Consider the following 60948-nt stretch of genomic DNA (forward strand, 5'->3'; position numbering starts at 1 on the left):
ATTTTAACTTATTTTGGTATGACGCGGCCGGGGATCGAACCTGCGACCTTCCGCTCTCCGGGCGGACGCTCTAACCACTACACCACGGAGGCGGTCGGTTGTTGCACGTCATCGTATCCCAAATGAGTAGGATGATGCTCATGATGTCAATCACCTGATTATTTATCCATGCCCAAATATTTACAGACAAAGGTCATTCTATTATAGTGTGAAGCCGATTTCTGGTGTCCCCCGCCGTGATATTGCTGGAATATTGCTAAAAGCGGCGTAAAAGTAAACTCAGTCAGTCAGTCATTCTATTATAATAGCTGGAATACTGAGGGTTACCAAACAAACAACCAAACAAACCTGTGCACAGGACTACTTGAAACAACTTCGATATAATTCACTCATGTGGCACCAAGAGTGATTGAGTGAGTATGGTTTTACGCCGCTTTCAGCAATATTCCAGCAATATTACGGCGGGGGACACAAGAGATATTCTTCACACATGTGGGGAATCGAACCCGGGCCTTCAGCGTGACGAGCGAACGCTTTAACCACTAGGATACCCCATCGCCCTGACGCACCAAAACATTATATCAACTAAACATAAAATAAACTAAATATGTATATTAATTCATTGTTTATTGTCTTGCAACGGGGACAAACACAAAACGTACAAATATTCCTGTAAACAGCAAAGCAACTTTCAACCAAGAACAATGTACACTATGTAAGAGAGCTGCACGCCAAATATCACAATTTCTCTTCTCGCATGCAACATTCAACTCTCGGACTTGTAACGTGACTATAACGAGACATTCAACTCACATATCAAGGCCGTAGGCCAAACACATTGCCAGCAAAGCCACAAAATTTAAATGTTTACAATCGGCGGCTTTTGGGGGCTTGTGAAGTTAGAAAAATGGAACCTTGCTAAACGGAATTAAGTTAATCTTGTTTCCACTTCCTTATAAATCATAATGTCATAATTAATTGTCTGTTAATCTGGTAAAGATGCTGACGTCGCTAAAAGTGGAATCCTGTTAGACCAAACCTCTTTCGTACGAATGTCATGAATATTAATGTTTCATGATCTGAAATCTGGTAAGGTTAATCAGGACATATTTGACAGATCACCCAATAGTGTATAAACGAGGTTCCAGTATCATGTAAGTACGTAATGTACAATTTAACCAATAATATACATACATTGATATATCATCGTTGAGGTATATATTTACACTGAGATTCATATCCAACTGTTTTCGCTGATATTAAAAAGTCATCAGCACTGAATTTGATTCATCCTACCCGGCTGGTATAATTATAAAAAATAAACATGAAAAATTACAAACAGAATGTAAAACGCTCTATAAAATTATTTTGATTTCGTGAATGATAAACAAATTAAGTACGGTGGGATATTGTTAGTGGGTTATTAAGAGGGCCCACACTGTGATATGTTAATGTGTGGATATGCACTGATCTTATTTTAAACATTTTTATCAATTTCGCTTGAATCTTAAAACTGAAAAAAGAAATTATTTAATAGAAAAGAAAAGAAATATGTCAAATGATGAAACATATGACAAACATTTTCAATACAATGCATTACAAAGATGAATTTGACAAAAGCTTGCAACAAATGCATGTGCATTTCTGGAAGCGGTGACGGCAGTGAACATAGAGGATTTCAATCGAAAACATTAAACCAATTTCAACAATAGGACAAAAAAAAACCAGATCAGTTTTAATAGTTATCAAATGAAGTCATGAATGAAGTTTCGAGAGTCAGAAAAAATCTTAAATTTAGTTATGACAAAATGATTAAAGCTTTTTTCGTATATTTTCATATATACCACCCCTCGGCCTGTCATGTTGTGTGGTTCACATCCTTCAGTTACATTCATTCACTTAACAATATGGCAACCAGTAGACAGATAGAGTCAGGCCACATAAGACAATCTCTTTTCTCTTCATCGACAGATTTTTTAATGCTATATTCGGTTCCGATAATGAAGTTATATAATTCCCCATATCCGGAATTTCACATTTTGATGTAACCCGTCTTGACAACAACCAACAAATACTGTTGGTAATTCACGATGATATACAATTTTCAATTTCGGTCGGCGTGTTAAAGAAATTTAAACAGTATAATATTTTTACCCTTTTGCAACAGTTACTGTTTTCTTGTAAGTAGCAGAGAAATAAGATTGTTTTAAGTGGACTGGAACGGAAGTTCTCCCAAGTCCAAATTGCCATCACCGTCAAACGATGTTTGACTGCGAAACGAAAACTGATGGATTTGGACTATCGGACTAGAGGTATAAAGAATAAACATCTCTATCAGAATGAAGAAAAATAAATTATATTCTTATTATTAAACATATTAAACATATTCTAGAACTCTTTTCAAAATATGGATGATACATTGTTTTAATCACGTATTCACATGCATGCAATGAACGTAGTATGATTGGTAAAAAGTTGAGCATGGAGTCTTTATAGGGAGGGTATTTCACACATGCGCAGTCAGACCCACACTCTCTCAGAGTCTCCCCTCCTGATGTTCCAGATGTCTGAATGTCACAATAGGCTTTGTCTCGCAGACTGATTGTCTAAATAAACAACAATATTCAAAGGGGCACTGGTGGGTGTAAGAACATAGACCCTAATATTGTTTTTATATTTTTAAAACCTAAATTTACTGTTTAAAAACAAGATCCCAAGAATTCAAAATTGTAGATGATTAACGCAAATTAAATTTTATTTCGAAGAATGTGGACTTTGTTATTGATAGGTAGGGGAGGAGGGAGTCTTTTGTCTATGACACGGATGTATTTTTCCTCTGAAAGGAGATATCAACCCATTTTTTTAGCCAACAACAATTTTATTTTCATGCCAATAAATAATGTAAAAAATTCATTTTTTTCTGAATAATTTTCTAACCTTTATCTGTATCAAATGGCCCGTTACTGTGATAATTGAAGTCAAGTAATACAACTCGACAACACATACTGTTACAGGTAATCAAAAATACCAATGATTTGGCGTATTTGTACGAAGGAACGAGATGGAATCGTTGCAGAAAAGACATGGACATACCGAAGATTTAACCGATAGACTCAGTTCTTGTGGGGGCGGTGGGGTAGCATAATGGTTAAAGCGTTCGCTCGTCACGCCGAAGACCCGGGTTCGAATCCCCACATGGGCACAATGTGTGAAGCCCATTTCTGGTGTTCCCCGCCATGATGTTGCTGGAATATTGCTAAAAGCGGCGTAAAAACCAAACTCAGTCAGTCAGTCAGATCTTGTGACCTGAAATTTGTTATGGCTATAAACCAGCGATGCCCCTTTAAAAGTATATACTGTAAATCACAAGGGAAATGAAAACATGGACGTACATTCAGACATCTGCCTCTAAATGGACTGTATGAAACGTAATGACAAGACATCATCAACTAGTCATTGCAGTTTGTGAATTGTACAGTTGACAAATGAGTGGCTTGTAGTAACAGAGAAATAAATGCCTAACACGCATGTCACAAAACGAAACATAACGCGGGTTTATTGTGACGTCATTTGTGACCTTGAGAGCACGCAACGTCCTCATAAAAACGTCAGAATTATCCACGTAGCAAACGGTACTATGTTTGAATTGCTGACACACATATTCACAAATAATTATGGCCATTGAGGTACCCTTCTTTGATTCTCTGAGCATGGCAATCACTGTTTCAACAAGGAACAAAAGAGTCGAATTAAATAGCCCACCCCATTGAAACCAAAATTTGCGATTAAATTCATTTCTACTTCAACAAAATGAAACGTAGTAGATAATCATTTCAAGTAATAGGTCAAATATATGGAATGAATATATCAAATTTTCATTCATTTTCAATGAAAATATAAAGAATACGTTTAAACAGATCTCTGGCAAAGTTAAGACTGGGTTCACAATAAACGATGGTACCAATCACATCATACTTTGCGAAATTCTTTAAGACCCACGTTAGTTAAAAAGTTATTAACATGATCGATATATAAAGAGACATGAAATCAACTTTATAAATAATAACAGAAGCAATTCGCAATTCCCCCTCCCGCGAGACGCCCCATGGCGTCCATCTCGCACACATTATTACATCGTTCAACCTTCAACAGCAGTCACGGTGCAACATTCTATCGGAATGCTCAACACGGGAGTGATATTGAACGCCGAGAACCCGCCCGCGGCTGATATTGATTTCGGTGACTGTAGAACACTTCACCGCTGGAATGGTTTCTGCGTACACCGAAACGTCTTTGGAACCAACGTCACAATTTATTGACGGTATGAGTCCTTACAGTATTATGTCTACTGTCAATCTCCACGAGACGGGAACATCTGAGAGCGATATCGCACGTTGATTATCCATGCAGTACCACGGTTCTGCTGTTTTGTACAAAAGTTACTCATTCATCACAAGCTTATACTGGCATATTGATTTCTCCGTCAACCTTGAACATATGACTGCACGTATACTATCACGTGACTAACACAAGGTTCCAAGCTCAGAGGTTTCATGGATTTGTTTCATATGAAATATTGTACTCCCCGTTATTGGGACATTATCAGAGATAACATTGTCGTTTTGTGCTCACATGATCTGAAAATGTCCACTTGTCTTGACTTCGAGCCAGCTGTCGTCTGCTCCGGAAGCGTTATGCTATCTCGAAGTAAGCACGGTCTTGGATTTCGGGATATCCACACAGTAAAATAAAATATATTCACAGTATATTGTTTGGAAGCGTCGAGTAAGTCAAATCGTCTGCTACACGTCCGCCATTGTGTTACCCAATATTATCAGCATCTCGCAGGCAGACTTGTATTTCGAACCTGACTACGACTAAACAGGCGTGTGCCACTGGCCCAATTTATGGAATCATTTCTGGAGAATCTGGTTGTTATCGTTTCGAGAGTCCACATAGTCACTATACAAACAAGAACGAACGCTATGTTGGTGAAGGAAATATTCCTGTGGGCTGGGTCCAGTAATAACCAGATATGTATCTTTGGAAAAATGAGGCCTTGCGGCATCCAGAGGCGGTTGCATTTCCGAAAAAGGGACACATTTTCCCCTAAAGTCTTATGTGTAGTCTGTATCACATTTAGGTTGTTCTTGAATCTCACAAGACAAACCAAGCCTTTCCCTAGCTATGTTACATAGACCAGGTCGGCATACTGTCCGTTTCAGGTTATCGATCTTGTTTGTTTACAGTCGATCAAGTCTGTCATATGCAAGGGGAGTATGACTTAAGTTCTGTGAAAATCTCTGTAAAGAAGCTTGGGTCTCTGTTAATCCGTAGCATACTCGGACTAAGCCTGTTTACTATGACAAGGGATCGGTCCCAGAATCTGTCCTTGTCATCTTCCACTAGGAATGGTTTGAGAGGGTAGCTGATCTCGTTACCCATGTATGAATAGGAAAGGTATAGACACGTGAGAACAGTGGCCTGTAGATCATGTTCAGACTCCGTATCACTGGTGACCATATCTCGTATAAGCAAATACACAAACACAACATTCGCCGGGTTGATGAACGCGACGTCCTGCCATCCTTGTAGAAGGAGAGACCTGTCAACGCTTCGGAGCCACATAATTACATCACTTGCCTCAAAATGACGTAATTTTTTACACTTCTTCTTCAAATATTCTCCTAGACATTTCAACAGTTCTGACGTGGAGGCTTGAATCACGGTTCGCTTTGGGCTGAGACATTTTTCCACTTTCTTAACAAGGTTAGAATGCTGAGATTGACTTTCATCGATTCCGGTTTTAAGGTTATAGCAAGATATGGATTTCTGGATGTTTTTGTTGATATTAACATTCTCAATGTTACAGTTATTGTCAAACTTACTGGCAAGGAACGTTGTGTTGGAGAGTTTGATAAGACCTTTCTCCTTCTTCTTGCTATTCACGGTGAACTTCTTCCAGCTGAGGGCACTGAGGAAGATGGAATGGCGTTTCAGGTTCTTCTCCTTTTCTTTCTCCTTGTCTTTCGCTTGGTTCTTGACGTTGTGGAGAACCTCATAGTTGAAGTTGTTGAGGTTGATGTCTTCGTACAGAGGTTTCCGGGGTCGGGGAGAAAACGACAACACCGTTCCCATCGTTAATGTAATTCCTGATCACGGACACGATAGAAACAGGGCACTGGAAAGATGGTGGTTCCGACACCGTTGGGTTGATCACTCTGTTTAGAGGAACTGTTTATAAAACCCTCCTGTGTCTCCGACCACTCGAACAAGTGGCAATTCCGACGTTCACAGCGACTGGTCTGAAAATGGCGGCCTAGATACGCTCAAGCAGTGCCACCATCATTCATCAGCTTTGTCTTCTCGCTGGAATAATCAATAAACATAATGCAGACGATGACATCATCTCCATGGCAACGCCAGTGCAGCCTCCGCTAATCAGAACGCTGTACGAGGCGGACCGATCGATATTCAGCATTACGAACATGGCATTCACCAATACATTTCCTCCCCAGCTTTACTTCAGGTATTAGGTCACTGTGGGCGACGTTATTGGACAGTGGTCAAAAATATCATCAGGGCTTCATCTCCGTCGACCGCTGAAACACGTTTATGTAAACACATCACTGAGCGCCACCTGCCGGCTGGGAATGAAACCTAAAACGGATTACACTCATTTAATTAAAAATTTATGCGTTTTCCAATAAGAGCTAGTGTCGGGTGCGGGTCGTTTAGGCCTCGTTAGAGGATGCAGTGAGAGCGAGTAATGTTGAAGATTATGAAGGAGGAGTGCCGCTAAGTATGAACTGCCATCAGTTTCATACAGCCCGTATTGATTGCTTTGATGACCCCGAGCTAATTATGCCTGCTGACATTATCCCTGTGCTCCATACCATGGCGTTGAACATCTAGGGGTAGTCACAGGGCGGTCGATACCCGACAACGGTCACTGAGGCGTGACCCGGGTCGTCTAATCGATTAAAGTGCGAGCGCACCACTACATATGTCGGCGATGTTGCAGCTCTTACCCATCCGTCACCTTCCCCTGCTCCCTCCCTCCTTTCCATTCTCTTCATCGCCATCTCGAACATTCCATCTCGAACATTCCATCTCGAACATTAAACACCGTTGTGTCGAAGTTGAAAGGCCCTAGGTAAATGATATCCTAATTTCGACACAGTTGAAAAATCTATGAATAAAGTCAGAATAGGAAGGTACCAAGTTATTTCGAGACAACCGAAAATACGACTTATCAAAGTTCGACACAAAGGGTGTGACTATATTACTAAACAAGACTATAAATTTAATTCATGAAGTTGTTAAGCTAATGGGTTTAGGGTACGATATAAATGATGTTATAACATGTTAATGTTAGATATGAGTCATGCTAAATGTAATTGGGCTTCACAATTGAGAAATGTGTTATTTAAAATGGGATTTGGTTATGTTTGGGATAACCAGTGCATTAGTAATATTCAGTCGTTGTTATCGGAATTTATGGACAGAGCTAAATGCATGTATCAGCAAGTTTATCATGCATCTTTATCACAAGGTTCTAAAACATATAATTATTCTATGTACAAGTCTAACTTATATCCCACTGCATAATATTAAGCATATTCAGAAATCTCGTGACGCTTTAGCTAAGTTTAGCTGTAGTTCTCACCAACTGAGAATTGAGATGGGTAGATATTCAAATGTCCCAAGAAAGTGATGATTTTGTGATGTGTTGTAAAATGAACTAAGAAGATGAGTACCACTTCTTTGTATGCCAGGCGTATTCCAAGGAAATACTATATATTTCAAACATTAGCTAAATTTAATCTTGTAATGTCCGGTGTTAACAGTGTTCTTATAAGAAAGCTGGTCATGTATGTTGAGAAGTCTATGCAATTTAGGACAAATATGTAATGTAGGCAATAGGTATTGTGGCTGCTGTACAACTGCTGTGCCATGGGCTAATGGCCTATGTCCCTTGTTGAATAAACCAAGACTGGACAGGTAAGGTCGTAATAGCATCTGTCCGAAGACTTCGTTATCTCGTTCTGTTAATACTTAAATACCATACCACAGAAAAATATGTTATATTTTACCATAATTGCACGAAAGATATTTCTCACATTACTGTAGACAGGTCAAATTCGTGGATTTAAATGAATTGTGAAAGGTACACATACGCGAGTCGTTGGAGTGGGTGTGGTTTTAGGCCTAATATTGCAGATGCTTCAACAGAAAACACATATAATGTTGAAAACGTGAAATTGACTTTTTAGACAAGTAATTTTGGTTTCACATGGAACCTCACCTACCATGTGATTTGATGCTGCAAATCTTACCGCTTTACATGCTGACGTTACATGACGACCATGAGTCGTTAATCCGTGCATTTGTTTATAGTTTGTTTGGTTGCATTGTTTGTTTGTTTGTTTGTTTGTTTGTTGTTTAACACCGCACTCTGCAATATTCAAGCTGTAAGGAGGCGGTCGGTAAATAATCGAGTCTGGACCAGACAATCCAGTGATCAACAACATGAGCATCGATTTACGCAACTGGGATACGATGACATGTTTCAACAAAGTCAACGAGCCTGACCACCCGATCCCGTTAGTCGCCTCTTACCACAAGCATGAGTTGCCGAAGATCAATTAAACCCGACTATTCACGTGCTACTTTGTTTATGGATACGATTTGATGAAAATTCTACCATCAGGATAAACGTGTGAGATCATGAGTCCGTCCGCGGGTGCGTGTGTGCGTGTGTTTGGTTTTCTGTACAGTATTCCTGGTTTATTACGACATATGGTCCTTATCCAGGGAGAAAATCCCGGAGTGATGCTTGTCTCGGATTTTTACCTCCATTTTTACCCACTAGAAACGGTCATTGTGGAGACAAACAAAAGAAAACAATATCAGATCCAACCGAGCATTCGAACCAGTGATCACAGGATCCTCATACAAAAGGGACGCAACTCCACAGATCATTGATACACCTTATAAGGAAACTGTGCCCCGTGCCCCCGTGCCACCATGTTCTCAAATACCTGATATAGTCCATATCGTTGGACCCGTGAAGATCCGGGTTAGAGTTGATCTTTACAGCACCCCATGCTTGTCGTTAGAGGAGACTAACGTGATCGGGTGGTCAGGCTCGCTGACTTGGTTGACACATGTCATTGTATCCCAATTGGCTAGATCGATGCTCATGCTGTTGATCTCTGGATTGTCTGGTCCAGACTCGGTTATTTACAGACCGCAGTTATATAGCTGGAATATTGCTAAGTGTGGCGTAAAACTAAACTCACTCGCTCTATATCGTTTCTATTTCAAGTCTGCAGAACACCTGAGAGAAGTGTGTTTGTCCAGTATTGACGCCTACGGTCGTCCTCTACTGCTGTACTCATCAGATCATTATTATGTCATATATCCTTCTAATTTCGCTCGATAACATTTTCAAAATGACAAAAATAGTCATTTCAATGTCTTTAGGTTATCTGTCCTTATCAACCTCATTAAGAGACGAGTCGGAATACACATGTAATCAGACGCCATCCTGTTTTTCATCAGTAGCATATTCTGATCACGTGGCTCTGCACGTGGACATTGCCTCCCGCCAACATATATAATGTGTTTCAGAAAACATTAGATTGTTGATACAAATAGCAATATTAGACTTAACAGACGGTGTCGGGTCTTCAAGAACCCGTGAAGGTCCGGGTTAGAATATTGATCTTCAGTAACCCGTGCTTGTCTATTTATCATTAGACTTACATTTGTCTATTTTATCGTAATACATCATCATAATAATTCCCAAAGATGGTTCGTGGAATGGGTCAAGACTTCCATGTTTGTGTTTGGTAACACCTTCTGTTCTGAACCGGGGTTCAACAGCGTGCAATGGTGAAAGAGCTTAACCCGATGAGATCCTAATGCTGAAGTTTGGAAACACTTAGACTGCCTGCCTTGAAACGCTGTTCTCATACATCTCATCCAGTTCAGGGTGGTCGGGATAGCCTAGTAGTTAAAGCGTTAGCTAGTCACGCCGAAAACCCGGGTTTGATTCCCCACATGGGTACAATGTGTGAAGCCCATTTCTGGTGTCCCCCGTCGTGATATTGCTGGAATATTGCTAAAAAGCGACGTAAAACTAAGCTAACTCACGTTGTTCTCTCTGACCTGTGAAGATCCGGGTTAGAATTGGTCTACAGCAACCCATGCTTGTCGTAAGAGGCAACTAACGGGATCGGGTAGTCAGGCTCGTTGACTTGGTTGACACATGTGATCGGTATCCCAATTGGGTAGATTGATGCTCAGGTTGTTGATCACTGGATTGTCTGGTACAGGCTGGATTATTTACAGACCGCCGCCATGTAGCTGGAATATTGCTGAGTGCGGCGTAAAACAACAAAGAAACAAACACAAACTCATTACAGCATCAATACTGACTTGCACCCACTGTACGTTCCAGAAGTCATCAGATCATTGTGATGCTTGTTTATTTATTCGTTGTTTAACGCCCCCGTCAAAGCCGTAGCATTACACCCGTATGACGGCAGTCTGTAAATATTCGAGTATGGACCAGAAAATCCTGTGATTGACATGAACATCAATGTACGTATTTGACATACAGGTCCATGCATCAAACATCTCAGTGAGCCTGAGCATCCCGTACTCGGGAAAAGGGAGCATGGTTTGCTGAAGTTCAACTTTGTCCTGGTTTGACCAATTTCATCATTGGTCATTGGTACGAGTGAGTGAGGGAATTTAGTTTTACGCCGCTTTTAGCAATATTCCAGCAATATCACGCCGGTGGACACCAGAAATGGGCTTCACACATTGTACCCATGTGGGGAATCGAACCCGGGTCTTCGGCGTAACGAGCGAACGCTTTAACCACTAGGCTACCCCACCGCCCCTCATTGGTTCGAATTTTACCTTGGTTATGATAGTTTAGCAGCACCTTCGACCTTTAAGTGTTTTTGCCAAACAATTGACCGTCTGAGACCTCCATTTTGTTAGAGATTCCAGGGGCTGCAACGGTACTATGTTTGAAGCCCATTTCTTGTGTCCCCCGCCGTGATATTGCTGAAATATTGCTGAAAGCGGCGTAAAACTAAAACCCACTCACTCCTACGGCTTCCCTTGCTTCACTTTAACACAACGCAATACTCACTCACACACATAAACATTGAGTCTGACTCACTCACTCACCCACCCAATCACTCACTCACTCACATAAACATTGAGTCTGACTCACTCACCCACCTAATCACTCACTCACTCACATAAACATTGAGTCTGACTCACTCACCCACCTAATCACTCACTCATTTACATAAACATTAAAACTGCACGTCTTCAGTGGAAATGGCAATATTCGCATTATCTGGTTCGGGATATTCACAGAGCATTACCTCCCTTATTGGTGATAGGATCCGGTGTTCGTGGGTTCGAGTCTCCAAGTCCCCCGGATCGTGTCCCACAGTATTGTAACCGTCCTGATGGGTGTGACGAAGTGCTAAACACCTCCAGCCATCGTTAGGACAAAATTAGTTTTAAAAGTCGGACGAGCCTTTTGGCTCTGTCGTATGAGGCGCTGCAATGTGAAGAGTCGAGTCAGAAATCATCGATCGTGTGTTCAAATCTGATGGGTAAACGTCTTCCTCACTATTGGCCTTCCTCTCGCTAGCTGACACTCCGTTTTAACTGAAATACCCATCAACGTGGCTCCAAATCCAACTCATAAAGGAATTATATTAAAAAGCAAGGATTGTGAGATAAACCATATCGATTAAAACGTTCTCTCATTACTCCGAAGATATATGCTCGATTCCCCACATGGGTACAATGCGTGAGGGGCGGTCGGGTAGCCTAGTGGTTAAAACGTTCGCTTGTCACGCCGAAGACCCGTGTTCGAATCCCCACATGGGTACAATGTGTGAAGCCCATTTCTGGTGTCCACCGTCGTGATATTGCTGGAATATTATTAAAAGCGACATAAAACAATGCTCACTCACTCACACTACCATGTGTGAAGCCATTTTCCAGTGAAAGCCCATTTAGCGATATTGCTGGAATGTTGCTAAAAGCGGCGTAAAACTAAACTCGCTCACTCTTCAATAATACAAAACAAGGCATGACCTTCTCACCAATGGTAACACACTAGTCACGCGTTTCTCCCAAAGACCCTGACTTGTCACCGACCGCCTAGGCTGTACTGAAATCCGATGCCACTCTTACTGAACGTGTCTTAAACTAAATGTTAAAGAATGCATTAATAAGGGAAAAAATAGAATGTACTGACGCAAGCACAACTTTTTACTTGCAGCCTTGAGAAATGATTCACGTTGTTCACTTAAGTCTGCTGAATTTAGTCGTAACTCATGCGGTCTTGACAAGTCAAGGTTCTTTGCAACCCACGTGTTTTAAACAGCGGATGGGTGGGCATGTATGAATCAATGTTAAACGTGAATCTTGGCTATGTATTGTGTTAAACAAACCAAGACCAAGCCCTGGGTCCCGTTTCTCAAAGCGATCGTAACCTTAAGACGATCGTAACTCCCATACTTTAACATAGACTTACGACAGTCGTAGCGCTAAGATGATCGTAACTCCCATACTTTAACATAGACTTACGACAGTCGTAGCGCTAAGATGATCGTAACTCCCATACTTTAACATAGACTTACGACAGTCGTAGCGCTAAGATGATCGTAACTCCCATACTTTAACATAGACTTACGACAGTCGTAGCGCTAAGATGATCGTAACTCCCATACTTTAACATAGACTTACGACAGTCGTAGCGCTAAGATGATCGTAACTTCCATACTTTAACATAGACTTACGACAGTCGTAGCGCTAAGATGATCGCAACTCCCATACTTTAACATAGACTTACGACAGTCGTAGCGCTAAGATGATCGTAACTCCCATACTTTAACATAGACTTACGACAGTCGTAGCGCTAAGATGATCGTAACTTCCATACCTTAACATAGACTTACGAATGTCGTAACGCTAATGCTGCTTTGTACAAAGGCACCCAGCCGGTTACGTATACAGTCAATTTACCAAAAGATGGCTATGAACGCTTGTCAATCGATGAACATAACGCGTTGTGAAAATTTGTGTAAAGTTTTCGTTTCAGTTAAAGTATTTCGAACATACATTATTGAAGCTTTGGACGGAAATTAATTACGTGAGATTGAATTGCTTAATAAACACATACATTGAGGGCTTGTGTAGAAGGGAAAGTCCAGCACGTTACTATAGTTCATTGATGTTATCTTGAAGACCTGAGACCGTATGTTAAGTAGTTGTGGTAGGGGTAATATGCATATCAGCATGTGTGTATCATACTGTGTATATCAACATTTGTATATCAGCATTTATATATCATCATGTGTATTAGCTTGTATATATCACCATGTATATATCACCATGTACATATTAGCAAGTGTGTATAAGCTTGTATATATCACCATGTATATATCACCATGTACATATTAGCAAGTGTGTATAAGTTTGTATATATCAGCTTGTATACATCAACAGGTATATATCAGAATGTGTATATCAGTGCGTGAGTATGAGTATGTGTGTGTGTGTGTGCGCGTGCATGGTAATAACAGCATGGAATATCAACTTGTGTAAATCACCAAGGGTGTATCCACACGTATATGCAAGCATGTTTCAAATGCGAAGGTTAAAATCTCATGTGACGTCATTTCCATAGAAAATGACGACTTTAGATTATGTCATCACCAACAAATTAAGGTGTTTTCGCGTGTTTGGTTTTGTTTCGTTTATTTTTTAATTGTTTCAAGCCACATTCCAGATATTCCAGATATGACGGCAGTTTCGTCCCACTAGTCAATTCACTGTATCTGTGGTTATTTTACACTGGAATAAGTTATTCTATATTGATCCCATTATCGTAAATCATAGCGAGCTTGATCTCTTGAGGGGCATGTGTCCCTTCCGTATGTTTTAAAAATCAATACCGATGTCGATTACTGCCGTTCTCTTTGGGGTTTGACGGACTTGCGTGCTCTCGGCACATGAGACTGGCCGTGGAGGTTATTTGCAAATACGACGCGTCGGTGACAAAATTGATGTCGGATGCAATTACCCTGTTGATTTGTACCGTATGTCCCCGTGTTTGATCAGGTGAAGAATTGACTCGACTTTGCATGTGTTTTTACCACTGACAGGAACGTAACGATATCGCGTAATATGTAAAACCGATTTCAGGTGTATCCCGCAAAAGGCGGCGTAAAACCATTCTGACTCACTCCAAAGTCACGTTGTTGTAAGTGTTCATCAAACTCATATTTAGTCAGTGAGTAAGTGAGTATGGTTTACGCCGCTTTTAGCCTTGTGGTAAAAGCGTTCTCTCGTCACGCTGTCACGGGTTTGTATTTCTTATTGTATTTAGGTGAGGTGAAGTGAAAAGGGGGTTTACGTGTCGTTCAAGATAATTTCACATAGGTAACAACGCTGCTGATGTTTACCGGTTAGATAACAAACAAACAAACAAACAAACCCAGACTTGCCATTGACTAGTAAAATCGTATAGTCCGTTTGGCTCAAACTTGGACCGATGAAAACTAATAAGCATATAATACTACATGAAACGCTGATCATAATTAAAAGATCAGATAAACTCTATGAGTTTTTTGCAGAATGTATGTCCTAAAAATAAAAAAGTTGTTTAACGAATTATCATTAAAATTTTTGACACAGTTCACTATTTGTTACGAGGGAGGAGTGCAAAGAAAGGAACAGCCAGGTGTGCGAGAAACAATGGAGACAGCACAGCACAGGTAAATGACTCAATAACTTTGTAGGCACTTGTGCTTCAAATAGTGAACTGTGTCAAATTTTAATGATGGTTTGTTAAACAACTTATTCATTTTTCGGACATAAATTCTGAAAAAAAATCGCGGAGTTGCTCTGATTCATTCGAGCGAAAGAGATATGGAATTGTTTTAAAGTCAAGTCGCGTCTTTGTTAGTTGTATAGATTTGTAAATGTCGTTTACAGTGCTAGTCCTCTGAAATACCATGCGCAGCTAAACATGGATATCCCACTCAAGTCCCAACCAAACCTGTCCGAGGTTATCAGTAAGGTGAAGGACACTGAATCAACAGACAGAAGAAACTTCAACTGGAGCATGGTGGTAAACCGAACGGCAGAAAACAAGTGTATCGCGAACTTGATTCTCGTGTGCAGAGGTGAGGTGAGGTAAGATTGGGTTTTACGTCGTGCTTGAGAATATTTCGCTCATATGACGACGTGCATACGTGTGTGTATGTGTATGTGCGGCTGCTTGTACTAGCCCAGACTTAAGATGGTTTTATAGTGCTAGCCCACTGAGATACCATGCCGCAGTGAAGCATGAATACCCCACTCAGACACATTATACTGACTCCGAGCCGACCAGTCCTTTTTGTACCCATTAATGCCGAGCGCCAGGCAGGGACCAACAAGTACCATATGTTAACGTCTTTTGGTATGACGCGGTCGGGGGGTCGAACCCGCGACCTTCAGCTCTCCGGGCGGACACTCTAACCACTACACCACGGAGGCGGTCTCGTTTGCAGAGTCTAAAGGAGGCCCTTCATCAAGGTCGAAGGACAAAGCTTCAGTATTTAGATGCCTCTGGTCATCTCTTGAAATTGTAGACTGATGATGATGATGTCATTACAATTATAATAATGATGATAATGACAGGGAAATATGAGATTTCTGGTATACAAATGTCTATATTTCATATCATGTTATCTACTATAAATAAAATATGAATACAATCAAGATTGTGCTATGTTATTGTCGTGTGCAAGTCCATTTCTAAATTAGGGGTGACCTGATTGTTCTCATTCTGCCTACGTTTTTATTATGTCTGTAGGCAGAATGAGATGTAGGCAGAATGAGAGTAAACTGCTCTCTCAAACCGGAGAGCCAGGCAGGGTAACAAAAAGTACCATGTTTTATCATCAAACACTCTGTTCCACAGGAGATATTGCGTATGTGAGATCAAACGAAATCAAGTGTCTACTGATATCAGTTATATCAACACTCGTTGATAAAAGTAAAAATATCCTGGGCAAGCCTCGGATATTTGTAAGTTTATCAACTCGTGTTGATATATTTGATATCAGTAGGCAGTCACGCACAAGGTTCCATTACACTAAATCAGAATCACTGAAGAGACAGAGACAAGTGACAGCTGTGATTGGATGAAATAGTGTGAGAGGTTTATGTTTTTAAAAGCACATCCATCCAGTAAACTGACCACAATATTAAGTATTTAGTGCTGTCATTTTTATCACCATGACTTATGTTTATTGTGTGTACAGATATTTTCCAGTAGCATTCGTAACTACTCGCCTCTTTCCGTGACCTACAAGAAGCCATCCGGCTTACCGGAATGACACGAGTAGTTACGAATGTTTCCAGTAGGTGACATTTGATGCGGAACTGGAGTTGATGTGTTCCGCTTCCTGTGCTGGGAAAATGAGCCTGACAATTTTGCCAGAAATTGTGTTTTATTGTAGTTTAAAGGCCAGACTGTATCCATGTGTACCTGGAATGGCTATTGATAGCCTGGGTAATTTAAAAAAATGTAAGGTTACTATAGAAGTCTATGGGAAAACATTTGGTGTTGTGTAACCACAAGCAGGTCCGGAGAAACATCGGGGACAACTGCACAGCAGACACGTGCCAGTTCCACCCCTACCCCTCAAACGCCCCCCATCCACCGCACCCCTATCCCCGCGTCTCGTTAGAGGTATGGCATACGTTTCAGCGCAGGTGACGTGCCCGCGTTATTGATTTGCTTACTGTGAGTCACCAATGATGAAGAGAGTGCCGCTAATCTGTGGTATCTGCAGGACGTTGTAGAGTATGCTATGGCGTAGGCACGCATTTGCCGTCCATGCAGCCGTTTCTCTATTTGATATAGACAATCCTGTTAATACCACTCAATGACGTTGGCTGAGCAGAACCTAAATTAACGTGTAGCCGTCAACTTAGCCTTGAATGCTTTGAGGTGAGTCGATAATGTATGTATTTCTGGGTTGTTATTAGCTGTCACGATATCGTATATTTATAGGGCGTGGATAAATCAAGGATGTACTTCGGGGATATCTGAGTTATTAATAGCATTGTGTTTACTCCACGTAAAATATGTTGAGACATCCTCGTGAGTAATTCTTCTTCTTCTTCTTCTTCTTCTTTTAAACGGCTCAGGTACGATCGGAGCAACAGCACGGAGAGCCGACGGTTGGTCCAGTGGTCGCTTCGTACCACGGATAATGGAGAATCTCACCCGAGTGTCTTTTGTTCTAAGATGCCTAGCGGTTAGAACAATCGAAAAAAAAATACATTATCAGACAATAAAGGTATAGATGCTTGATTGGCATTTTAGCATTCTAAATAAAAAGAAGATGTAACCCAGAAAAAATCTCTATGTTCAATCAAAGACGTATATACACAGGATTGGAAGCCTTAGGCGATGTGCGCCGCGTAAGCTGACCGTGTTCATTGATAGCGAGTGATAACGTTCACCAGCCGCGACTCGCGATTGGTTAACCTTTGACCATCTTGCGCATGCGCAATGCTTTCCGTAGTTACCAAAACATCCGGATAACGCAGCTGTCAGAAATTTTCTCGACGCGATACGTCATGTGTATGTGCATGTCACATGTTCTATACTTGCAGTGATGATTTACTCATCTATGTGATATACCAACTGCGATCGCTATATATCTACCCAAATACAAACAAACACGATGTCAGATTATCTGTATTGGGACGAATCCGATGTCGATTTATCGGCAATGTTGGGTGAATGGACAGAGTACGAATTAGACTTCAGTTCGGATTCATGGTCTGAGGACGAAGATAACACTACCGAACGACCAAAGCCCAAAACCAAGACAAAACACACTGACACACCTTCCGTAAAGAAGACATGCTACCAGTGTCCTCTGTGCCCCAAACAGTATTTGTCCGTGTCAGGGTTCAGGGGTCACGTCGTCAACAAACACAAACGATACGATGTAATAGGTGAGAGTACTAGTATAGTGAAAATTTCCATATATGTGATGGTCAGACATAAATGCAGTTTTGTTGATGCAAATAATTAAGACCACAGCATATTCAAGGAATATATTCTTTTGTTTTGAGCCCTTACCATGGTTAATTGAAAGTGTTTAGAGGTAATGCTTAATAAAAATAATAATAAGGCACCGGACCCACTCTGCTGCATTTGATGTTAATCTGTAAACCATAATAATAATAATAATAGTAATAATCACAAGTATCCTACTGTTATCTGTACATGTTTTCAATAAGCAGATGGAGAAAAGCAATATTAATATACAATTATTTTAATCCAGTCAGTCAGCACAAGGTGTCAGACACACAGAAAGCTGGTGATATTACTGCTGTACCTGTCTGTGACAAGGGTATCACCAACACATCAAGCAGCATAACAACCTTTACTGACAACTCATTTGCACAACTGCTTGAGTCTGCTGTCTCCGAAGTGTGCAACAACCCAAACCACAATTCGATGACATCAAAATCTGGAGGTATCATGGTTGAGATTGGCAAAGCAGTGATTTCTTCACCTGTCACAATGCAACATCTCGAAACATTAATCAATCCACCATTACTGGACACATTGGCCGTTTTTTGGAAAGACAAGCTCTTTCTCATCAGACAAGGAATTAATGTTTAGGAAATTCCATGCAATGAGGACAAACTTTGAATTTTGCGCCAGCTTAAGATCCGTGATCATGAGAGCTTCCAGAGAGACAGAAATGCATGTCCACCTGTTTAGTCAGTGTCTGCTGGACGACCTCCTCAGATGCGCTGTTAACAATTTTACTATAAGTCTGCAGATGGACACAGAGAAGTCTGCAGAATCATTTACACACCAAGACAACTCTGTGCTCTTCTACATATCGGGATACTTGATTTATGCTATGGAAAAAAAATCAAAAAAAGAAAGGAAATACAGCCTCTGCATTAATTATGAAAAACCTTTGTGCCTCATCCACTGAGAAGTCTCCTGATTTTGTTACGAAGATAAAAAAGTGGACTCTGAAGGTGAACCGTGGTGGACTGAAAGTCTGTGGTGATAACTTTTTCTTTCTTGTCCGAAAGATAGAGGCAATATGCAGGCAGGCATCTAATTTATATGATCACAACAATGATTCAAAGACAGCACTGAAAGAGACAATCTTGCAAGATATCACAGTTTCTTACTACTGGGACAAGCTAACTGACTCTGAGGATAAATTAAAAACATCAATCTTAGAGAACATTGTAGATCTATTCCTAAGACTCCGTGGAAGGGCCACTGCAAAACGCGTGCAAAGACAAACGCAGAAGGAAAACGCCAAACCTTTTTTCAAAGGAAAAAAATCCCAGTCTCTGAGAAAACGATTGAGACCTTACAATGATTAACCTGATAAATATGATATTTTATAATATAATCTGGGATTTGGTATTATTAGGTGAATTGCGTCCCCTGATTTTATCATTAAAAAAAATAAATGTCAGAGATGTAAATCCATTTGTTCCTACTCAACCTTGCAAGGTCAGTTCACATTATATGTGGCAATGGCAAGTATCTCAGTTCACTGTTTCCGATCATCAGTATGACAGACAGACAGACAGACAGAAAGACTGACTCATGGTTTATTTCAGTAACAGATCTCCAGCCCAAAATATAAACTTCATCACAATTATGTATACAATGTGCATTTACGTTGTTCTTGTCTTATTTACATGGTAAAAAAATTGCCATACATCTCTTATTACATCACTGTTTACTATTCCAACAAAATTAATAATGATGTGATCAATACTACAATATTTCTTCATGTACAGCGAATATGTTTTACAAATATAAAATACATTCATCATCCAATAGAAACATACCCTAGTATTCACATGATTTGCAATACCTCTCTTCAAAAATGACATTTTCACATCTACCAGTTTTCTAATCTAAATGTACAACATTTAAAATAGAATTAAAATCACTGCAATAAAATATTTTATGTTTTGACTAGAGAATACTGGGACTGAAATAAGTTATCAAACAATTTTTGCTTAAAAAATCATTAACTGTAGCTTTTTGGATAGCATAGTACCTTTATATCCAAACAAAGCCAAATCCATATTGAAATAGAACATTTTTTTTTATCTTCTCCAAGGTAGTCTTGCAAAGGTAGTCTTCCAGATTCACCTAAATTTAAAACAATATTTTTACAAGTACATTTTCCAACATTAAATGCATTTGTACAAAATTAAATGTGGACAGATTCAATGGTATTTCAGTCAGAAGAGCCTCATTTTTTATCCATAGCATGGTACAGGTCATACAATCAAATATCTTAACCATTTTTCTACACAATTGAAATTAACTAATTTCCTTTGAAAATTATTGACAGAAAATAATGCCTTATTGGCCTGGGATACTAAACATGTTTGAGCTTTGCTCCATATTACCTTTGGGGTATACACAAGACAAAAGTATTCATATAAAGATACCAAATTAATAGAGTTCCAATCATTAAACCATTTTTCACAAGACTTCAAAGTAAATTCTATAAACAACAACTTTAGTTTTCATACCATTCATACCATTTGTTTCACAAAAAAAATTCAAGCACTGTAAACTTTCTTTGTAGCTGAACACAAGTATGAGATATGGCTGAGACATCATCAGCTAAAATGAGTGAATAAATATTCATAGCTGGAATCTATAAGTAAAATGCCTCTATAATTTTTGGGATTGTTTTTACAATTTCACTAGTGGCGCGTTGTCCTGTGCTTAAAGCTCAGGTCACAAATCGGTGAAGTTAAGCAGCGTCGAGCTCGGAGAGAACTTGGATGGGTGACCGTGTTTGGCAGCTTGACTCCTGAGAGTTTCTAGGACTAGTCCTGTCCCACAACGAAGCACATGTCATACATGTGGTCTCACCTTAGGAAAGTGAGTTTGTTCAAAATTGCCTCTGTTCACCCAGCAGGAAAATGGGTACCCGGTGGAAAAAAGTCATATGACTATAACCTTCTAGCGCCTAACAGGCAGCTTGGGTTATCCGGGGTAATAATGGCCTTGATTGTTAGCGCTATGAGCTTACCTAGTGTGGAGTTTTGCGCTATATAAATGGACACATTATTATTATTATTATTAAATATTCCTCAAAACTGTCTCTATATATACAGACATTGATAATGATCTCTTTGAGCTGCAAGACCTATAATTTTGGCTGCAATTATCTGTAAACCATGGTGGATGTGCACCCACAGTATGAGTTGCCGCATCATGTAGACTCATCAATGCTAGAATACCTACAATACATCTGCCTGTACAAGGTATTTCCATAATCATTTAACCACACAAACTTACAAAATATTTCATTTCATATCCTTATGGTCATTACAGCTGTTACCATGGTTACCTGGCATATGGCTATCTACATTGTTTACAAGAAATCTCTAGTGAAAATATAATCATGTTTATGGAAAGTTACATGAAAAATCAAATGTACAAATACCAAAGTATCCTAATACATGGAAATTGATGAGGATGCCAACATATTGCACCATTATGTGTGACACATGTAAAGTGAATTCACTGGTCATTAAGTACTCTGCCATACCCTATGTACCCTATGTAATTAGCCACAGTTCAGCTAATTCATTGCCATAGTTATTATGCCGTTCATGTTCCTAGGACTGTCAAACACAGTGGGGTAGTACTCTGCACACTACACATATTCAACAATGTCATCAGAAATGTACTTTAGAAAGTCCTTCATACTGGCATTCAGATCACCACGTAGGAAGACATGTTCCTCTGCATAGTCTGATTTCACTCTGTTACTGTAATAGTCCAGTGTTGAGATACCATCGTTGTCACAGCCTTCACAGATTGGTGAATTCTCTGGAGATATGTAGGGGAATAGTAGAATTATGTATCTGTCACACTTAAAACATACTGTCTCGCCTTGAAGCTGAGCCTTTCAAAGTTTTCATTCATGATATGAAATAGGATGTCACTTGACTATCTCATCCTCTTTGCTAGTGGCGTATTGTCCACAGCAAGTGATCCCTGTTGTCTTTTCTTGGAAACATTTCCCCGAATAGGAGCAAGTGCTTGAGATCCAATTACTCTGAGTTCAGAAAGAGTGTTCCGGACATCAAAAACTGTTGGATTGTCGTTCGATCCACCTTTATGTCTATAATGAGCGAAATGTTCTTCAAGGGGATCTTGATTAAATCTGTGGGTCAAAACAAAACTTGCTCCTTCATGCAAAAGAAACTTAGTGCATTCTACAATGGAGTTCACACTGATATGGAGACCATTCAATGTCTGTTGACTCAGCTTCATATTTGTTCGCTGACGTAGAGTATATTGTCCTGCCCTGTTCATTACTGCCACTTCCCAGTCATTGAAATATTGTAGAAACTCATCAGTCAGATAGTGAAATCTCGAGTCATCTTGTGTCCTATATGGTTCTAGGTCTGGGTTCCTCTTGCGTTTTGCCTCCTCTAAATGTCTAGTGTTAAGACAGTCGAAGAAACGATTCATATGGCGAATAAATTTCACAGTTTCTGTCACATGGTCCCCATAAAGTTCTTCCAAAGCATCTGCAACTGTTTTGCTGAGTACTTGTGCAGCTAGGTTTACTTTCATCTTTGCAAATGATGATAAATGTACATGATGTCTGGTTAATTTGGGACATAGGGTAAATAATGGTGTTTCAACATGGTCTTCATACAAACGAATAATATGAGTCCATGAAATGCATTTCCCACTTTTCCAAAGATTTCGTGCCAAATTATGTGCTCCAGAATTTGAGAAACAGTTTCTTGTTGTTTTCAATAAGTGTGGGACATCAGATATGAAATACAGTTTCCTGGTGGGAAACGAATATGGGTTTAAAGTCCAAAAAGTATTCTGCAAATTTTCATCACGATGTAGTTTGAAGAATTTCCTGTTAGGTGTTGCCCCATCACATGTAATAAACAATGGCTTCAACCCGCATTCAATTGTTAGTATTCTCACAGTTTCCCATATTGGAGGGTATAAAGTCGCTGAAGTTATTCCATCAGTAGCCAGACAGAAAAATGGATACTTCAAAGATGTAGTGATGCCTCTCACCATAACAACCAGAATGGATTTTGCAAGTTTGGGATCACTGTCAATAAGCAGATTTTCCATATTACTGATGTCATTCCCGGTTTTGTCCAGCTCTACATATCCGACTAACTCGCCGCTTTTCTTGTCATAAACCAGTCCTTCTGATACTTTAATTTCATCTTGGAGGATCCCAACATAGGATTTCCATTCTTCCTTGTACATTCCACATTTTTCAGCCTGTTCAATCAGATGTTCAGTAAATCTTTCATGAAAGCCACATGTACTCGGCAAGACATGTGAATAGTCAAATAAGGTACGGGTACTTGGAAGAGCAATAAATCCAGAATCTCTGGCCACATTGTAAGCTTTCTGACTTTTGCTACGTAAATACAAACACCACTTTACCATCATAGGGTGCCACCTCATTGCGGATTTGTTTTTTGAGTTTTGCATACTTTAGCTGCTGGTCCCAGAAGAGCCTTTGAGTGGAAGTTTCGTCTGGATAACTTCTCAAGACATCACTTGTGTATTGTTCCACAAGTTGTAAGAGTTCTTCGTTTTCACTGTAGCTCAACACATGTCCTTTTGTTTTGATGACATCAAGCACCCGTCTTTTAAGTCGGTCAAGTTCTGCTTGAATTGATCTCTTCTCATGTTTTAGCATATTAATTTTTTTAACCAGATGAATTCTGTTCATAGTACTGTGGGGTGTTTTCTTCAGAGAAAATGTTGACACAGTGTGGGCCTTTTGACGTGAATCCTTCTTCCGCAGAGTATTTCTGTACAGATCACAGTGTTTGCACCTCCTCTTTGATTGAACCAGTAGACAGCAATTAGTTGAACGTATTGTTGACTCGTATGGAATGTCACCTCTGATAGCATGGATATCTTCCCGGTAGGCAACAGCAGAGACACAACCTGAACTCTTGTAAATTCCAACACCTGAGGGCACCATGGATACATACTGAGCCTCAAAGTTTCCCATGCAAATGTCCCATCGCTCCAGTTTGGACTGTAACTTCTGGATGTCTTTCACAGAATGATATATATGTGGAAGACCAGTCCAAAAATCATGATTAGTATGTACTTCCTTGCCATGGACAAATAAAGTTGGTTTCAATGACTGATTGATGATCAAATTCAGTCTCATGGCCTGGCTAGGTTCATGATCATATGTTTGAACAAATCTCAAACCATGTTTATTGGCACCAGAAAACAGTAAGTGTCCAAAGGCTGATAGGTCTTGCTTAACTTCATCCATAAGGGAAAGATATCTTGCATATGTCCTCTCAGTCAACAGTCTGCAAACAACCACATCCAGTTCATCTTCAGCATTATACTGGAATACTTTGTGGAGAACAACATAAAACGCATTGGCAGAACAGTTGTCAGAATCTGTCACTTCACTGTAAAGGGGTGTGGAAGGTGATGGATTGCTGTCTTTTAGATAGAAATTATCCCATGCAGTTTCCCATCCGGCACTCTCACTGCAGTCTTTTCTGAAAAGTGCAATAAATTACAATGACATCACATACAAATAATATTTGTTTTACAAATATTATGTAAATAAGAATATATGTCAATGAATAGAAATGGATATATTATCACTCATTGAAACACTTCAGGGAGAAAACAACATCAGCTTATATGGATGGAGATGACTTTACAACACCATGACAGAACTGTTTGTTACATGTCATTGTGATCTAGCAAGTAGCTGTCTCATATTGACACATGGTAAACATATGGAGAGGCGAGGGTGGGAGAGATGGCAGAAAGGGGATGGAGTTGTTTGAGTGGAGATTGAATGGTGGTATTCATTTGCCCATATAGTTGGCATATTAAAGTTTGTCTAAAGTCTGGTGTAAAAGTGTGGAAATATTTATAAGTATTTTTTGTATAAAACAGTACTGTGTATTCAAGAAATATTTTAAAAGAACAAGAAAATATAACAAATCTCAAATGTTTGTGGCTACTCACATAGGAAATGAGTAGGAGTGGTCTGCAGCAACATGTTCAACTTGCTTCTCTTCATCATAATGTTCATAACTGTGCCGCCTTTTCTTTCTACGGCCTATTGCCTTTCTCTTGGACACAGGCCGAGGAGTTTGAGGCATCTAAGATACAACAGACATAATGAACAATGATAAACACAAAAATATATTACTTACAAACACCTGCATGAGCTCTTATGAGCTCAATACATAGCACAGAGTATATGGCAATATACACCAAAAAGTAAGATAAATTATTGATACAGAGACTTTGAAATTATATCATTCAGAAAATTCATTGTGGTTTAATGCATTTAATATAAATAGACCATATCAATATACATTTTTATCATATATGACATGCATTATCTTGAAAACATGTGGAAATAAAGATTCCTACCAACTCGACAAGTAGTATGCTATAGACCATGACAGACCAAAACAAATATTGCAATATACATATTTGTAATATATGTTTTCTAAAAATCTTCATTACTTTGGGTTAAATAGACATGTATTCTATCATTTTATAAAAATAAGACATTCAAATATTTCCGATAAAAAAATTACGAAAATATCAGGACTACTGATGGTGATACATCATGTACATACGTAAATAGTGATCAGATAAAATTTAACATTTTTAATTGCATGTTTTGAGGGCGAAATTGACGTGAAACTAATAAAACTCTTCATGAATACAACGAACATAAATTGAAATTTTAAAATTCATTTTGTCTGGAAAATATGGTTCAGTGCATGATTTGGAAATTGTGACAAAAAATCACAATGAATATGGACGATGCCACTGAATATTTCTATTTGACACAAATGTCATGACAATCGCGAGTGAAAATCTATAAATACAAAATATATTTAACCATATACAACTTCGTAAGTACATAGAGAATAAATGGTTCCATTATCTGACCAAAGTAACTAAGGACTTCCTGCATCCCCTGCAACGTAAATTGACGCACGAATAGGACATAATGTACAATTTTGCAAACTGAGCGTGTCAACCATATTGGTTTCAAAGTCAGCGCCACAAGTGACGACTGGCCAGCAGTTCAAAAGGATTCTTTGCCAAAAATAATAGTTAATCCTTTGAAAACAGATGCCGGTGGCTTTCGTTTATGTTCTAAGTAATGATAATTCTTACCTTTGATTCATGAAATGCTATTTAAATGCCGCATTTATCTGACATAATCCCACATATGACGCTATCCTTTCCGGTGTCCAGCGTTAGCGAATTACCCACGATGCACAGCGCGCAGCCACCCCTGTTGTGGCAAATGAGCGCGACCCACATCAGAGCGAGACTGTCAGTGGAGGCTTCCAATCCTGTGTATATACGTCTTTGGTTCAATAAAGGTATAGTTTTTTGATGACGTAACAATTGAATGACGTTATCCCGTCACTGCGCCATTCTAGTGTGCCCCCTCGTAATCGAACCATTTTACATTACGTCACAATGTCAGCGACGTCACGATGCATGTCAGTTGTCATCGCCTCGTACGACATCCTACAGTAAACTACACCGTTGCATCCAGTTTCTTGGTTTGCTGTTGCTTCACGCAGCTAACATCACTGGTGGAAACATTACGTTTATGTTTTACGACGGTTAAAATGTGTCATTTCGACTCACAAGTTTTCAGCGACACGGTAACGTTCGTAATGTTTACATTCCCACAATGCAATTGTGGAATGTCGCTTGACTATCAACTTCCTCTGGATGTACTGATCTAAACTTACGCAACGTGCATATTGCCCCATATGGTTTACGTTAATGACAGATGTAATTAAAATAATTCAGAGAAGATATTTAATCCGAACGTAAACCGTCATCAAACTGATATCATTTGTTTTTTTCTGGTAACGTTCGTCTTAATGTAGGGGGCAGACACATCAATAGAACAGCGCACCAGTTAGCCCTGTGCGAGGATTTTTAATTTAGGTCACCGACACCGTCGTTGTTTTCTGCCTTAAATTAATCGTAATTATCTTTAGAAAGTATTAAATTTGGCATCTTAGAAAAGAAATACACTTCGCCCTACCACCATGTATAGTGTAATAAAACACACTTTCGCCCAGAACTATTATAACGTTAAAGCACTCGGACGCAAGCGTCCTCGTGCTTTAACTATAATAGTTCAGGGCAAAAGTGTGTTTTATTACACTATACATGGTGGTAGAGCGAAGTGTATTTCTTAAATATCAAATATATCAACACGAGTTGATAAAGTTACAAATATCCGAGGCTTGCCGAGGATATTTTTACTTTTATCAACGTGTGGTTCATATATATAAGATATCAGAAGACACGAGGGTGAGATTCTATTTATCATAAAAAAATCACTTTTCAATGAAACATGTGCATCTCTGAACACGGTACTGCCATCAGACTTGCAGTGCAGCTATGTCGTAGCATTGTGACGTCATCAAGTTCATGACGTCAAAGCATAGTCAGGGCATTGTACAGAATCTACTGTCAAAACGATATCTCCTATATCCAACCAGAAACCAGGGGCCGTATTTATAAAAATTCTTAGAATTGGTAAGAATTCTTAAATCAATAAAATTCTTAGAATTCCACCCTCCTCAATTACTTTTAAATGTCACAGCACAATTTAAATAAATTAAAAAATGTGTGTTTGGGTGTGTGTGTGGGTGTGTCTGAAGAGGACTCCCTTTCTGCAGCTCAGGTGGCAGCCATTTCGATGTCACGTGTGTCAGCTTTGTGTCGGTGAAAAGGCCGAATTGGTGCAGATTTTACCACTTTGCTGAAAAACATCAAAGCCCCGTTAATCCGGCCGTGGGTGTCCCAAAGAAATTGGTGGGACTATCAGTTAAGGAATCACTGTTTGAGAGTCCTTTGTTTGCATGTAGAAAATTAAGAATTCAAATATAATCTTTCACAAGAGGTTGGTGGATAGCCTAGTGGTTAAAGCGTTCGCTCGTCACGCCGAAGACCCGGGTTCGATTCCCCACATGGGTACAATGTGTGAATCCCATTTCTGGTGTCCAGAAACCATACTCACTCACTCTTCCACAAACAATTTCTTTCCGGAATATCAAGGTCTCAGGTTTCACTTAAGTTTATAATTCAGCATTTATGACAAATCTCACTGGCTTGTCTTTGATATAAACTTATCACAAAAATCAATACGTTGATCAGTACGTTTCAAATGCTGAGACCAACCGTTAACATATTCTAATTCCGCCCTTCCAAAAAACATTCACTCACTCACTCACTCACTCACCTAAATCATCACCCCGTATTTGATATCGCACCCTAAGTTGGGTGTTTGTAGGGGCGTATCAAGTTGTCATGGTTTTCGCTTCGGTGTTAAAAAAGAGGCATTCCTCTGTATATGATGGGAAAATAATCCGCTATATTACTTGAAAACAGGATCTGTAAATGCTGCATTAGCAAATCATCACATTCAAAGATGAAGCCAAAACGCCGAGTGGAATATTTGGCTTGGCTGTCTCCGGAGCGTGTTAATTTCTGGGCAACAGCAGCCGGCCCGTCATCTCAGGGATGTTATCGACATGTAATCTATTTCATGCCAGCAGATCCCCGCAAACCCCATTTAGCAGCTGGCATGGGCAGGGCGGATGACCGATGGCTATGACGGCCGTACTGGGACTGACCTGACCATGTACGGGCCTGCGTGAGCTGGGACTGGTGGAGACGTTGATAGATAGATGGGAGTTGCAACTGACAAACGCTGTTGAAGACGTGTGACTGTATTCTCGTTCTCAGGATTGAGAGTCATACTAGTGGTAATCCATGAAGTGAAGTAGAAACATTTATGTATAGTATTATAAATGATGAAATATACACACACGCATACTCTCTCTCTCTCACACACACACACACACACACTCTCTCTCTCTCTCTCACACACACACTCTCTCTCTCCCTCTCACACACACACTCTCTCTGTCACACACACTCTCTCACTGTTACTAGTATTTCTCTCAACCTCACTTTCATATATACACACGCATAGTCTCTCTCTCTCTCTCCCTCCCTCTCTCTCTACTATCATTCTCTCTCTCTCTCTCACACTCTCTCTCACACTCTCTCTCTCTCTTCTATCTCTCTCACTCTCTCACACACTTCTATCTATCGCTCTCTCACTCTCTTCTATCTCTCTCACACTCCCTCTCACTCTCTCTCTTCCATCTCACTCTCTCTCACACACACACACACTGTCTCACACGCTCTCTCTGACACACTCTCTCTTCTATCTCTCTCAACCTCACTTTCATATACACACGCATAGTCTCTCTCTCTCTCCCTCCCTTTCACTCTGTCTCTCTCACACACACTCTCTCTCACACGCACTCTCTCTCTCTATCACATTCTATGACTCTCTCTTTCTCTCTCATATCATCACAAATATGCTGAGAGAAACATATTACCTACCTATACAAAGCTGGTGATGAAAGCTGGAATATATTAAAGGAACACTTGCATTTTCCTGTGATCCTTCATTTGTTTCTCTCAGTATATGTCTCAGATACCATATATAAATTGCATTCATAAAAAATATCGACATATTTGTATCCTACAAACGTACACGATATAGTCAAAAACATTCACACAACGAAGGAATGGAAACACAAACAGACTTTCCATTTATGAAACGAGTTTGTTTATAATCACACTTATCCTTTGGAACCTGTAATAAACATTTGCGACTTATATAATATTGCCGAGGTATGCGCTCAAAGTGCACACACAAATAACACATTATGCTATAAATAACCGATTTACCGAAACAATATAATATTAATCCTGACACCTTTTGGCTTTAGTTTGTTGGTTTAAAAATGACTATCATTTAAAGTACGGTTACACTAACCTCTACCTACCTACCTACACGAATGTAGGAAAAAAGTCATAAGGAAAAAGTGTCATGAAAAGCATCAAAGATTTGGGTAGGAAAATAAGTCATACTAACAATATGTTCATTTCTCCTGTTTTGATAAGATCCAATTGCTGACAGCATCACACTGAAAGGAATAATTAACTTGAAAGTGGAATATTTTTTTGCAAATAACTGGAGAACATGATGTTTTTATTACTATTGTTGAAGATCATCCTTAAAAAAGATATAATAATATATGCATAACAGTAAATAGTCAAATTATTTCAAATGAGTAATATCTGCGGTTCGATATTTAATATAAAGAGTGTATGTCTGTCTGTCTGGCGGGCTGGCTGGCTGCCTGTATTCCAAGAGCACATTCACAGGGGCGGTGGGATAGCCCAGTGGTGTTGGCTCCTCACGTCAACGGGCCGCGTTCGATTCCCCACATGGGTACAATGTGTGACACCATTTTTGGTGTCCCCTGTCGTTATATTACTGGAATATTGTTAAAAGCGGCATAAAACTATACTCACTCACTCTCCTGTCACATGTGTACGGATGCTTGTATAAATCAAGCGGTTATCTCCCCTGACGTGCCTCGACACGATCACCTGACTTCAGCCTTGGCAACACCCAATAAGTAACCCGTGTCGTGCTGTAGGCGGCCTGTCGTGCCCACGGTCTGATTCATTACAGAATGACGAGGGGAGTAATAGTTTCCCTAAGGAGCCCTCACCGTAAATATACCTTCACACGTGAAGCCTGCATATGTTACATCATAACAGAATGTGTCGATGGTTTCATAATTTCGTGTCATCTTAATCAAAAACATGAGTCTTGATTAAAGAGTGATAGCAGTTGTCATGACAACAGAAGGTGTGCATCACACAGAGACCTGTATTACCAAATTAAGACAAATGATTAAAGATTGGGAACAATCAGATGTCCATTCAGGCGCGTAGCAAGCCAATTTTTTAGTGTAAGCCCGATAGGTTACCAAGCTTTATATTTAGATAGTATTGATGGCTTGCCAAACCAATTTTTAGCAACAATCATTTTTCTTAATGGAAGCTACGCCCCTGCCATTCTTGCACACGTGCATATGCGTGTGTGCGTGTGTGTTGAGTGTGTTGAGTGTGTGTGTGTGTGTTGTGTTTTGTGTGTGTTTTTTGTTGTTGTTGTTGTTGTTTGTGTGTGTGTGTGTGTGTGTGTGTGTGTGTGTGTGTTTGTTTGTGTGTGTGTGTGTGTGTGCTTTGCCAGCAGGTCTAGCCCACTAATAAGCTACATGGAAACCACACTAAGACAAGGTACTTCGACCGCCTCCAAAATCATCGGTTTTTTCCATAACAGCGAGCAGCAGAGCGCATCTATTATGTCTTTGGTATGACGCGACCAAGGTTTGAACCACCGACCTTCCGCTCTCCGTGCTGATGCTTTATCCATAAGGCCAAGAAGCTGATATTTTATCTGTGGAACGAATCAAGGTATAGTTAAATCTATGGCGCAATTAATACGGAATGTGTAGTCTTAGATTTCGAAACACTGTGTTGCTTGTATGTTGTTTAACTCCGCGTCTAGCAATACATTTGTATTCCAGCTATATAGCCCCGGTCTGTAAATAATCTGGACCAGACAATCCGGTGATCAACAGCATGAGCATCGATCTACACAAGTGGATAGCATGTATCAACGAAACAGCCAGCCTGGCCACCCAATCCTGTTAGTCGCCTTCTACGACAAGCATTGTTGCTGAAGATCAATTCTAACCTGGATCTTCACGGGGATCGAAACACCGAATGACATAGGCCCCAAATGAACCTGTGTTAATCAATATTACGAGTCAAACTGGCCAATGTAAGCACTTGTAAGTCCATCTAGGACATACTGCTGTTTCACATACCCACGGAGCCCCTACTGTAATAAGCAATTCCATGACAACTTATAGTATGGATTTACAAGTTCTATAGTATTTACAACACGACGTTTCTGTGCTACGTCTTGCCCCTTCATCACGTAATTGACAGAATATGAGTGAGATGGAATATCACTTAATCCGCCTGATCTCTGTACATTTGTCTCCTGTGCGTACTGTATATGTTGCTTGTGATCATATTCTGTCATTCACTCAATGAAGGGTCAACAAGTAGCCCAGAAACGTCGTGTTGTAAATATTACAGAACTTGCAAATCCATACCATAAGTTGTTATGTTACCTTTCAACTTCTAAATGCCCATCAAGCATCTCAATTAGTTTCATGTATCGATTCATTCAGGACTAAAACCAATAAAACATAATTATCTAGTCATCTAAAATATGTATGAATTCTGATATGCGTCAGGATAAATCAGCAAACGATCGTTGACCTGTTTAGAATCAATAATACATTGTAATGATGTAGCATGTCTGTTGATGCTACATGCGTTACCTTGGTTGCCTACAACCATCTTTGAACAGAAAACGTACAACGGAACATTCCCAGGAAACAACCACGTGTCCATCTGCCCCAGTGTTGTACCAATAAACACGACTGTTGGGTTTTCCTGCCCCTGGCAGCCATTTTGTCAAATACCCCAAGTTGCATTTTTATGCGTAGGCTAATATTTCGTTCACATTATATTTCGGGCACTGCCATAGGTTATTCTTGCTTGACATTGATTAACTCAGGTCGAATCTTGTCAACCCTTGCTGCCAGAAATGCGTGACCTCGGTTGACTCGGGCTGCAGGGATTTCAATAATCGAACGCAGGTAATGTGATGGGTTGTCTGGACGACCCCTCTCTGGCCTCAAGAGTCTGTCTGGGAGGACCGCATAATGGTTGTCTGCAAACAATGGATCTCAGTTTATCACATTTAATAATCTTCAGATAGAGTGACGCCGGCGATTTGGCCAGACACCAGGTCACGGGGTTTCCACTGGTAACCGAAAGACGTTGATGAATTGTTCCGGAAGTGGCGAGACTTTCCCTTCGTGACTCCTCGTATATTTCCGTGACGATTCGTGTCACGTGTCATAACTCTTTCTTTCTCTCTTACTCTCTTTTTTTTATGTTTAACGTCGAACTCAATTTTTCAGCTATGTCACAGTGGTCTGTACATTATCGAGTTTGGGTCGGGTCAGACAATCCAGTGATTGACACCATGAGCATACGCATTTGGTATACAGTAACATGTATCAACAAAGTTACCATCCACCCGATCCCGTTAGTGGTCAGAAGATTGATTTTTATCAATATTCCAGTAATATCACGGCGGGGGAGACCAGAAATGGGTTTCAGACATTGTACCCATGAGGGAAATCGAACCCGGGTCTTCGGCTTGACGAGCGAACGCTTTAACCATTATGCTACCCCACCGCCCCTTGCGATACGGTTTAAACATTGAACCACGTCACAGCGCCTGACTATCCCATCTAGCGATCGGTACTGGTTGCTTGGGAGATAGTCAAAAACCATAATTACCAAGTGAAGGCAAAATAACTTGGTCTGGATGTGATGTTGGCGGACTTGGTCATGGTATGATGTTGGCGGACTTGGTCAGGATGTGACATTGGCGGACTTGGTCAGGATGTGATATTGGCGGACTTGGTCAGGATGTGATGTTGGCGGACTTGGTCAGGATGTGACATTGGCGGACTTGGTCAGGATGTGATATTGGCGGACTTGGTCAGGATGTGATGTTGGCGGACTTGGTCAGGATGTGACATTGGCGGACTTGGTCAGGATGTGATGTTGGCGGACTTGGTCAGGATATCATGTTGGCGGACTTGGTCAGGATATCATGTTGGCGGACTTGGTCAGGATATCATGTTGGCGGACTTGGTCAGGATATCATGTTGGCGGGCTTGGTCAGGATGTCATGTTGGCGGGCTTGGTCAGGATGTCATGTTGGAGGGCTTGGTCAGGATGTCATGTTGGCGGGCTTGGTCAGGTTGTCATGTTGGCGGGCTTGGTCAGGTTGTCATGTTGGCGGGCTTGGTCAGGATATCATGTTGGCGGACTTGGTCATGGTATGATGTTGTCGAACTTGGGTAAGGATGTCATGATGGCGAAAGACGGTCGGGGTGCTGTTGTCGGATGGGACCAGGGCGCCGATGTACTATGATGCCATATTTTCTTCTGGACAAACTGTAGCATTATAACCAGGGTGTACTGTAGTTTCTCTTGGAGGACGCAGTTGATGATGGGGCGCGGTATAGAATGCCGATGATGACGTTACAGCCGTCGGCCCTGACGCTGTTGACGTCAGAACATCCACAATCCTCGTGAATATTTATTCTGAACACCGTTTTAACAACAAACACTGACCCATCAACACGCCATACAGTTCGACCATCGTGACGATTCATACGCTCCGGAGCTGGAGATGTGTGATCATCCTGAGTTTAAGACCCTAGTTGTAAACTTCCGCTCCTCCGCTGCTTGATACCCGTGGGGAGACAAGAATCCGAAGTAGGGCTTGGTTTCAATGAGACACTAAGACGATTCAGGGGTTGGTTGAAGAGCATTAGACTGTTATGTGGTGACGTAATGGTTTATACTCTAAAAACACTTCGCAAACATTTTAAACTGATATTCGGTAAAACAATATTATTTATTTCTTTATTCCATTCACGCGTTCCAAACCTGAATCTGTTTCCCAACCATTATGTATTGTTTCGAACAAATATTTTATCCTAAAATTTCGCTTTTGGCTCTAGTCGTAAATGGATATATTCCTACAAGAACATCAAGAATATTGCGGTCTCAACAGGGATGGGGGACGGTGGGGTGGCCCTGTGGTTAAAGCGTTAGCTCGTCATGCCGAAGACCCAGGTTCGATTCCCCGCATGGGTACAATGTGTGAAACCTATTTCTGATGTCACCCGTAGTGATATTGCTTTAATATTGCTAAAATAGGTGTAAAACTAAGCTCATTCGCTCATTAACAGGGATCGCCGTCAAATCCTCTAACGGAGGTCTTACGTAAATTTTCTGGTATCAACCTCAGTGATATTGCTGGTATGTTGGTGAAAGCGGCGTAATTCACTAACTCAATTAAGGTAAAGAAATAGCAACAATATAAAATCAGTAAAAGCATAACATTTATAGATAAATAAGTATCTCTACATTAAAATACAAAAGGAAAATAGTCTATTTTTTCAATCTTTGAAAGCAATAAATGTTTTCAATTCAGATCAAAATATTTTCCACATCTCCGTCTTGAAGAATGAAAACTAAATGATATGGTGTATGCGAAACATAATGTCTGGAAACGTTTAATTTAAAAGCGCTGACAGTTTCGGTTGTTTTGTTACCGCTTCAACGCGGTATAATTTAAGGGTAATGTGAGACATTTATTACAATCAGCAATAATGAAATGGATAAGGATCCTGTCTGCCATGGTAGCTGTTTCTAAATTACCCTTTTTCAGATGTATTGCCATGGCACTCGCCCTTAATTTAATTTTCTCTTTGCGGAGTAACAAGGAAAGTTTTCTTAACAGTATGATAGGCCTATAATACGCACCTGCCACAGACTACGTTATAGACCATGTGTCAGATAACAACGCGTCTGTTCCAGCAACTGTGGTCAGCTGATGAAGAGAAACCATCCAATGAATATCGATTTTGGCTTTAATTACCCTCGAACAATAACAAGCGGCGCAGACGTACAGAATAAGATGGAGTGCCCTCTAGCGGTGAGCTCGTTTGTATAGGCAAATCTCGCGTAAAACCGCGTTATCACGAATGCTGATTGAAATTCTCGTTAACACAGACAAATGTGTGTTTACTTCCAGTGTGATGGGGTTTGGGGATACAGTAAGTGGTTTGAGTGGATGCGACGATGGACACAGTGATTGAAGGGATATTAATGTCACAGAAACCAGCCACAAATCTTAGACTACAGATTTAATCCTTTAAGATGGCTACATCTGTCTGATGTTACAAAACCTGCGTTGTACATATATAGCGGGTTTGTTGGGGCTCCTTGGTACAAAAGACAGTTTTTGATGGGCTATTTATTCCTGTACTTCAAAAAATCGTGTTATTTATACACACTTGGATATATTGCGACACACTGGGAAATATATCAATTTATTTTGGCATGGATTTACCGCTACGTGCAAAGAAAACATTGCAATAAATAAGCTTTCCTTTTCACTACACACAAAAGTAGTTTGTGTTTTGTAGAAACGGAAAAAACTAAGTAATCAGAGCTTCGAGTTGCACAGTCTTTATTCCTAATGGAAATTATATGACTCCTTTGAGAGGATTTAGAAGTTGCAGAACTAAGGAAGCTCTTCATCTCAGACTCTTCGTAATTCTGCAAGATGATCCACATAATTAAACTAGGCACATCAATTAACTACGATGTTGCCAACCTCTGACGAAGCCATTGACATCATCAGAAACCGCATGGATGAAATCCACCCTTCCCAGGTAACCATCTACAAACTGACAAACTGATGCACTCCTGCATCAGCTCCACAAACTTCACCAGGCGAGACAACATCTTTCAGCAACCCCACGGCCTCCCCATGGCCTCCCCACGGCCTCCCCATGGGTTCCCCACTGTCGCCTTTAATCACTGACATGTTCATGATCCACCTTCATTGATTGTTTGTTGTTTAACGCTGCACTCGGCAATATTCCAGCTATATGGCGGCGGTCTGTAAATAATGGCGTCTGGACCAGACAATCCAGTGATCAGTATCATGAGCATCGATCTGCGCAAGTGGGAACCGATGACATGTGTCAACCAAGTCAGCGAGCTTGACAACCCGGCCCCGTTAGTCGCCTCTTTCGACAAGCATGGGTTACTGAAGATTAATTCTAACCCGGATCTTCACGGGTCATGTGATGTGCTAGTACCGAAGGACAACAACAAGACCACAGTATATCGGAAACCAACCCACACAGACCAGTACCTTCACTACGCCTCCAACCTTCACCTCAAGTCAAGAGAGGACCATCTCCGCGCTAGCACGAGTCCACAACACCTATTCCACCAAGAAACACCTTACCACTGAACCCCATCACCTGAACAACGTCTTCAACCACTGCCACTACCACTACCTAAACAAAACATAGCATCACCAACAAAACCCAGTGAGTGTGTTTAGTTTTATGTCACTTCTTGCAATATTCCAGCAATATCACGGCGAGGGACATCAGAAATGAACTTCACACATTGTACTCATGTGAGGAATCGAACCCGAGTCTTCGGTGTGACGAGCGGACGCTTTAACTTAACCCTTATAGGCTACCCCACTGCCCCAACTAAACCCAGAAAGCCACCCGTCAACACACCGCACCCTATGTCGTCAGTGTGTAGTAAACTGGCTTCCACATGCTGCAGCGCTAACTCCAACTGACTGTAAAAACAATTGCTCACACTTGTACATATACCTTTCAATCACTCTTCTGTTAATATCTTGCTTCATAACGGTATAATTTGGAAACTATTCCGCACACTGGTTAGAACGACACCGGAACGTTGCTCCCACTGTAGAACCAGCTCATCCGTATATTGTTCTGCGTGATATGTTGATATGCATTGTTCTGAAACATTCAACTGACAACCTCTGGAAGTGACTTACCTTCTCCTTCCCCCTTGTCACCAACTGAACAGTGATGTTTTCTCGTCCGTGGACTAAAACTATTCGACCTTCAAAATTACTCCCCTGGAAGGCATGCATCAAAAGTAAAGCCTCCAACGAAATATATATTTGATCAAATCAGGCGATGGTACTGAATATCTTTTATCAAATCAGAGGACAGAACTGATGGCGACGATGACGATGATGATGACGACGACGACGACGACGACGATGATGATGACGACGACGACGATGATGATGATGACGATGATGATGATGATGATGATGATGATATTACTTTTAACTGGGAATAATAATGATATCAATACAAAAATTCAAGTCAGGTTTGTTTCGTAATTCAATCCCCATGACCGTCAGTACAGGTGTAAGAAAATAAAGTACAGTTGTAATTGAAACAAAGAAATTTATTAAACATATCAAGTTTTTAAAAAAATTATTAAAACGTAATCAAAGAAAGAGCGCTTTGTAACATTTTATACCCTTTTTGTCCTCTCCCTGACTTCCAGAGAGACTGAAACAGCTTTCACTCACAGCTGTGGAAACAAACCCATCTTCCTCGGATACATAATTAAACATGGATATTCAGGGTATTGTTCGTCAAATATTTATTGATATATTCACGTTTTGTGAGTGCAGTCCCGTCACGCATTTCAATCACTTAAACATCACTACATCTACATCACAATCACCACATGTACTCACTGCAATAAGTTTCACAGCGAAACTTATCGATCAGCAGTGCCGCATCCGAGGTGGATCGATACATGTACAGTTGGTAGACAGGAAGCCAGAGATCGGCGGTTGGTGTAAAATTCCCCAAGGATATTTTACGTGTGCTTCCGTTTGCCCTTTAAGGCCACGAGAAAGAAATAAGCTGGACGTTTGTAAACATATGGTTTTATTTGAAGTTTTTAAAGGAGCTTTTTTAACCGAAGATCGATGGGTCGGGTTTCTGTTTGATTGATTTAAATAGATTTCTAAATTTCAGATTGTGTCTCTGGATGTTGGGGGAAGACAATAAGCAACAATTTTGTAACATAACAAAGGTAATTTACGGGATTTATACTCACCGCGTAAGGTAGATGCATATAGAAATAAATTTAAAGACGAGTGAACCAAACATATTTAACTAACGGCAACCCAACTGCAGTCCACTAATAATTACCTCCCTTGATAAAACTACATTCCTATCTCCTACTATTTATATGCGTTTTGACTGCACATGTAACATTGATAACATTTGGACGCATGCCTTACTTTCATGTTATAATGTCTTTACTATATACTATTGTAAATTATTGTTGTTTCTGAGCAATTATATTCTTTATGATTGCAGTTCTTATTTTCATAAAGAAAACGGAAAGAGTCAGTAGTATACCATGTATTCCCGTACAAATATCCGATCATCATGGCTGCCGCCGAGTTGGAGAAAGCCCTTGCACTTAAATTAACGAATAAGGCTGGAGCAATTGACATTTTGTCTGGAATAGGTGAGAAATCGTCAAAAAACACATTTCAGCTCTGCTTTCCCACAATTTACAAGAATTTTGCTAGAGATTGTGTCTCATTATCTTGCTGCTTGATTTGCCGGTCTTCAAATTCTGCACAATCATGCAAACAACACATGTCAACATATCGAATTTGAATCATCACTGGCATCAATGGGTTGTTTCAGTGTAGTCGTTGGGATTTAGGTAATATTTATATTGTTATCGGGCATCATTGTTTGCTGTAAAGAGTGTCCCACGAGCCGAAGACAACACATCACATTGTACTGTTGTCTCCTAAATTCGCGAGTCCACGAATTTAGGATATTCATCATGTCCATGGTTTTGATATTGCTGTTCCAAACCCAAACCAATTAGTTCGTTAAGGTTTACCTGATCTTCAGAGGTTGTCTGAGCTATCCTACCTCTTTAAACATGTTAAACAAATTTATTAAATGTAATCATGGTAATTGTAAGTAAAACCATTCAAAAGTATACTATAGTTAAGTCATGACAGATTAATTATAGTAATGTAAAATAATTTTATGTTCTTTAACTTCTTTTAGAGTCCAGTATATATATATGATATTTGTACCACATTACCTGTTTCCAGTAAAGAGAGAAAGCGGAGACAAGGGTGAAGAATGGGTAAAGGTGAAGGAACAGGCTGTTCTGGAGCTTGGTGCTCTCTTTGCAGGAACAAAACAGGCCACAGGTAAATAGACAATAATGTACAGTAAGACAACATACCACAGGTAAATGGGCTGTACGACATACCACTGGTACTGTTACACAGAAAGACAACATATCACAGGTATAGATAAACAGTAGTACAACATGCCACAGGGAATTACCCCCGAACCGGCCCCAAGCCGAACCGGTCCCTGATATTTGACCCAAACCGGCCCCGAGAAGTAAATATTTCTACATTGACATATGAATTAAAGTTCCTTTAACATAAATGACGAAAACATATTACTCATATGTCTTTTAGTGTAATATCGATTTTTGAAAATATATTAGCGAATATTAGTGTCGATGAGAGGCAAGTGAACATGCAAGTGCTGCTGATCACAGAGATCCCGTGGTAGAGGACATTTTATGTAATTCATTTAAGAATCTAAAAGATCAATTGCAAAACAATACTAAAGTAAAACGTGTACTTACATTTCGTTGTATCGTATCCACAGAATTGACACATTAATTCAATACAAGAATAGCACATAAATCCAATATAATGAATTCCGCGTTCACTTTTGTTATGCCCAAGTTTCCAGTAACGAAAAATAATGTCGTCCTTTATCTTTTTGCATGTTTCCATGTGTGGAACATTTGTAAAGATTTTCAACACACATTAACCACCTTTCACAGAGTGAATTCTACTAACATTATGAAAACTAAAACATTCTTCAGCTCCAAAATTAAACTGTTATTTTACGCACGTCTCACTGAGCGATTAAAGTGAATGTGTTGTTTTAATATTTCCTTGAACGGATTATCGTGAGCGAATTAATGTACATGTTGCCTTAAGCGTATGCTCTTACTGGACACTAATTGCGTTCACTCAATGTCAACTGCACCGTATACTGTTATCTTCACCTTGCATATAATCTCATAAAAGACATTATCTGAAGGACATGATTCATAACTAAGAAGTAGCTTCAGGATGGCACAATAAGGAAAAGGAAATCTTCATGTCTGTATATATATAATAAATTAACTGAAATCTTCATGTCTGTATATGTATAATAAATTAATTGAAATCTTCATGTCTGTCTGAATAATTGTCTGTCTGATTACCGTTAATTAACCCAGGGGCCGGTTCGGGTGCGGGGCCGGTTTGAGTTAAATATCCAGGGTCGGTTGGGGTTAAATATCCAGGGGCCAGTTCGGGTGTATCCCGCCACAGGTTTATGATAGACATTCATGCTACTTGTAAAAAAGTAATCATGTTAAAAGTAATCAGAGGTTAATAGATATACAATTATTGCGAGGGACATAAATTTAGAATTATGAATGTGTAAGATTCTAAAGAAAGCACTAAACGTTTGATCATGATATCACTTATTTTTTCTGTATGTCCACAGTGAATTTGATGTCATTTGTAACTTAGAATGTTTGCTTGTCAGAGGAATTCTTTTATCATTGATCAAAGTGCCAGAGTGAAGACTCACTTGCATCACATTTTGAGCTCTAGTTATGCCTGAGAAATGTTACTTTTTGTTGTGCTTTGATATGTGTACTTTATTTGTACATGGTAGTGTATTTTGACTAAATATTTGGATTTTAGAGTTAGCCGGCCTGATTAAGTTCACGCGACCATTCCTGGGTATGGTGAGCAAAGCAAAGGCAGCGAAGTTGGTGCGAGCTCTTGTTGACCTGTTTTTGGACATGGAAGCAGGGACCGGTAAAGAGGTATGCTTACAGGACTGTTTGTCTTGTAACCATGTCAACTGTTTGAGATTATGAAAGAATATGTTAGTTTATTACAATAGGGACTTAAACACATCATTCTCAATGTCTTGATGGAAATACATGTTTTCGCATTGCTTTAGATGCAATCTTGCTGTAATTGATACACATTTCATTCTTTGTTGATATTAATGTAACAGTTGTTTCTAAGGTTCGTCAGACTGTATCTTGTAAGTTGGCCATGTCAAAACTTGACTATTTACAGGCCACAGTGATCTTGTATCTTGATTGTTCTTGATTGCTTACTTGGCAGTTTCACTTACTTGTGATTGAGGTAGACTGACGAAGTGGTCACTTCAAATGCTGTAAAGTGACACTGCTGAATTAATCTATACATCATATTGAAAAGTAAATACAATTGTTATATATTGGGTAAGTGATGAAATGCTATATCTACAAAAATAGGAAATATATGTTCCTGAAGTGAAATATCATGTCTGTCGGAACTGCTTTCAATCTGCCTTAACAACACAGGGACATTCAACATAAAATAATATATTTCATGATAAAAATTCAAAGTCTTATACAATGCAGATATGTACACCCAGTATGTGCAAATGTATAGAATGAATGCAGGAAAAAATACATATTGCATCCTGAAGGACACACAACGATACACATTGTACCAACTTATAGTTCTGTAGGCTACGGTAAAACCCTGAAAATACACTCTGTACTCAATGATGATATGTTGAACATGTGGCCGTATCATGTTTATTTTCAAATAACATGTTATTTGCATCTCTTGTGCCAATTTTGAGAATATTTGTCAGGTCATCCACTGTCAGGTCTATAATTGATGCTTTTCAGATCCGTTTTGGCTGTCATGGTAATTTTCACTGAATATTGTTTTCAGGTTGAACTCTGTCAGGAATGCATTGACTGGGCCAAAGATGAAAAGAGGACATTCCTTAGACAAGCCCTAGAGGTGAGCAGAGCTAATGGAGGACATTTTCATTTGCTTGGTTGGTTGTTGTTTACGCCACACTCAGCACTGTCAGTAGTATTCCAGCTATATGGCAGCAGTCTGTAAATAATGGATCTGGACCAGACAATCCAGTGATAAACAGCATGAGCATCAATCTACGCAACTGGGATACAATGACATGTCAACCAAGTCAGGGAACCAGATGTGCAGTGGTATTGGGGTAGCATAGTGGCTACTGGGCTTGCACACACCGAAGACCTGGGTTCGATTTCCCACATGGGTAAAGTGTGTGAAGCGTATTTCTGGTGTCCTTGCTGTAATGAAGCTGGAACATTACTAACTGCAACTTAAACTAAACCACTGGCATAACAGAATCATCGTCAATGGCAACCGATAAATAAAATATAATGATTGTCAGTATTTGGGTTATCTAAATATCGTAACATAATATCATAATTTGCCAAAACACAGGGATTAGTGAGATAGAGTGGTAATTGAAGCTTTGCTGTTTAATTGTCAATGTTGTGTCTATCTTAATTTGAGAAAATAAACAATTTGAGAAGATTCCAAGATTTCCTGTATGTTTAGCATGGAATCTTAGATGAATTCCTACCCTTGAAGATCCGGGTTAGAATTGGTCTTCAGGAACCTATACGTGTCATAAGAAGTGACTTCAGTCCCCCCTGGATTCCACGGCAAAAAAAATGAAATTCTGCGGCGAATTTAAGTAAATTCTGCATTTGAATTTTACAAATTCTGCACAAAATTCTGCAATGATATAACTGCTAAAACTTTGTTACTTGACATCAAATTGAACACAAATAAAAGGCTTGTAACATATACCATGTTTTTATTCTTTAACTTGACATGTTACGTTAAGATTAAGTCAATTCAGGCAGCTCTGGGAGAGCAGGAAGTGGAGATTCAACTACGGGACGGTCTGGATCTTCTGGAAGAATATTGGGAATATCTGCCATTGTCTCTTGATTGAACTTGTCATACTGGAGTCTCTGATTGTAGTTAAGAAATACCAATGCTTTGACTGAGTCTGTTTTCAGGGATCTTCGGCGTCCTGTCAATACAAGGTTATAGAGGGAAAAGCTGCGCTCTGCATCAGCTGAATTAGTAACAGCATTCACGTATCGCCTAGCAAGTTTTGCTAAGCATGTGATTCCATATTGTGCCATAGTTCAGATCAAAACTGTTAGACTTCACATGACTAACATAAACGATTGTGACGTACACTATGTACGTTTAAAAATGCCTACCCAACTTTTAGTAACACCTGGTTTAGCTGGCTGAATGGGGTTCGCTGAATGACATGTTTGAAGTTTGGATGATTTGTAAACAAGTCGACTGTTATTCAAAATTCTGCATGAAATTTTATGAATTCTGCGGCGAGGAATTGCAAATTCTGCAGTGTTCTGCATGAAAATTGCTTTTCTGCGGCTTAGATGATATTCTGCACTCGGAGGTGAATTCTGCAAAATATTCCGTGACCGCGGAATCCAGTGGGGACTGTGACTTTATCGGATTGGGTGGTGAGATTTGCTGACTTGGTTGACACATGTCGTCGTATCCCAACTGCGTAGATCGATGCTCATGCTGTTAATCACTGGATTGTTTAGTCCAGACTCGATTATTTACAGACTGCTGCCATATATAAAGCTGCAATACTGCTGCTTACTGCATTAATTTAAACAACAATCAACTAGATAAATTCCTGAAAACAAACTCACTATGTCATGTGTATTCAAATGACTTTTTTGTTCCATTACAGGCTCGGCTCATTGCTCTCTACTTTGATACCAAGAGCTATCAGGGAACGCTGGCGCTAGGTAAGAGTTGGCACAAACATACACAGACAATATACCATTTCTTTTGTAAGCAGGGTCATTCTGCTGAATAGGTTTCAAAATACCTTTTGCAGTTAATGTTTTTATCTTCAGTAGCTGCTTGGAGATTTGATCAAGTTGATGATGATGATGACGCTGATGTGTATGTCAGTCACCTGTTTGTCTGGCCCAGAATCCCATATGGACAGGCTGCCATTATAACTGAATACTGCCAAACAACATAACATCTGTAATTCTTTTCTGACCAACCCATGAAAATCTTGGTTCGGGTTGGTCTTCAGCAACCCATGATTGTCATAAGAGGCGACGAATGGGATCCAGTGGTCAGCCTTACTTGGTTGACGTCTCATCGTAATTCTTCTCGTATGTTATTTTCATGGATCTATGCTCATGATGTCAAGCACTGGTCCAGACATAATTATTTACAGTCCACAGTCATACAGCTGGAATATTGTTGATTGCGGCGTTAATACAACAAACAAAATCTTTATGGAATATATGATATTGGTTTGGGTTGTTTCCCTTTCTGTACAATTAATTTGACTGATGCTCATACTGTTGATCACTGGATTGTCTGGTCCAGAATTTATATACAGACCGCCGCCGCCATATAGTAGGAATATTGCTGAGTGCGGCGAGAAACAACAAACCAAAACCAAACCCTTTCTGCATTTCTCCAGATGTATGACCCATGGAGATCCGGGTTAGAATAGGTCTTCAACAACCCATTCTTGTCATAAAAGGCGACTATGCTTGTCGTAAAAGGCGACTAAGGGGATCGGGTGGTCAGGCTCACTGACTTGGTTGACACATGTTATCGGTTCCCAATTGCTCATGCTGTTGATCACTGGATTGTCTGGTCCAGACCGATTATTTACAGACCGCCGCCATATAGCTGGAATATTGCTGAGTGAGGCCTAAAACTAAACTCACTCACTCACTCTCCAGATGTATAGTGGGAGCCTGTTGAACAAACCAGTGATCTATATGTCAAGCATCCAAGTGTGGGAATGACGTCACAAATTCATCACGTCATCACTGCCTATCAGTCTCAGTGCCACTTAAACAAGCATAGGGTCCAGTCTATGACTACTTGCTATGTGTAACAACCCAGGGATTTGCTTCAGCATCAAGCTTGCTGAAGGAGCTGAAGAAGCTGGATGACAAGGCTCTGCTGGTGGAGGTGCAGCTCCTAGAGAGCAAGATCTACCACGCACTCTCCAACCTGCCAAAAGCCAGGTAATAAGATTCCACAGTATAACCATTCTCTTCCCACAGAGGTTACTCCTGTCATATCTTCCTACGTAACCTCTGTTCTAATACGGCCCTTTCATGGTGTGAGCGTTCAAGACTCGTGATTGGAGGCAATCAGATTTAGTTGTGCAATCAGCGACGTTGTTTCAAAAGTGATCATTCGCAATGCCTCGGTAATTTCCGTATGCTTCGAGAAAACTAAACCTCTTCCCCTGCGCGATGCGCAAACGTTTCTTCTAGACAGAGCTCAGTCATGTTATGGCAGATCAGTGGCGTCTCCATCGCCCTCGTTGACAACGGACAAGCTAGCCATTAAAAGTCTTGTGTGTAACATCAACACAAGTCCCCGGCAGATGGGGGAAATTTGTGGCCGCACATTTGCTTGTGTTAGTCAAGTTGAATCTAAGTCGATGTAACACGTGTTCTGATTGGATAGAAAGAAGGGAGATCATTCGTCTTGCGATCTTTTGCCGCTAGGGGATTTTACGAGAACCGGGAAATATGGCCGTATTAGAACAGAGGTTCGTGGGAAGATATGACAAGTAACCTCTGTGGGAAGAGAATGCAGTATAACCTGTACACCACTATTAGGGCTGTAAAGATGCATCGAACCATCAATGGATTGCAATTGTTGAATCTCCTATGGCAATTAGTTGATGGTAGAAACGAAAAACTATCAATGCATCGATAGTATGTGTGACTATCAATAGTTTGACAATTGACTTCTGTTGATAAATGCGCAGCACTAAATACATGAAGTACCAGATTTGTTCTGTTGATTTTTTTTTATTGTTTGGGTACAGAGTTGCAGTTTCATAGAGTTTATAGTTTAACTGTTTACTTGATTTGGGTTTCAAGTTTCTTGTCAGTTATTAAAAGAGACTGAAACAACTAATAGTATTGCAATAGTTGGTCGCAATAGACTATCAATATAGCAATAGACTATCACAATAGTGTTTCCCCCTCAATAGTCACCTCTAACCAAAATACTGCTATTTGTTATTGTTTTACTTATTGCAAGGTTCACAAGAGCTTTTGTCATTTAACCCAAAATCGACAGGCATTTGTTCATTTGTTTTGCATCAAATTTAACTGAAGAAAAGGAATCATGTGCATGATATTTCTCTCAAATTATCTCCCCTTTGTCCATGACTACAAAATGGCAGCTGAGTAATATCTGCATCAGCATGTTGAAAATAAAACATGCATGTACATCCCGTGTCATTGTCAAACACTTCAGGGGGCGGTGGGGTAGCCTAGTGGTTAAGGTGTTCGCTCGTCATGCTGAACACCCGGGTTCGATTCCCCCACATGGGTGCAATGTGTTAAGCCCATTTCTGGTGTTCCCAGCCGTGATATTGCTGGAATATTGCTAAAAGCGGCGTAAAACCAAACTCACTCACTCACTCAAACACTTCAGCACCCAACATATAGTTCAAGTATTTAACTTTACACAATAATATTCCAGGCTTGCTGACTTGGTCAACATATGTCATCGTATACCAGTTGGGTAGATTGATGCTCATAATGTCAGTCACTGGATTGTCTGGTCCAAAGTTGTTAGTTTACAGACCACCGACATATAGGTGGAATATTGCTGGGTCTGGTGTTAAACAACAAACAAGCAAGCAATAATATTTATCTGAATATAAGAAAATAGATGTGGAGAGCACAAATGGCAAGGTTGTTCAAGATGAGATTCCCAAATCGTAGTTTGAATCAGATTTGTCCTAATCATGATTCTTGGTTAGTAGGCACCATACCCGTGCTCATTGGTTTCAAGGGGCGGTGATGTAACCTGATGGTTTAAGCTTCCGCTGTAAAGACCCGGGTTCGCAAAATACACCACATGGGTACAATGTGTGAAGCCCATTTCTTGTGTACCCCAATTTTTTCCACACACACACACACACCCACCACCCCGCCATGATATTGCTTGAATATTGCTAAAAGTTGCATAAAACCTCACTCACTCACTAATTGGGATTTCAGGTTCTCAGTAAAGTAGGGATTATAGTATTTATTTGGGTTGAGTCCCATCTGGAATTCAATCCCACACTCTCAGAGTCAGGCACCTTATCGCTTTTTGCAGCTGTTGTAGTTTCCATAAAAATGTAGACTTGTAGTCTCAATCACATGCTTTGTGTACCCCCATGCAGGCAGTCAGATGCCTCGCTCTGGGAATGTGGGCTCAAATCCTAGGAGATGCTCAACCCAAATAATTACTAGAATTAGCACTTTTTGGAAAAAGTGTAGTCGTAAATATTACATGGTAATTTTACTACTTTCTAAAAGGCATAGTGTATACATACATATTGTATAGTGTCAGTAGTCTTTTGCAAATATCACCACCTTATTTCAAATAGGTCCCCAGCAACCTGTGCTGGTTGTAAGAAACTATTTCTTGGACAGGGTGGTACAAATTGTTTAATGGTGTGTGTTCATATCCTGATGGAATGGATCAGCATATTTAGAAGCTGGAATACTGCCGAGTGCAGGGTAAAACAAAGCGCATGTGCATACCATCACACTGGTCCCCAAAAGAGGCACCCGTGAAGATCCGGGTTTAGAATTGATCTTCAGTAACCCAAGCTTGTCGGAAGAGGCGACTAACAGGATCAGTGGTCAGGCTGGCTGACTTGGTTCACACATCATCGGTTCCCAATTGTGTAGGTTGATGCTCATGCTGTTGATCACTGGATTGTTTAGTCCAGACTCGAATTATTTACAGACCGCTGCCATATAGCTGGAATATTGCTGAGTGCGGCATAAAACTTAAACTCACTCCCAAAAGAGACTTACATATAAGAACTACCTTGTATTTTGAAGATGGAATATTGCTGTTTGAAGGTTTAGAAAATGCCCACATGTACTCAACAAAGCCAAAGGCTGCTTTCTCCCAAAACAAGGCTTACACCATCATGCTAATAAATAACTGCCTTCATTTGGGTTTTTGGGTTAAATACCATGAGATATCAATTTCAAAAATATTTTGTTCTTTGCAAGTGCCATTCAAGATCTACTTTTAGTTTAGAAAATATGGTCCACATGTAGTTAGCAATGGTTGAGACATTCTTTTATGAGGTGTCATGTTATTTTGAGCATCCAGCCTTATGTATTGACAGATGAATACCTTGAAGACTGCCTCATCTTACCTGTAACCTGTGAAGATCCGGGTTAGAATTGATCTTCAGCAATTGCGTAGATCGATGCTCTTGCTGTTCACTGGATTGTCTGCGTAAAACTAAACTCACTCACTCACTCATCTTACCTGTTGTTTATCATTCAGAGCTGCACTGACATCTGGTAGAACGACAGCCAATGGCATTTATTGCCCACCCAAACTACAAGCTGCCCTTGACCAGCAATCAGGTGAGCTATTCTGGATGTTTTCAAGTTATACTTGTATTCACCTGTTTGTCTGGCCCAGAATCATATATGTACAGGACACTATAACTAAATACTTTATAACATAACATCTGTAACTCCTAAGGGGTGATTGAGCCATGAAGGTCCGGGTTAGCATATTGATCTTAGTACCCATGCTTGTCGTAAGAGGCGACTAACGGGATCGGGTGGTCAGGCTCGCTGACTTGGTTGACACATGTTATCGGTTCCCAATTGCGCAGATCGATGCTCATCTGTTGATCACTGGATCGTCTGGTCCAGACTCGATGATTTACAGACCGCCGCCATATAGCTGGAATATTGCTGAGTGCGGCATAAAACTAAACTCACTCACTCACTATAAAGGGTGATTAACGCGATTGGGTGGTCAGGATCGCTGACTAGCTGAGCCTGTATATTTCAACCATTATGTTTGTCTATCTGATTGTTTCTAACAACATATCTTTCTACCATTTTGTTAGTCAACCTTGACTAATTCTACAAATATATTTGTCTACCTGAATCTTCCTACTATTACTTTCATCTACCTGTTTCTGCCATTATGTTTGCCAGTCTGAACCTTCCTACCATTATGTTTACATGTGTGAACCTTCCTACCATTATGTTTGCTTGTCTGAACCTTCCTACCATTATGTTTACCTGTCTGAACCTTCCTACCATTATGTTGACCTGTCTGAACCTTCCTACCATTATGTTTACCTGTCTGAACCTTCCTACCATTATGTTTACCTGTCTGAACCTTCCTACTATTATGTTTGCCAGTCTGAACCTTCCTACCATTATGTTTACCTGTCTGAATCTTCCTACTATTACATTTATCTACCTGTTTCTGCCATTATGTTTACCTGTCTGAACCTTCCTACCATTATGTTTGCCTGTCTGAACCTTCCTACCATTATGTTTGCCTGTCTGAACCTTCCTACCATTATGTTTACCTGTCTGAACCTTCCTACCATTATGTTTGCCTGTCTGAACCTTCCTACTATTATGTTTGCCTGTCTGAACCTTCCTACCATTATGTTTACCTGTCTGAACCTTCCTACCATTATGTTTGCCTGTCTGAACCTTCCTACCATTATGTTTGCCTGTCTGAACCTTCCTACCATTATGTTTGCCTGTCTGAACCTTCCTACCATTGTTTGCCTGTCTGAACCTTCCTACCATTATGTTTGCCTGTCTGAACCTTCCTACCATTGTGTTTACCTGTCTGAACCTTCCTACCATTATGTTTACCTGTCTGAACCTTCCTACCATTATGTTTGACAGTCTAAACCTTCCTACCATTATGTTTTTCTACCCGAAGTTATGGTTGTTTTCCATTTCTCCAGGTATACTTCATGCAGCTGACGAGAGAGACTTCAAGACAGCTTACTCTTATTTCTACGAAGCATTCGAAGGCTACGATTCGGTTGACAGCCCCAAAGCTATCACAGCACTTAAATATATGTTACTGTGCAAAATCATGCTGAATCTGTAAGTGTGTGAATGTAGCATTTGATCAAATATTGTATCAGCCTTTACTGTATTAGTTAACTCTACTGTTGTCCCTGGAATCATTAGGCAAATACTAAATGTTATTTCTCATGGGGTTTTATGAAGTTAAACTGGTCACATGTGAGCAGTTGTCTGTGCAGAGTTGCTTCCCTTGGGTGTGCCAGAAATCTATGGTCATGTGTTTGAATCCAGGTTCGCCCTGATCATGTTTCTGGATTTTCAGCGGGTTTCACCAAAATGGTAAATGTTTGAATCTACATCACATTAGATTTTCCTCGTAAATCAAGCTGTTGACATGATTTACACATTAGCTGTATATAACTGAAACACTCATGTATTCTGTAATTAGTCTCTGGAAAAGGGGGGGCGGTGGGGTAGCCTAGTGATAAAAGCGTGCACTCGTCATTGCGAAGACCCGGGTTCGATTCCCCACATGGGTACAATGTGTGAAACCCATTTCTGGTGTCCCCGCCGTGTAAAAAAAAGCGGCATAAAACTAAACTCACTCACTCACTCTCTGGAAAAAACTACTATAATTGAAACAGTATAAAGTGGCATTAAACAATCTGTAGAGTTAGAGTAAGTATGGTTTGTCGCCTCTTTAAGTCATATTCCAGCAGTACCATGCCAGGAGACACCAAAAATGGGCTTCACACGGTGTACCTACTAAGGGAATTGAACTGGGTCCTCCAGCATTGCAAGCGAACACTCTAACCATTTGGTCACCCCATGGAGGATGATTACACTGAGGATGAGTTCTATGTAATGTAGACACATTTGAAATGTCTATAACCTAATCCTGTCTCGTACAACAGTGCCGATGAGGTACACGCCATCGTAAGCGGCAAGCTGGCTCTCAAGTACACAGGCCAAGAGGTGGACGCCATGAAGAGTATAGCCCAGGCTAGCCACAAGCGATCGCTGGCAGACTTCCAGAAGGTAAATGTCAGATGTCTGTACAGATGTGAGTTTATGTTGAGAATACAAAACATTGATATGACCAATAAAATGGAAAAATGGAGCAATTGAGAGCCTATGAATGGAATTAGAATCGTTAGAATGAATTTTGGTTCTCAATAGTTTGAAACAATAATCTGCCAAGTAATTAATAGTGACAATGAAATATCAATATTACTGAATTCAGATGAGCATACCTGTTTTAATTTCAAACCCTGCATATTTCTTTTCCACGCACTTGAAATTGAAAGATTGAATATGATATATATCAATGCCCTTTTTGTCATGACAATAGCTTTTGTCAACAGTAACTATCAATATGGCCCAATGTATTTGTGAGCCAGGTAGAGAATTAGGTGAATCTGCAAAGGCTTCAGGACTAAACAATACTTTGTAGACACTTGATCAGATGTATTCCCGATAGGTATATTTATCTGCAGCAACCATACTTATGTGGTTGTCACAACCCACTTGTGTGGATCAAAGCTCAAGATGTTGTGGACCACTTGATCCTCGGGTCCACACTTGATTTTTTAAAAGGGTACTATTGTCATATAGCTGCAGGGTGATGGAAATAGGACAGGTGAAAAGTAGATGTTCACTTGTTCTGATTATTGACCAAAAAGGTTATTTATAAAAATTGGTGTCCCTCTACCCTTGTTTTGTAAGTTGACTTGGTTCCAGGACAATTGCCTTGCCATCTGTGTGAAGGGGAGATAACTCTGGCAGACATAGCAAGATCTTTACCCAGGGAACAGTTTTTCATGCTTACTAGGACTGTAACAATGCATCAAACTATCGATGGATTGCAATTGTTGAGTCTCCGATAGCAATTAATTGATGGTAAAAACGAAACGATATTTTTGTAATTGGTGGTCATTTATTTTTATTGAATATTTATGTTTTGTATTTTTTTTGGTTTGGTTGCAGACTTGCAGCTTCATTGAGTTTATGTTATTTGCTTGATCTGGGTTTCAAGTTTCTTGTCAGTTATTAAAAGAGACTGAAACTACTTCAACTTGTTTATATTTCATATAAACTATGCATTCATCTGGGAAATGACTTCCAGTAGGATAATTCAAGGAGAGAAAAAACTGTTGCAATAGACCATTGCTATCGCAATAGTAGTTTTCCCCTCAATAGTCACCCCTAGTGCCCACTGATCTTGGCCATCAACACAGCTTGGCCAAGTAATGCTGAGGAAGGATAGCAATAGATGGATGAACAACTTCTTTATAGCTGTGAGAGCGACGTTTCAGTGTAGGTTCTAACACCGTTATCAAGCAAGTCATCAATGTATGGATGAACAACTTCTTTATTGCTGTGAGAGCAACGTTTCGGTGTAGGTTCTAACACCGTTATCAAGCAAGTGATGAACAGCATAAGAATAGAGGAGCATATATGCAAGTTAAAGTAGTTGTTTGTACAGTACAATAGGGATTAGGAAGCCAGACACAATAACAACACAAGGGCTTTGATAAAAGCGTTAACAAATGAAGCCTACGAAGTAAACAAGGGGATGGTAAAGCCTGTGGTATACAAATAATGCTGACCGGGGGTGGAAATAACTTTAAAATTGCTAGTGTACTCCGGAACAGTGGAACATATAAAATCACTTGCCCTGATAATTTTTCCACTATACCGGACGTTTTATTGTTGATTTTTGTAAATAAACAACATAATTAACATTGGAAAGTCAGCTGGACACCGGGTACAGTGTGATATACAAATTTGCTTGCCCGACAGAAAAAAACACTGGCCTTGGGCAATGGGTTATTTCCACCCCTGCTGACTAAAATATTGTTTAGATCATCTGGCTTGACACTTTGAGTCCCCAAGGCAACTGACTGGGATCTCAACTTCCCACGTGGGTACAATGTGTGAAGCCCCATTCCTGGTGTCCTCCGCTATGGTATTTCTGGAATATTGCTAGAAGTGGCGTAAAACCATACTCACTCACTCACTATCTCAACTTGTACCTATTTCAGACTCTGGCAACATATAAGGTCCAGTTAGAAGATGACCCCATCGTGAATGCTCATCTGAAGACACTTTATGACAACTTACTGGAACAGAATCTGTGTAGAATCATCGAGCCTTTCTCTCGAGTTCAAGTACAGCACATAGCTGGCCTTATCAAGTTACCTGTGGTAAGTGTATGCTCAGTTGGCGTACGGTCAGGACAGATCCAGACTAACATTTAGTCTCTGAATATGTATACATGTAATTTTGATTGTAACACATCAGTAGCTGAATCGCTGGTTAAACTCTGTGTTTTATTATCATCTGACATTTGGCGTCTGCTCGCGGGAATGTACTGAGCATGACTGATACACTAGCGACACCTGTCGCTAGATGTCACATGACTGGTCACGTGATTACAGTTAAATTGAAAAGGAGCCCCAGGGGAACCAGGTGGAGAAGTCTGGACATGCTTCATTAGGGCTTTAGTATTGCAGGGAGGGCTAGGCTGGGGGGAATATAATGTGGTTCAGGGACTGTGAGACAGACTACGCAGACCCATGAAGATCCAGGTCAGCCCAGTGGTTAAAGCGTTCGCTCGTCACACCGAAGACGTATTTCCTTCTAATAGCAGAATATCTTTGCTATCTGAAATTTGAAAACAACAATTCATGTTTTGATTCCTCACCAAAAAGGGAGAATATGAAATAAAAGTGCTGTATTTTGATACGGATCATTGCACAATATTATCAAGGTACATCTCCATCATAGCCAACTGACTGGTTCCAGTGCCACGGTTTATCCTGCGTGTTCTGGTGAGCAGATCCAAGCTATTGGCCATTAATGGAAATATACTTGTAGGTGCTAGGTCTGCAGCAACTCCGCAGGGACGAACGTATGATACATCTCACGAATATTGGGTAATGATTATAACATGTCAGCAGTTGATCTATTGTTCAGTATGCAGTGGTCTCCATCTAAACCAACATCCCTCTAATCTGACATTCCCTGTACACCGACATATTTATTTGGTCCTGAATTTGTCCCAATATAATTTCATGTAAGAAATTCCTCTAATCCGACACTCAAATCTGGTCCCAAAACATGTTTGTAGTGCAAATTGACTCTTTCTAAGCCGACATTGTAATTTCACAAGAGATTGTATCAGCCAAAACATAGTGTGTATTTGAGATAGCAATCAACACACTTGGGCGAGAGGTATCCCACCAAAGTGTGATAGGATTGATTAACTGTTATAGTCTGTTTGCAGTGAAAACGTACCGATGTATTTCACTTTAAACAAAAAAGTAAATCAAATAAAGTGAAATTAAGACTGCAAATCCTCATAATTTTGCCTTGCCAACTGAACATTTAAATCTCAGAATTTTATTCATTGTAGGACAAATGTTGTTTAACAAACGATCATATATTCAAATTGCTATTATTGGTTTCTATTACAAGGGGGCAAGAGCAGTAGTTGGAACAGTGAAACAAATGCACGTGCGGTTCGTGATGAGCGTTAACTTAGACCAACTCTACATGTACTGGTGTTTCATTTAATGTGCATACACCCTTGTCATACAAACCATTAATAACGATTTGAAACTATGATCGTTTGTTAAACAACTTTTATCCTAAGTTGAAATTTTTTCTGAGATTTAAGTGTTCAGTTGGCAAGGTAAAATTATGAGGATTCGCAATCTTGATTTCATCCTATTCGATTTACATTTTTGTTTAAATTGACATTCATCGGTATGTTTTCAATGCAAACAGACTTTAATTACTTGCTAACTTCTTGTTCAATGGTTTCATAGATTGGTGCAGTCACATGTTAAGTGCTTGTTATGATTCATTGACATTGACATTGAGATCATCTCAGTTTAGCATGAGTATTGACAGTCAGTGCCACCAACACATATTATAATGAGAAGTCATGGTCAGTTACTGCACTACACGTCACAATGGCTACCCATTGAAAGCATAATACAGAAGTGCTTTCATGCCTGTGGTTTTCTTTGTTTTTCTCAGTGTGGTTTAATTTTGAATTGAGTTTCGAAAAACTCTAAACAACATCCCTCTAAACCAACATCCCACTAAACTGACTTCTTTTTCAGAAGAAGTCCTCCTTGGGGTACTTATAAGCATTAAAATGTCCGTTTTAAAAGCCTACGACAGTTGTGACTATATTTTAATAAAAAATATTTACAAAACGAAAAACACGTTCTGTGTTATGAGACCACCCCTACAGGGCCCCCACGGGGCCCCCTACCGGCAAGAGCAGGTAACTCTAGCCGACAACCTCGCACCTCACCTCACCTCATTTTTCACCTATCCCGAGCGATGTTGGTTTAGGGGGAGTCCACTGTATTCAGTGAAGCAAAGTAAATTTCTTGGCTATGTTGATCTATTTATTGTTGTAGCAATTAATGCAGTCACCACATTACTGCCAAATTAAATATATAACAGTGTTTACTATTATCCTGCTTGGTATATTCCATTTTGCAGATCTTGCTTTGATAAATGAAATCCCAATTCAAGTAAAAACCTTTAAGAAATGAATGAATATTTCATTCTAGTTATTGCAAAGAACGAATTGAATGCATGAAGGAATGTTGTTCATATATGTGAGTAACATAACAGCCCCAGTGGATGCTAATAGCAGCAACATTTGATTTCTTTGACTGGATGATCAACCAGTCCTCAAAAGTTTGAGTGAGACACAATGTTCACTATGTTCCTTTCTGTCAGAACTTACTCTGAATAATAACTCTAAATTACTACTAGTCAGTGAGAACTACAACAATGCTTCAGCCAGGCAAGCGCCATTGCGCCATTCACACTAAAAAATATGCAATGGCACTTTTTTTCAATGTTAGAGCGCCCATTGGCACACATTTTATATAATCCACACGTTTTCTATACCACGATTACCATGAATGGCAAAAGTCGCAACTACACTGGCACACATTTTATATAATCCACACGTTTTCTATACCATGATTATCATGAATGGCAAAAGTCGCAACTACACTGGCACACATTTTATATAATCCACACGTTTTCTATACCATGATTATCATGAATGGTAAAAGTCGCAACTACACTGGCACACATTTTATATAATCCACACGTTTTCTATACCACGATTACCATGAATGGTAAAAGTCGCAACTACACTGGCACACATTTGATATAATCCACACGTTTTCTATACCACGATTATCATGAATGGTAAAAGTCGCAACTACACTGGCACACATTTTATATAATCCACACGTTTTCTATACCATGATTATCATGAATGGTAAAAGTCGCAACTACACTGGCACACATTTTATATAATCCACACGTTTTCTATACCACGATTACCATGAATGGTAAAAGTCACAACTACACTGGCACACATTTTATATAATCCACACGTTTTCTATACCATGATTATCATGAATGGTAAAAGTCGCAACTACACTGGCACACATTTTATATAATCCACACGTTTTCTATACCACGATTACCATGAATGGTAAAAGTCGCAACTACACTGGCACACATTTTATATAATCCACACGTTTTCTATACCATGATTATCATGAATGGTAAAGTCGCAACTACACTGGCACACATTTGATATAATCCACACGTTTTCTATACCATGATTATCATGAATGGTAAAAGTCGCAACTACACTGGCACACATTTTATATAATCCACACGTTTTCTATACCATGATTATCATGAATGGTAAAAGTCGCAACTACACTGGCACACATTTTATATAATCCACACGTTTTCTATACCACGATTACCATGAATGGTAAAAGTCGCAACTACACTGGCACACATTTTATATAATCCACACGTTTTCTATACCACGATTACCATGAATGGTAAAAGTCGCAACTACACTGGCACACATTTTATATAATCCACACGTTTTCTATACCACGATTACCATGAATGGTAAAAGTCGCAACTACACTGGCACACATTTTATTAGTTAAGTTGCCACTGGCAACACTCAAACAATCCTGGCTGAAGCACTGCTACAATGATTGGATTTTTGCTTGTCCTCGGCATTATTTGGTGGTCTCTTGCTATCAGACCAGCATGAATTTCGAAGAAAGAATGATCTACATCATATCTCTAAGATCACTTTCTGAATGGAATATGAACTTGAAGATCAAGCTACCCACTTGAGGCTCTGTGTATTTGTTGAGACTAATACAACCAATATTTTCTTTTACAGGCAGTAGTAGAAAAGAAATTATCCCAGATGATTTTAGACAGAAAGTTCCATGGTGAGTAGAAAATTGGATTCTCAGAGTCATATGATGTCTGTAGGTCCCTCATCGTCATTCTATTTTAGCAAGGACCCGTGAAGGTCCGGGCTAGAATTGTTCTTCAATAACCCATGCTTGTCATAAGAGGCGACTTACAGGATCAGGTGGTCAGGCTCGCTGACTGAGTTGACACATGTCATCGTATCCCAATTACGTAGATCGATGTTCATGCTGTTGATCACTGGATATTCTGGTCAAGACTCAATTATTTACAGACCGCCGCCATATTACTGGAATATTGCTGAGTGCGGCATAAAACTAAACTCACTCACTCACTGTATTAGCAAAGGTCCTCGGCAGCCGTATCTTGAATTGGCAGGCTTGGCTTGGGTGGTCAGACACAGCAAGGAACAGGGCTTGTTTTGTCCAAGAGAACTCCTGCGTAAAAGGCTATGTAATTAGATGGTCAGGCTCGCTGACTGGATTGATTGCTTGGTAGACTGATGCTCATGATATCAGTCACTGGACTAGTAGTCCTGACTTGATGTACAGACCACTATCATATATAACAAATGTTACATTTGGAATTACACTTTCTTAGTAAAGTACAGATTCTTGTACTTTTGTTGGGCTGAGTCCCATCCAGGATTCAAACCCATGCCCTCAGAGTCAGGCATCTTGGAAGTCGCGGTCGCTAAGCGGGTTAGGCGACTGACTTTGTGTGCTAGCGACTAGGTGCCTGATTCTGAGGGCGTGGGTTTGAATCCCGGATGGGACTCAGCCCATTAAAGTACTAGAATCTGTACTTTACTAAGAAAGTGTAATCCCAAATATAACATATGTTCCATTTGACCACTATCTAAATGGCATTGTGTAATCACACCATCATATAGTTGGTACATTAAAAAAAGCTGGAATATTTGGAAACTAATCAAAATCACTACATTTGTTAGAAATTCTGCTGTTGGGATTCTGGGTAGGATTCAGGTAAAGTGACAATGTTGACAGTATGTTATCTACCAAAACAACTTAGTTGATGCTCAGGTAAACACTGGATTATCTGGCCCAGACTCAACTATCAACAGCCTGCCCTCACATCAATAAAAATGAATTGTCTTTCCACTTGTCTTTATAATAACATATTACAAAACTCTTAAAAAATGGAAGGTTTCTATTTGTCCAATGACACCATAAGTATTGGGTAGTTTAGCAAAGTCTGTTGGACTACTGCCAGTTTCTATCCCAGTCATACAGCAGAACTACTGCTCAGTGCTGTAGGTTAGATCACCGACTTTGTGCAGGCAATATGGTGCCTGACTGAGAGTGTGGGTTCAAATCCCGACTTGGACTCAACTAGGGCTGCAACAAATACATACACTACACTATCTGGCAAATATTATATGTATTACGAATATTGGGTAACGAATAATTATTCACGAATTCAATATTGTAGTAAGTGATTGATGCACAATATGGAACGTCTATGTTGACAGTGTTAATTTGTCACAGCAATAACCAGTTATCTCATGACACTCAAATTTGTTATGTAATAGGTATAGTCGACAGTACCATGTGCAGCCTTTGCAATCTAACATGACTTGCGCTACTGCAAGGCTAGTGCATATTCCATTCTTGCATATCTCAATTTGATAAAGGCATAAGTGTTCCAGTAAAACACGCTCCCTCAATAAAATTGTAAATATTTGTGAATATTTGGTTCTTGTCACCACGAATAACAAATTGAATTCAAGAAGGGCTTCGGTTCAATTCACCGAAAATATGAATATGCGAGCGAATCGTAACAGCCTTAGACTCAATCCCAATACAAATTGGCTTCACTAGAATTTGTACTTTACGCGAAAATTTAATCCCTCATGTTACATTGCTAAATGTGATGGTAAGCAACGAACAAAAACCGATATCAAGCAATCACTTTTCATTTGTAGGTATTCTGGACCAAGGAGCCGGAGTGCTGATTGTGTTTGATGAAACCCCAGTTGACAAGACATACGAGAGCTCTCTCGAAACAATACAGAGCATGGGCAAGGTTGTTGATGCTCTGTACAACAAAGCTAAAAAACTCACTTAGGCTCATCTTCATCAAGACTTGATCTACTTGAAGGATATTCCCTCTCCAATGACCAACAACACCACTTATCCTTTCAAAAATGACAATTTTGTTTGAATATTTTGTAATATTTCATTGTCCAAAATATCAAAATGCTGTCAGTTTAAACACTATTGTTTTAGTTATTTTGATGATACTTTGAAAGGATTTCTGGCATCTGAAGAGGAATGAGTTCTGGTGTACAATGGAAGACTGCATGTGAACAGAGAACATCGGACAGGAAATACTTGAGTATTTATATGTGCATTCATTCATATTGAACTTGTTATCATCTGAATAAATTACATGTTTCGTAAATGGTGACTTGTGTATGTCAATCAGGGTCCAAATATTTGATGTTTTGGGGGAGGGTGCATTGGAATTTATCCAAAGAAATGCACTCTTCCATGCACTTCTTTGATTTTCAACATGGGCACAATGTCTGAAGCCGTTTCTGGTAAATCCCCCACCCAGATTTTGCTGGAATATTGGTGAAAGTAGCATAAAATTATACTCACTCACTCACACAAAACATACAGAATTTTAGTGTTTATGAAATCAATATCTGGTCTTAAGTTATAGGGGAAAAATATCTAGTTTCCATATAAAATTACAGCCTTGCCCTATCCCCTTCCAATATTTATAGGATCTCACATACAGGTAACTGCTTACAGGTGCTGTCGTATATATGGGAATATTTCGGAGTGCTGAGTGCAATTCCAAAAGGGGTGGTAGCGGTTCAAATCTCCTCGAACTCGTAATTGGTCAGTAAATATAAATGTCTTCTTCACTGCTGCACAGTTACGGTGTATGGTGTAATGTGTCACTCGCGAAAAATAGTGAAACTTCGTTGTGTCGAACTTTGATGTGTATACGTTTGTCTCGAAGTAAAAGCTTGGTCACTACATGTAAGGGACCGTTCATAAAGTTTAGCAAGGGGTGTAGTGTTGATTATTTTAAGGGGCGGGGGAAGGGTCATCAATTTTTTGGGAGGTGAGCAATTTGGTACATAAAAATATTTAAAAATTATGCTTCAAACTTATGGGAAGTGGGTGGCGGGTGGATGTCATTGATTTTGTACATGAACCCGA

The 60948-nt window shown here is 39.9% G+C and overlaps 3 protein-coding genes and 1 long non-coding RNA gene across 4 annotated transcripts; 1 reads left to right on the forward strand and 3 right to left on the reverse strand.

The window, feature by feature from the left end:
• Positions 1-610: 610 nt before the first annotated feature.
• On the reverse strand, positions 611-3119 carry LOC124273563. The gene is made up of 2 exons (XR_006897685.1): positions 3013-3119; positions 611-2686 (listed from the first exon to the last, which is right to left on the reverse strand). It is a non-coding gene; the product is annotated as an uncharacterized LOC124273563 (long non-coding RNA).
• An 877-nt stretch (positions 3120-3996) lies between these two features.
• On the reverse strand, positions 3997-6611 carry LOC124273562 (cyclin-dependent kinase 5 activator 1-like). The gene has a single exon (XM_046708841.1). The coding sequence runs from the start codon at positions 6136-6138 to the stop codon at positions 5263-5265; it is 876 nt and encodes a 291-aa protein (XP_046564797.1). The 5' UTR covers positions 6139-6611; the 3' UTR covers positions 3997-5262.
• Positions 6612-23552: 16941 nt separating this feature from the next.
• Positions 23553-26531, reverse strand: LOC124273600. Its single transcript, XM_046708884.1, has 3 exons — positions 26330-26531; positions 25154-25290; positions 23553-24672 (listed from the first exon to the last, which is right to left on the reverse strand). The coding sequence occupies exons 2-3, from the start codon at positions 25288-25290 to the stop codon at positions 23553-23555; spliced, it is 1257 nt and encodes a 418-aa protein (XP_046564840.1). The 5' UTR covers positions 26330-26531.
• Positions 26532-39003: 12472 nt separating this feature from the next.
• LOC124273564 (26S proteasome non-ATPase regulatory subunit 11-like) lies at positions 39004-60175 on the forward strand. The gene is made up of 12 exons (XM_046708842.1): positions 39004-39142; positions 39753-39854; positions 41430-41554; positions 42468-42539; positions 44320-44377; positions 45523-45634; positions 48939-49021; positions 50386-50530; positions 51367-51490; positions 53497-53658; positions 57717-57768; positions 59697-60175. Exons 1-12 carry the CDS (start codon positions 39061-39063, stop codon positions 59837-59839), a joined length of 1260 nt encoding a protein of 419 aa, XP_046564798.1. The 5' UTR covers positions 39004-39060; the 3' UTR covers positions 59840-60175.
• The last annotated feature ends 773 nt before the right edge of the window (positions 60176-60948 follow it).

Source organism: Haliotis rubra, unplaced genomic scaffold (assembly GCF_003918875.1).
Source record: "Haliotis rubra isolate DU_JTF1 unplaced genomic scaffold, ASM391887v1 Scf182, whole genome shotgun sequence".
NCBI classification, from domain to species: domain Eukaryota; kingdom Metazoa; phylum Mollusca; class Gastropoda; order Lepetellida; family Haliotidae; genus Haliotis; species Haliotis rubra.

Coding starts and splice junctions, on each gene's coding strand:
- LOC124273562 (XM_046708841.1), bottom strand. CDS start 6,138: ATGGGAACGGTGTTGTCGTTTTCTCCCCGACCCCGGAAACCTCTGTAC.
- LOC124273600 (XM_046708884.1), bottom strand. CDS start 25,290: ATGCCTCAAACTCCTCGGCCTGTGTCCAAGAGAAAGGCAATAGGCCGT. Junction 24,673..25,153: donor CACTCCTACTCATTTCCTAT/GTGAGTAGCCAC, acceptor TGCACTTTTCAG/AAAAGACTGCAGTGAGAGTG.
- LOC124273564 (XM_046708842.1), top strand. CDS start 39,061: ATGGCTGCCGCCGAGTTGGAGAAAGCCCTTGCACTTAAATTAACGAAT. Junction 39,143..39,752: donor TGACATTTTGTCTGGAATAG/GTGAGAAATCGT, acceptor ACCTGTTTCCAG/TAAAGAGAGAAAGCGGAGAC. Junction 57,769..59,696: donor TTTAGACAGAAAGTTCCATG/GTGAGTAGAAAA, acceptor TTTCATTTGTAG/GTATTCTGGACCAAGGAGCC.